The 56,902-nt window shown below is 38.3% G+C and overlaps 2 protein-coding genes across 2 annotated transcripts; both read right to left on the bottom strand.

The window, feature by feature from the left end:
• Positions 1-2,728: 2,728 nt before the first annotated feature.
• Positions 2,729-8,218, bottom strand: wdr55 (WD repeat domain 55). Its single transcript, XM_036588783.1, has 8 exons — positions 8,117-8,218; positions 7,724-7,866; positions 6,628-6,728; positions 5,972-6,059; positions 5,578-5,757; positions 4,903-5,002; positions 3,838-4,007; positions 2,729-3,266 (listed from the first exon to the last, which is right to left on the bottom strand). Exons 1-8 carry the CDS (start codon positions 8,183-8,185, stop codon positions 2,912-2,914), a joined length of 1,206 nt encoding a protein of 401 aa, XP_036444676.1. The 5' UTR covers positions 8,186-8,218; the 3' UTR covers positions 2,729-2,911.
• A 5,591-nt stretch (positions 8,219-13,809) lies between these two features.
• chm (CHM Rab escort protein) lies at positions 13,810-56,445 on the bottom strand. Its single transcript, XM_036587818.1, has 15 exons — positions 56,373-56,445; positions 46,874-46,940; positions 45,786-45,858; positions 45,513-45,643; positions 42,236-42,575; positions 41,464-41,580; positions 39,820-39,940; positions 39,334-39,556; positions 31,862-31,939; positions 27,899-28,003; positions 26,572-26,635; positions 25,138-25,234; positions 19,002-19,112; positions 15,485-15,642; positions 13,810-15,144 (listed from the first exon to the last, which is right to left on the bottom strand). Exons 1-15 carry the CDS (start codon positions 56,422-56,424, stop codon positions 14,878-14,880), a joined length of 2,004 nt encoding a protein of 667 aa, XP_036443711.1. The 5' UTR covers positions 56,425-56,445; the 3' UTR covers positions 13,810-14,877.
• Between the last annotated feature and the right edge of the window lie 457 nt (positions 56,446-56,902).

Below are 56,902 nucleotides of genomic sequence, written 5' to 3'. Positions count from 1 at the left end.
AATGGATCACATCTCATGAGTCACTCTCACATCTCAACTGAATCTGACCCAGTTTCTCTTTTATTGTGAAGTATATAGAATTCCATAGTTTTGCAGAATTTCACTCAAAAGACAATGTTATGCATTCATCCTCATGGGAAGGAAACCTCAAGTCACACTTCCATTTCCAGACATCATATGCAGTATTGCTGTTGAATGCAGATTTGCATCATTCACTCACGGGCAGTAGAGGCACCAGGGCTATTGTTTTGAATGGGCACCCCACGTTCACAGGTGGGGCGAAGCTTGAATTTCATTCTTGCAAACGGAGAGCTACATCAAATGAAGGAGTAATCATAATTACTTAATTAATTACTTACATAATTAAGACCTCAGAACGGAAAACAGTGAAACTGAGATACATAAAACTAAACTTTTGAAATTGCTTAAAAGTCTGGTTTCCGTTCTAGCAATTCTAAAATACACTGAGGAACCACAATGACATTGTGATATTATATTGAATAATATTAGGTCACAGAAAATGAAGAAATGAAGCACAAAAATGTTTGATTTGGTGGTGGTAGTATGAGGCAAGACTGAGGAAGGGGAGAGAACTCAGAACTTAAGAACTCTGAGAACAGTAATGTTTATTTTACTGAAATAATATTTTACTTGAGTATGGTAAGGCTACTTTACCCACTTTTGCTGAAAAGTATTGTTTAGCCAACTTCAATTATATCAAAGGGGCTAGGGTTAGATCTACTTAGAGTTTGGAAGCATTCAGCATTGAGGGAAAAGTAAGCTATGTTCTGGTGCTGGATACAAATACTTCTATCATTTAGAAAGTGTGAATACAGATAGGTCCCAATGCATCACATCATGGTTAAATAAATTAGAATTGCAGAAGACAAAAACAAACAGCACATGTGAAGAACAAAACCCAACACTTTTCTGGGATGACTATGGACGACAAAAAAAAAATAAAAATTCACAATGCTGAAAGCATACTGTGAAACATGGTGTAAGTAGGGCCATCTCTGGTCTGGATAGCTTACTGCAGTCATAGCAATGTCTTTGTCACATCTGTAACATAACATTATAGCACAGTTAACATATACACCTCCATTACTTTTTTCCCTTCAGCTGCAATTTTTTTCCTGAAAACTTCATGCAATAAAAATTATATTTTTGTTGGGGACTACAATACTGTGCAAAAGTCAGAGACAACTCTTGGGCAAGTTATTCATTTTCCAGAAGATATGTCTGAAGAGATTAACCATAAAATAACCCACTTGCATTAAGGAAGGGTAAAGTCAAAGGAAAAAAAACTGGAGCTCAAAGTATTTCTCACAGATATAGAGAAGCGCAAGGTGTGGTAGACTAACAAAACTCTTTGCAGGACAGAAGAAAATCAAGTTCCAATCTTGCTTATGATTTGAAAAAAAAACCACAGGTGCTTCTGTCTATCCTTCCACTGTGAGAAGACAACGCTATGTCTGAAAGAATGTGTAGCTGTCAGTCATCTGTTACTGAGATAAGGAAATAGACACAACCCCCCCCCCAAAAACAGATAAAACAAGTAAGAGTCCAGACATCAAATTCACTGAATGCGTATGATCATCAGAAGCAGAAAATGTAACCAACTATGAACTTTAAAGCTGTGGAAAATTATCCATGCAGATTTCTTTGAAAAGCTGAAAGCTAGGCTAAGGGTGGACACATGAAGTACTAAAATTTGTGAATTTAGGCATAGTTATTGAAACTCGTGTTATTTTCTGTCAAGTCTATGTCTGCTTTTACTGACGCTGAAAACTTACTAAAACTTTCTGTCTGGGAAAAACATGATCTGAGTTTTGCACAGTACTATACATCTATTGCTTCTGGAAAATATTCCATCAGAACTTCTGTGTGTCGTTGTAAAACCCAAGTCAATATCTAGGCACAAACTGATTGTTTATTTTGAGAATCAACTGTTTGTATGGCCTAGTTGACCCACTGGTCAAACAAGCAGTGCAAACAAATTCCACAAAGACTGCACTTCCAGTGGTGTACAGTATATATAGAAAACATATAGATCACTGTGTTGGCACCAATCTTTCTAAGCTCAACTGAGAAGGATTTGAACTGTAAGCCTGAATGATTTATATGCATACGATCCATGGACATCTGGCAAAAACAGAAAAAAACAGGCCACAGCTACAAATACAACATTGCTTGTTGCCTGCCTGAAAACGTTTAAAGGTTCTTTTTTTCATGTCAACTATTTAAAACGGCAAACGTTACATTAATGTTAAATAGTTGATATGGAAAAAAAAACCTTGCAGCATCAAAGCCTACTGAGCATTTTTAATGACCGCCTTGCAGCAGACAATGATTAAAGTGAGTTAACTAAACTTTAGCTTGTAAATAAAAACTAGGAAAAACAATACATAGGTAATGTAATTGATAAAAATAACTGCAGCACATAAAAAGAAGCCCTTCGGTCACTCCCACTGTCATTGCCAGATGCTTGAGCTGTATCTAAAAGTATATGGAAGAAGACTTCATCAATAGTATCCAGATTACATCACTAAAACTCACACAAAAGCATTCAGCTTCAAACGCTGATACATTTCATAGGCTTCTAATAGGAACAAGAATGGCTAATAAAATACATGTGAACAACTACATAATTTTTGTGGAAAACAAAAAAATAAAACCACAAACACACAAAAAAGCCATTCTTTCAGCACACATTTAACAACTAACCTAACGTACAGGTAGATAATGACAATGCGGCTCCTTGGCTGCTCAAGCGTAGACAGAACAAATATCCACATAATCACACAACAAAAGCAAATGCACCAATGGCAGAACTGAGGTCTTTGAAACTATGGTTGTATGACACACCTTAATTATACAGTTCAACTGAAAAACACTGAGCACATAAAAATCAGTCACTCCCACTGTCACTGTCATCCTCTTCATCACTGTCATTCTCTTCATCACTGTCTTCTTCTGTTTTATCAGTTTTCTCATTTGTATCCAGTAGTCCAGAAAAAAAATCCCCTCCTCCACCAAATGCCTTACTACTAAGTGCCTTGAGTCGTCCGTCTTTCTTCTTCCGTCGTCGGTAATCATTAATTGACGTTTTGGGCAGACTGGAAATGTCCCAGAACTTTATGAGCTGGTCGTGAGCACAACTAGCAACAAAGCGCGTGTCCCGTGAGCAAGCAATCTCTTCAATAGGCTCACCGGCATGTTGACCTACGCTGCCAACTACTCGGTTGGGCAAAATGCTGATAGCTCTGGGGAGGTAAGAAAGCGAACACAAAATTGACAGTCTAAAACACATTTAATGACAATCAAAAATCTCACAATACGACCATAATGTTTAATTTTAAGAAAAATACCCCACTGTACAGTAATATATGTAATAATATATATAATAATATATGTAATAATTCCTAATATAACATAGGTATTTAATTCCTTTATACAGCACTTATATACTCTTCATAAAATCGTTTCTTGTTCCCTTTCTTGTGTGCTTGTTGTCACATTAAAAAGTAAAACCAAGGAAATGTAAATCAATTGTTCACTGTGAAAATTTTAAGCATAGTGATATAATTTTTTCCATATTATTGCCCACCCAATAACAAATACAACAGATACAAATGGGAAAAGAAAAATGTTACTGCTTGTACAAAATACAGAAATATATTTTGAAAAACACAGAAATTAAGAATTTTAGTTTTTTAATCTTCATATTACAGAAGCAAATAGGAAAAGAGAAGTGTGCATCAATCTTTTCCTTACAATTAATTCTTTACAAAATAAGCATACATCATTGTTTGTCCCCAGTGCAAGCCCTCTTACCTGATGACTCCATCCATAGAGGCAGCACAAAGTAAACTGTCTGTAATTGGTACAATGGAGTCAATGGACACCGCCTGGACAGCAAATCGGTCACTAGTGGCCCCAAATCCATTCCAGTTGAAAATGTATATTGTCCCTTCACTGGACCCGCACACCACTTTTCGGCCTCTCTGTTAGTTAGGGAAAGGAGGAGTTAAGTTGGCTTTGCCAGGTAGATCTATTAAACATCATCTTATTGTTGTCCTATTAGATGCCACTCCTGTTACAACTTTTGAGCTACAGCCACCATACTTTGTCCTATCTGGGAAAACATGTTTCTTGCACTCTTTTTTTCAGATATCTTTTTCCCTGTCACTTTTATTAATTTCCTCATAAACAACAGTGGGAACACAATATTCTGCTTTTGATAGTTGTAGCTTTAAAATTTAACAAAACTGGACATGTTCCCCCTGGTTTCCAGTGTTCAGTTTTATAAATCTATGTTGATGGTCTCTTGTGGAATGTGTGCTTCCAAAATAAGATGCAAAAAAAAAAAAATTCTGCTTCCATGTCCAGGTTAAAACAAAAAATCCACAAAAATAGAAAACACATTATTATATGAATTACAAACAGGAGTTTTAACATGTTCCCTGATAATTTTATAAAAACATTTTCCCCCATGACCTTAATTGTTAGTATTCTGGCTGTAATAGCTTCATTTAAATCTAATCCTTCTAAAGCAGAGGAGCAAAGAGGAAAATGATAATGTGCAGAAACGCCTAAATACCTATAACAAGTAAACAAGCTGTGCAGTGGTAAAATAGTCTCAGGCGAGTTACAACATTACACATGTTCTGCTCATCAGGTCTTTGCATTAGAAATAATAGCCCTGTGTTGGGACACTGCAGCATTGCGTTCTAAAAGCTACTTTGCTGTCTTGTTCTATGTCCCATGTAAGCTTGTGGAAAGTCATTTTTGAGTTGTCATACTTCAGAAATCCTTTTTTCACAAACAAAAACCTTGGCTTCTTCTAACAGGAGTAAAATTTATTGCAAGGGATTGAAAAATGGACTGAGAATGACTCACTTTCATAATGGAAACAGAAGTAAGATCTCCATTCTGAAACTCAGAAAGCAGTTCAAATCTTCTCCTTTTTATGCTGAACACACCCATCGTTCCGTCACCACTGAAAAAGATCACAATCAGAAAAAGCCCTCAAAATATCACATGTACACCAAACATGAAAACAATTGCCTTCTCTCCTATTTATAGACATGTCTTAGTATTTTGATATTCAAAAGAGTGGCTCAGCACTTTGTATACCTAATTATTTAAATCTTCAAAATACAACTACTAATGTCAAACTGGGTTTCATAAAGGCCACAGCTCTGCAGAGATAAGCATTTTCCCTCTTCTAACACTCTGCATTCATCTCATGAAGGCCTTGTTAATTAGCTGATCAGATGAATAAGGCAGAAGGTTAATGAAACAGAAACTCTGCAGAGCTATGGCCTGCTAAGACTGGAGTATGGCCTGAATATGCCGTCATGTTAAAGGTTAATAACATATGAAAGCAATTACTGGGGACAAGAACTAGTCCCAAATACATTTCTTTCATTTAAGATTCCAGATTCGGCATTTTAAGAAGAGTTCAGAACAACAACTTCACAATGAGCTGCTACATATAACTGCTATATATTTAATATGGCTGAAATCTGAACAGTCTTTCTAGGGTACAAGCTGTGCCTGTCAGCACAGTACCTGGAGGTAAGCAATGTCTTCTTGGCCTGATCGACAGCAATATCACTGATGTAATCCTCGTGGTGTTTCAGAGACATGAATGAAGTGCCTTTTCTCATGTCCCACACTTTCAGTGTGCCTTCATCGTCACCAGTGGCAATCACATTCTCATCAACTAACAGCAAGGCATTGATGGGTGTGCTAAAAAGGAGTACAGAGCAAGTTAAAAAATGGACAATTACAATTAGCTCACAATACACAGAAGGTGAGTAGAGCAATTACTTTATGTTGACCTATAACATGAGTATGTGCACTTTTTTAAGCTTTTCAGTATAAATTAAATTCACTTTATCACACTGCAACAAGTTCTCATAATATGACTGACTTTTCAGGACTCAGTAGACCAAGTTAATACCTGTGAGCTTTAGGAATACGTGTCACAAGCTTTCCAGCTTCCACATCCATTATGTGAACAGCCTTGTCTTTGGACACACTGAATAATTCTGGGAAGGACAGAGGTATTTACAGAATATTTAAATATTACGCAAAATGCAAAGTACAAAGGAGTCACATCCTGAATATCTGAGATCTGTAAGCTGTTTTGCATATCCACAACTAAAATCAGTGCATACAATTACAAAAACTGCTCCCAGGATTTGCTAGAAATCAAGCTGTTAGCAAATGTACTAGATGTAAGTATTTGGAATGGAATCCTTGACAGAATTATCTAATCATAATTTACAATGATGTCAGAACTTAAGTAAACCATATTTTGCAGGTGATTCACAGCTTCAGTTCAGGATTGAATCATACCCTTAGCTTAAAATGAAGATTGTTGTGAACAGAATCAAGTGTGTCAGTGCAGGAAAAATGTGAAACATGACGCTCACATTCATTCTCAGATTTCAGAATGTTTGCATGTATTCCTGTATGGACCATTTCACCAGTTACAAAGCACTTAAAATGACTTAGGACCTATTATAATCCTTTTGCAGTTAGTTTGCAGCTCTTCAAGCTGCTGGTACCACTATAAACAAAATTTTACAAGACAGCGAATGAATCCATACTAACTTTCACCATCACTTGAGAAAGCAACCTTCCTGCATGACTTGAGGTGATGCCCAGATGACCACAGCTCTTTGTTCTCCCCCTCAGTACAAGAGTAGCTGTATCTGTAATACAGAAATACATATTTAGACAACTATGATGGATTTCTCTCATTTTTATCACTTCTCACTAAAATAGGTTCAGGGTGGCAGTTTTAGAATGGCAGTTCTCCACTGTCTTTAATTACCATAGTAATTTAGTGCAATACTAGGTTTTGCCAGGTTATATGGGTGTAATTCAGTTTCAAACAATCAACACTTAGTTAGTTTAAAGGGGAATTACAGAGTTTTCAAACTTTCTGCATCATGAAATTGTTACGGTGTAAAGAATCATTCAGAGAGGTTTAACATAAAATTCTGCAGAAACTTATAATGTCAGAACCGTTTACAGTGGTGGTGACAGGAACCAAATGTCCAAAGTATTCAATGCCTCTAAGCCACCTCACAGAAAGCTTCACTACAAAATGGTTATGAATACATAAACTGATGCCTAAGACATTTTTTACAACTGTTTTGAGCTTAGTTTTTGGCTTGAAATATAATATTTAAAAATTACATCCGTGAAAGTATTACACCTTAAGACTTGGGAGACATGTGTAGGTTCACTGGTCATTTTGGAAAAAATTAAAGTCTAAATTTGCTTTGTAGACATCATAACCCTTGGTTTCTGTCACCACCAGTGTCTATACAATACAATTTCACATCAAACCACTGTGAATTACTTTGTTTACATTTCAACAATCTAATTAAGAAGTAATTTCATTATTTACTAACATCGACTAAATCATTCAAATACAACTAAGTAGACAGCATTCTTCTCTACTTGTGCTGAAATGCATTACTGAAAAGCATCAAGAAGATGCAATAACTATCTTCAAGTGTTTCAGTGAAAGCACAATTTTTCTCTTACTCTCCCAGGCCACTAATGGAATACAAGAAACCTAATCAAACCCAGAAAATCAAACCTAGTTATATGCTAGAGTGTAGGATGTAAAGACAGTATAATGAACGTATCATTATCTCATACATTTCGCCACATGTCTATGACAAAGAAAACATACAAATATATATCTCCATCAATGTCTCCAGCAGCAAGGATGTCTTCGTTAGGATGGAATGCCAGTGTATTAACGATGGCCTCTTGCTTAATGTCTTCTGGAGTCTCTCGGATCTTCGGTGGTGGAGGCTCGTCATCAAGCTCGTCCTGATGATGTAAGGCAGGTGAACATTAAGGGACTGCGAATAACTTTAACAATGTAACACTGTACAAACGAATCATATCAACCCTGAAGGCAGATACTCTATTTTGCTACTCACTTCTCCAGATAACGCTAGCACGCTTAAAGAAAAACAATTTAGCATAAAAGGCAACACGAGCAGCAAGTACTACAAACGTATTACGTCATATACAACAGAAACTAGTGTAATTAGAAATCTACTGATAAAAAACTCACATTATGTTCTAAAACGCTTATTGTTTCTGCTTCGGGAGGAGAATCATGTGCCTCCTCGGGCGTCGCCATCTTGTTTGTAGGCTACTTTACAAGCTCATTTCCAAGTTAAAAGTCTTCTCTTGCTGTTTCATTTGAAGACTTTTATTGATCTAAAACAAAACAAAAATATGATCGTTATCTTTGTTCGTGTTTTTACTTCAAAATTGTTTTGAAGATTTTTACTGTTTTTCTTAACTTTTTGAATGTGTATTACTAAATAGTAATTTTAAAATAATATTTTTGCACAAAAATATGCATAATTTTAGTAGCCTAAAGGTCGCAAATGATAATCTTATAATTAAATTGTGTTGATTCTTGAGAGCACAAAAATTGTTCGTAAAGTTGTGCGTAAATTTTAATGGAACGTTGCCTACTAGGTTTCACAATTGATTGTATACCAGCTCAAAATAAACACTTGAAAAATGAGAAAAGAAAAGAAACACTAAAACGAACATTTAAATGTTGAAAATAAATGCATCTGATAAAAAATATCACTTTGTGGTTATGACTGCGATTAAACAGTTGTGCCACTAGGTGTCAATACATACACACATATAGAACTCAAGCTTCTACAAAAGTATCCTACTAAGGTACTAAGTACTACCAGAACTACACATAGCCTAGGTCTAACATGAAAACCTTTTATAAATATTGAGAAGATTATTTTCTATTTATTGTATGTGGCAGTGTTAATGAATTCTGACAGAAAACGATCAAATAAAAGTGACAGTCAGATTATGTAAAAAATGTAAAGTATCTAATTTTCAGTGGAAAAGCAAAATAAACATGCAAATTTGTAATTGCAATGTGACCATTATATAACTGCTGCATGTCCTTTGGCTACCATTTATAAAAATGCCATTATGGCTTTAGAAAGTGCAACCACAATACATGTCTCATCTTTTAATGTAGAATCATAATTCATTAATCCACATATGCACCTGAGATTACAAACCAGCAGATTACTTGAATAAACTGTATCAACATATATATATATATATATATATATATATATATATATATATATATATATATATATATAAAACATTGATTATATGAAATAACTATACTTTCTAGTAGAACCCAGTTACATGCAATATTGAGATGAATGTAAACCTGTTATTTTACACTTAAGAATAAGTATGGATTCTCTGAAGAACTACTTTAGTTATAAATCACATATTTCATATTGTAAACCTGCTTAAAATCAGTTTGGTTACAGAGTATTTTATGATTAGTTTTACATTCTGCTCAGTACTTAAAAACGCTTAAATATCTAATATATTTGCAATTTAATTTAAATTTGGTTAAAATTTGTTTGTGACTGATGTAACGTGTTATTTGAACATTAAATACTAAGATAACAAAACAACGTCTTACATTGTAATGTAAACTTTACTTACTTCTATGCTAGCACAACAAACTAAATAACTTTTGGGGCCCCAGAGTGGTGTAACTGCATGTTCATCCCCAACATCAGGATGTGAGTTTGAGCCTCAGTGATGCCATATCTGCAACTTAGAGCCCAAGAGGAGGAAACGCCTGGTGGAGTTCTGCGATGGAGTTCCAGCTAATGGAGACATTGAGTAAAAAAATCTATATTGTTACCATTTCTGAGATGAAGTGCTAAATAATGTTACATAACATACCTCATACTCTGTTGTGTAGGGTCAGTAATAATTGTTTTTGGCCAGTATCTACAGCTTGAATAATTTATTACATCTTAATCCTGTTTAACCGTTTTTATCTCTAGCAGGTCAACTAGAGCAGGTCTGCTTACTAATCTCCCCCCAAAAATACCATTAGCTTATTAGAGTTTATTCAAAATGCGTTGCCTTGGTTTGAAGTGTTGCTACCTGTCTGTAAATTACTCTATGGCTGACCAAAATACATCTACTCAAAGAATACAAACCTAAAACTCGGGACCGGTCAGCTAGCAGTACACAGAAAAATCCAGATTAAGGCATTTCTTCTTTCCTGTGCTTTTAGCATTTAAGCACTTTCTGTGTAGATATTCCACTTTTCAAAATTCCATAAATATTATATATAAAATTATATAATTTTAATGTTTTATGCTGTTTTTATTATTTTTTTTTAAATAAAGCACCCTTAAATGCCTTTATGCCTGTGTATGAAATGTGCTATAGAAGTAAATTTTCCCTGCTTTGCCTTAAAAGAGGTCACTCACCAAAAAACAAACAAACAAAAACATCCCTAACCAGCATAAAACCTTAAAGCATATAGTGTTTTCAGTGATGTCCCATAATCTAGTAAAATGTGGTACAGCCAGGAGCATCTCTTAGGTCCACAACAGTTGTGTACCAGAATCCCAAATTCAGCAGGAATCATTTCCCCACACTTTTGAATGGATCCCTGAAGGTTTCTCTTGTTGAATGTCCCCCATAGTGAGTTGAAGTGTGAGCCCCCACTAGGTGTCTTGCCTGTGGCACTTTCTACCCTTTTACGTTTGAATGTCAAGACTCTCCATGCGGAAAATTGATTCCCAATGATACTACTGAGTGCCTGGGTCACTCAAGAGAAGAAATATAATCTCACTCCAAAAGAAAACCTACAAAATGAAACAGAAATGGTGGAAATAAAGGATTTTCATGAAATTATGAAGATAGTACGTAAATTTAAGCATGAAACACCAAACAAAAATGCATGAAAAGTTTAGCTGTAAATAAGCACCAAGACCCTGTTAATGCTTCTGTCCTAAAGAGTTACTTCACAGTGCTGGGTACAACATATTCAGTATAATGGATACTGGAGGCTAAAACATTAGGCCTAGTTTTGTAATGTGCAACACTATGATCCAGCAGTGGGGTCAAAAGCAAGCATTTAGCTACACTCCACTTTTAAATACCAGCATACTCTACATGCAGGATTCAGTGCCACATATACTGCAAAGTGTCAAGGGCATGCTTCATTCCAGCAATCGAACCATCTAGTGCACCTTCTCCAGGCTGGGACTAACCTGGGCCATGTGTTGAGCTGTAATTCATTCCCCCACCGAATGGGTAAATACCCTCGGCAGAGCCCCTATCAAATTCCTGCAAAACAAAGACACAGAGCACTTGCAAGGGACGACTGCACACTCCCAGCCATAATGAGCCATCTGTTCAGCCATGGCAGCACAAACCAAATGTCATCAAACTGTGAACCCCCTCTCTCTCTTTTTCCACCTCACCATCATTGCAGGTAAACAGTTAGGACTGAGAGAGATCCCTGGTAATGTTCAATGTGTAGTAAACAGCTGTAGCAGTACAGTTCGGATTGGAGATTGGCCTGTGGAAATGTGTTTTGATCAAAGCACAGCAGAAAAAGCATGCATTTATAATCTTAGATAAGCTGTGTTTACTGTGATTTATGATTTGATATATGATATATATATGTATATATATATATATACACACCGATCAGACATAACATTATGACCACCTCTATGTTTCTATGCTCATTGTACATTTTATCAGCTCCACTTACTATATAGGTGCACTTTATAGTTCTACAATTACAGACTGTAGTCCATCTGTTTCTCTGCATACTTTGTTAGCCCCCTTTTACCCTGTTCTTCAGTGGTCAGGACCCCCATGGATCCTCACAGAGCAGGTACTACTTGGGTGGTGGATCATTCTCAGCACTACAGTAACACTGATGTGGTGGTGGTGTGTTAGTGTGTGTTGCGCTGGTATGAGTGGATCAGACACGGCAGTGCTGCTGGAGATATGCTGATCTAAAAGGGGGCTAACAAAGTATGCAGAGAAACAGATGGACTACAGTCTGTAATTGTAGAACTACAAAGTGCACCTATATATATATATATATATATATATATATATATATATATATATATATATATATATATACATATATATACACACACACACGTAAGAGCTGTCCCAGTAAATCAATTAAAACGATTGCTTAGCTTAACTAAAATTACAGGCTTCCTAGTAAGGCTGTACAACTAATAATTTTAAATTCAAAACAGTTATTTGAAAGAGCACAATTTGAATTATACATCATTAATATTTTAGGACTGCCTGTATTTGAAGCAGCAACCAAACACCCACATGATGTCTATATAATAACACAGCCAACTACTACTAGAAGTCTGACATAATCAGCTTTTATGGCACAAGTTAGAAAAACTAGATATGCTAGATAAACTACATATGCCGTATGAGCAAGCACTGGCCTTCAGTACTGAGTTCTGTAATACTGTGACCAGCCATACATGCCACCAATGCAAGGACTAACTTAATTTTGATGAGCAGATAGAAATGGATGATGCTAGCATTTGATAACAATGCTGACAATATTCAAGAATTAAAAATGGATTTTTTTTATTTCATGGTTATCTGAGAATATCATGAAATGCCCTTTTGCTACTCTTGGTTCTTGTAACAAGACTACAATAGCTCTTAACACAGTTTGGACAAAGCATTTAAACTTGCTACTAATTGATGAACAGGCGGTTGGAATTTTTCAGAATATTACTAGAATGTCTTGGGATCTGAGATTTAGACTCGTACAGTTCAAAATCCTGCGTTGATTCTACTGGTCACCTTGTAGATTATACAAGCTAGGTCTACAATCACCAGAATATTGGTGGTGGTGGGATGGGAAGGGTAGCTTGGTACATGTCTGCTGGTCCTGTACAAAAGTTCAACAAATCTGGCTTTGTGTTCATGATTATTTATTTAATCAATTCACTTCAATCAAATATTTTGAGATCCTGTGTCCACAGATGAAGGACTAGAGGATCACCAACACAAACTGCAGCAATAGATGAGCTATCGACTCTGATTTTACATCTGTAAGATGGACCAACAAAGTAGGAGTGTCTAATAGAGTGGACAGTGAGTGGACACTGTGTGTGATCCACTTGTACCACCACAACACACACTAACACTACCACCTCATCAGTGTCACTGCAGTGCTGAGAATGATTTGGTCAAACAATGATTTTAAACAGCATCAAAAAAAGCCAGTTTTTACTCTTTAATTTTAGACCTACCCTCCTAATTGTGAAAATAGAACAGCAATCAGATCAAAAAACAAACGTTTAACTGTTTCTATGAGCAGTTCTATATATTGTTCTTGGTTTGCACAGTCATTGAGCTTCCATATCATATCCATATAACCTGATACAAATACAAATCTTTAGAGATCACTTGCCTCTCCCATTACGATTTTTAAAAAAAAATATCCAAGTTAAGAATTTTATTGCTGTCTGATTTTCTATACTGATTTATCATGATGTATGTCAACCAACAATAGAGGCTTAGGGCTTCATCATCACAGCTTAATTTATAAGATAATCACAATTTATACAATTTATATAAAACAGTGTATGCATGGCCTTTCAAAGATTTTAGAATCTCTGGAGAGCTACGAATGATTTGTCATTGTTCAGTTAATTCCATTTTTATTCTATTATTCCATTTTATTCTAAAAAACGCTGACTATTTGAGTAATTGTCAATATCATCAGTCAACTATTTAATTACTGAAATAATCAATAACCAAAATAAGCAAAAACCCTAAATAAGCAACAACCCTAATTTGCACACATTACACACACCTACATTTACCATTTTATAGAAAATATTCAAATGGCACTACATTATGTTAAAAATCACAAACACCTTTCAGTTTAATCATTTAATGCCCATAAACATTTGCAAACAATAACAACGGCAATTCATTCTGAAGCCTACAACACAGAACGACAAAAGAGAACAGTAAATTATGGTACAGAAGCTGAGGACCACCAAATCATTTAAACCAAGTTATAAAACAAAGAGTGTCCTTGGCAATTGAGTCTTCTAAGGCTTAGTGAAACAACCAAATAGAAAGGGCTAAAAGCAAACCCTTGCCATACATTCTTCAAAATACTTAAGCATATGCTAATTTGGCAGAGAGACATGTGAAGTCTGACTGACTAAATCTTCAGTGTGCAGTGTCCACTTCGACAGGCACCTTGGTTGAACCACACAGTAATGTGTATAAATTTACAGACATTTATTTACTAGAACTGTGCAAAAAAGGTAAGTCTTAATATGAACAAAGCTAAAGGGATCAAAAAATTTTAAGTGGGATAAAAAAAAGGCAAAAATAAAACAGAACTAAAAATGTTTACAAACCCCCTGAAATATATTTGAAAATATGCAAGCTTATCTTAACTGAACTAATGTACACAAAAATTCTTTTTTGCCCCCCATTTTTCAATTAAACAAAGCCTTTTTCAAGTTGCAGGCTGCTATTAGATTTGTGTACTAAGACTGTTTTGTTCAGGATAATAAGACCACAGCTCTGGTTACAGGAGCGGACAAAAGGCAGATGAGGACTACATAGCTCTGGCCCATTTAAACAGCACACTCCCTTCTCCCCTACAAGAGATAAGACAATAGTAATTCTGTTGTGCACAGTGTGTAGAGATTATTTTGATTTTCCTTTTTCATTTTTATTATTTTTTTTTTTGCAGACAGTAATGGAAGAGTGTTTGTGAAAATCCATATATCCTCCTCCACAGGCATTCAGAGGACCACAGAATAGACAGAAGGACAGAAGCCAATCACTGGTCACCAACCCTCTTCCTGGCATCTTTTAACTACCTTTAAACTCTACAGAAAGGTAGATCTCCAGGACAAAGGCTGGTGGCGTGTGGTGCTGGGAAGAGTTTTGGTGAATCATTATTAAATGAGGAGGGAGTGTCTATTCCTTGGTGGGAACCTCAAATTCAGAGGTAGTTTTCTGGGCAACACTGTCTGAACTTTCAGCAGGTTCCGTGCCCTCTGCCGGTTGGCCGTTTTGCTGAAGCCCACTCTTTCCTTCAGTTCCAGCCCCCTCTAGATGACTGGTCTCGTCAAAGCCAGGCCCTTCTCCCTGTGCACCATCGCCATCGTATATGATGTCCTCAGGGTTTGGTGCAGGAGGACAGAACTCCTCATCTGGGAGGAGCTGACGAAATACTGATTCAGCCTACACACAAAGATAAGGACAAATTACAGCACAATTAATCTGTCATTGTTTGACAAGAACTGAGTTATGCACTGTATTTTCTCATTAGGTTGAACGGGATTCTTGCCTGTAAAGTTTATCAAATCTCGTCCACAGCTACTATGAAAGAATGCATTTGTGGACTGAACATTGAAAGGTCACTTACATAAGCAACTAATCTTTTTAGCAAGGCAACTTAATTTTACTTTAACACACAAATGCCTTACACATTCTAAAAAATGATGATAATAATAATTCAAAAATAAAATTTCAAGTTTTAGCATCTCCTCCAAGCTATATTATCGCCCTCTGTTGGACATACCAATTTAATGGAGTAGTTGTGGCCAAGGCTGGCATCAGGGCCAGTGCAGACATGGACATTGCTGGGAAGACTGTAGCAGCTGCTGTCCAGGCTGGATGTGTCTCGCATGTTGAAGTACATGACCCACAATGCTGTAGGCTTCTCACTCTCCACAGAACCTGGACACAATATAGAAATTATCGATACTGCACAAACCGAAGGAATTTTAGACCACTAATGTTGTCTTTCTGAACATATCTAATAGATCTAGTACACTCTTAAAAATAAAACAAAAAAAGTGCCACAAAGCATTTTTGGGCGATGCCCTAGAGCCAGGCCTGCCACACAATCCTATCCGGCCCGTAAAAGTTTTTTAATTATCTACTAATGTTAGCCCTTTTCACAATGTGTTGCACTACAGTCCCCAGCATGCACTGCAACGTAATGTTCTCTGACTCTCCTACCCCAACAACAATCTATGGAACAGTGGTTATACCTCAATTCTACACAAGTCATACCAGTCATAACACCAGTCAGATCACCAAAATGCATTTCCGCAGCAGTTCAACCAATATAGACACTTAACATTAGCTCAGCAGCTCGGAAATTGAGCCCAAGTCTTAATGAACTTACAGCAAAGAAAGGATGCTAGGTGTCTAGTTCAAGCAAAAAGGCAGGTTTAAAAGACTGAGCACCTGGGGAGACAAACATAAGAAACCATATAAGAAACCATTATTGCACCGCTAAAACGCTTTGCACCACACAGGCCTGCTCTGGGACGGTTACCAGCTGCTTGACACCTCCTAAGGAAAACTCCACTTGCAGGGGCTGCTCAAACAACGCAGTCAACCGATGGTAGCACCATATGCACTTCCAAAATCATACTTAATTCTTAGAGAAATAGTAGACACATGATTTGAAGTAGTCTTGCCTGTTTCTCTGCATTCTGTTGGCACCACAGACCAGTGTGACTATATGGTCAAACATAAGAAGACTGTGTGTATGTGGGTCTATGTGTCTTGTTGAAAGTGTAAAGCTGTCAGTTGGTATCATTACCCTTTAAGTACATGAGCTCTCCCACTCCCCTCCTCTCCAAAGAAAAAAAATGAAGAGAAAAGAAAGGCTAGAAAAAGTGGGGAGAGAAAAGGTGTCAGTCTGAAATGTCAGCACGGTCATTACCCAAATGTCACACAATTATGACGCGTGTTCCTTTTCCTGCCTGAAGTGGCCCAGTGATTTGCTTAATTTAGGAAAGGCGAGGGGGAGAGAGGTGTGGCGACATCAATGTTTAACGCCACTTCAAAAAGACCACCCATCCCTCAAAAGGAAGAAGTGCAAAACAATAGCATCTAACACAACTTGCATCCTCACGGCACAAAACTTGGCTGCATGACCTCCTCTCCTGTAACCTTTTGCAAAATGTGCCACAACTTCCTCCTACCTCAAGCATATCCGAAACAATCTACTGATTTACAGCTTCAGCATGCGTCAAGTCAAAAACCTACATGAACATTGAACGTGCTACACACACACACACACACACACACACACACACACTCACACACACTCACACACACTCACACACACTCACACACAGATGTGAAAAATGTCAGATTATCATATCATACACCATGATTCCTGGTGGGCTTAACATATGCCTACAGTGCCACACTTGCCAAAATCACAGCCACCTCTAACATACGCTGGCACCCTGCCTGAACAAAAACTTCAGAAACAAAAAGTAAAGCAAAGTTAACATCAAAAACAGTAAGCCAACAGCAGATTGCAAATTCATTTTAGGGTATTTCGAGAATGCCACATGCGCTACAATTAGAAAGTATATTTTGCTAAGGCAGTGAAGATGCCAGAAGCGATTGCATAATGAACACATTCTAAAGCCTTGTGGAGGCACAGTTTAAAGTAGGAGGTCTTTTTAAACTTAATCCTCTGCCATATTAAACAAAGATGTGACACTGTAATGTCCAGTGGCTAAAAGATTTCCCTCGTTTGAATAAACATGGTTTACAAATTACTTTTTCCTCTTTAAATTGGCCTACATTTATATTTGGTTAATTCTAAAACATGTGTCCGAACTCAACATCCAGTAAACCACACACACACACACGCACACACACACACACACACACTGTGAGGATCTACCGCTCAGGTGACTTTGTCTCTTTGACCTGTTCTGGCCCACTGCTCCCCTTATCTAGTGATTCATCCTGAAGACCTCTGCCAGTATTTGTTCTGACATTTTAATTAAAATACTACTAGCTCATTCCTGTGATAAAAAGGCTGTGTGTCAAGCGAAGCTCTGCTACACGCCCTCTGTTACACTGGCCACACACCTGAACACACAAGACACACATGCACACAGACACCAGTTTTCAGTTTTTGGCCCTCGAAAGCAATTAAACGGCAGAAGAAAAACAAAAATTTGCCATAGATTGAGAAATTGAAAATGGCATGATTGTAAGAAAAGGAGGGAATCTGTAAGAAAGAGAGTGGGAGAGAGAGAGAGAAAATGAGTGAGAGAGAGAGCAGGAGCTGGAGTAAGAAAGAAAGCCATAACAGAGAGATGCAAGATCGGACATGATGATCGTAATGATTGAGAGAAAAGGATTGTGTGGTGGAGTGTAAGAAGGGTGTAGAAGCAGGTCTCAATCTGGCTCTCCTCTGATGACCTTGTATCACTGCCAAGGAGAAGAAGCCATAAAACAAAACGATGACAATCATCATCACCCACAACGGAAACAGTCTGTCAGGATGGAGCTGTCATTGCAATGTCGACATTTGTACCTAACTAAGACACCTTTTTACTGGGGGAAAAAAATGTTAAACAGAAAGTAACGGAATGAAACACATCGTAAAATCTGTGTTGTATTCCTTTTAAAAACATTCTGGAAATTTTTCTAAAAATGACAAATTGTTTTAGGTAAAAACAAACCCATACCATAGACCAAGGCAACTTCTACAAGTAGGCTGTATTTCTATTCTTTCAAACCAAATTTAGATCCAAACTAAAAGAGAAACACATGTCCGGGCCGTTAATGTGCAAATAAAATATATTAATAAAAAACATCCCTACAAACTCATTCACTTTCTGTCCCAACCATTCAATTGTAATGTGAGGTCGAATGTGAGGTCGCACTCCAATTTACAGTCAAGGAGCCAGGCAGACCCTGACAGAGCGTAATGGGAATCAATGGGACGAGTGGCTGGCCCTAGCCTGCCACACCACCATCAATATCCATCACCGTTATTGCCAATAATGCCTCAGCGCAAGCCCCTCAGTGAATGTCACGGCAACGTGAGATCTTTCTTCTTTAAAGAGAAGGAATGGATGATCTCTTTCCACTGTGGATAGCAGGCAGGGATAAGGACTGCTGGCAGGATGTATAGCACAGAGGCATTTGTGTCTTAGGTAAGAGGCAACAGTCGGACGTCAATAATGTGGAGATGGATAGAAAAAGTGGGGGTATAGCTTTAGATAGTGAGGGATGAAAATAAGAAGTGATGCAGATGATGGTCTCACCTTGGGCAGGCTCCTCTCCGGGGCAGCTAGGAACAAGGAACAGCCTGGAAATAACTGGTGCCAAGTCTTCACGGGCTGAGCCTGAGGATGAACAGGTGAGGTGCACCAAATCTGTTGAAGGTTGATACAATTAGACTGCTTAGCATGTAAACCGCAACATTTCTTCAAACCACTATCAATGCAGTGGCCAAAATGAACATTTCAGGATGAATCACTTGTCAGTTTACTGGCTTATAAAGAGCTCAAAAAACTGATATCTGTGAACATTCAAAGAACTATCTAAATGCATAAACAGCTCTTGGCATGGATAAATGAGTTTTCTCTATGATGGAAAATGTTCTACAGTTATGTGCAAAAGTCTGAACACCCCTGGTCAAAATGATTGAAAATACTTCAAAATATCCTCTACAGTGCGCAAACCTAAATGACATTTTTTATGCAAATTTATATGCACAATTTCTTTTTATTTGAAAAAAATATACGATGTGCAAAAAACTTTTGCAGAGGCTATATTTTACCGCAATTCAGTTACAAAGATTTAAGTTAGGCCAGTTTCAAGCCTGCAGAACAGGTCTCAATGACTTTAAATGAATCAGTGGTGAAACTACTGAAATATTTCACAATCCCATATGCTCAGACACTAAGGTTGCTTATCATTGCTTTTTCCTTTTTTGTTCTCTTTGCAAATATGGTCAGAATATTATGTGCGAGTGAGTGTTTCGTCGACCAGAGAGGCTTCTGAAACTCAGAGCCAAAATAATGTTCTGTATGAATCTGAGACAGATGAAATCCTGATGCAGTACATTGGGATGCATTTAAAATGTGGACATAAAACACTGTCAATAGGGGACACAATCTCAGCTGGACCAAATCTGTTGAATGAAGATACAATTAGACTGCTTAGCATAAAAACTGGGTCATTTCTAGAGCTGGCCAATCATGTGGCAGCAGTGAAGTGCATAAAATTATGCAAATACGGGCCAGCAGCTTCAGGTAATATTCACCTTCAGGTAATATTCACATCAACCATAATCTCTTAGATTATTAACCGTGATCTCATAGATTTTGACGGTGGCATGACTGTTGGTGCCAGGTGGGCTGACTTGAGTATTTCTTTAATCACGAGCAGCAGAAATGCATTGTTGATGAAAGAGGTCAACAGGGAAAGGCCACACTGGTTTAAGCTGACAGAAAGGCTACAGTAACTCAAATGTAGCCACCCTGTACAAATGTGGTGAGCCAAAAAGCATCACAGAATGCAAACACATCAAACTTTAAGGCAGATGGGCTACAACAGTAGAAGACCATGTCGGGTTCCACTTCTGCCAGCCAAGAACAGAAAGTTGAGGCTGTAGTGGACACAAGTTCAACAAAACTGGGCAGCTGAAGACTAGAAATCCATTTCACAGAATGTCAGAAAAAAAAAAATATTGTGACATATTGTGCATCGTGAAAACTTCTTGAAGTATCAAGATATTACATTTTTGCCATATTGCCAAGCTCTATTAATTTCTTTTATCAATACAGTGGATAAAATTTTTGGTTGCATAATTAAAAAAAGGGTCTTTAATGGATTTTAATGGATTTCTGTGAAGCTGCTTTGTTTTGTCTTTAATGGATTTCTGTGAAGACTTTAACGGATTTCTCTGAAGCTGCTTTGTGACAACATCAGTTGTAAAAAGCCACTATACAAATAAATTTGACTTGACTAGAAAAATAGTCTGGTTTGATGAATCTCAATTTCTGCTGGGGTACACAGAGGGTTGAGTCAGAATGTGGCGCCAACATCATGAATTCATGGATACAACCTGCATTGTGTCAACAGTCCAGGCTAGTGGAGGAACGATATGGGGAATTTTTCCTTGGCACGCTAATTAATACTAGTTAATACTAATCAATCATCCCTTGAATGTCGCAGTTTAATTGAGTATTGTTGGTGAACATGTGCATCCTTTCATGGCCAGAATTCACCCATCTTCTAATGGCTACTTTCAGCGTGATAATGCAACATGTCACAAAGCAAAAGAAATTGGTTTAAAATTGGTTTCAAAAACATGGTGATGACTTCACTGTTCTCCAGTGGCCTTCCCAGTCACCGGATCTGAATTCAACAGAACATCTTTGTGATGTTTTAGAATGGGAGATTCACAGCACTGTAAAATCTGCAGGAACTGCATGATATACAGTAATGTCAGCATGAGCCAGAATCTCAAAGTAATGCTTCAAACATCTTGTGGAATCCATGCCACACAGAACTGAAGCTGTTTTGAGAGCAAAAGGAGGCTCTAGCCAATATTAGTAAACTTTTCCTAATAAAGTGCTCCGTGAGTATGTCAAAGAGAACAAGCATGTCTTAATACAGTTTTCTGAGCATATCATGGATATCGGCAGTACTTAAAACCCTTCCCAACTGCATATTTGATTTCAATGACAGCATAATTAGTCATAATTGATTGGATTTAGTGCAGCACAGTATGTGAAATGTTGAATACAAATCATGTGGCACTACTAAGTTTCAATTTTTCAGATGTCAGAAAAAAAAATATTGTGACATTGTGCATCATGAAAACTTCTTGAAGTATCAAGATATTACATTTTTGCCATATTGCCAGGCTCTATTAATTTCTTTTATCAATACAGTGGATAAAATTTTTGGTTGCTTCTATTCAAAAAAGGGTGCATCGGTAATTTTTTATGGCCGATTCAATCGAGGGCTGAGTGTATCATTACACCCCTATCATTTGCTCTTTACCCAAAGTTTGCTCTTTGCAGGCTAAACAAATCAAAATAAAACACATAGGCTGATGTACAGGCCTAACATATGCAAGGTGTGCATGCAGCATTTACTGCACTATGTACTTGGGTCATATTATTCTTGCGCAGGGTTGAGCAAAACACTTTGAAAAAGTAGTGATGGCTGAATACAGAATACACTGTCCTAAATGTATTCCATTACAATATATAAAAAAGTAACATATTCAGAATACCTTTAGAATACACACTGTACACGGGAAAAGCTCTGCTGTCACACTGTTGCTCGCTGTTACTGGTTGGCAGTGTTGTCCATGTAATTCTCCTGATAATATGTTTCATGAAAACTTCAGTTAATCAAATGAATATAAAAAAAATACAAAACTCTCAATGAAATTTTGGCTCTCATTGCCTGCTTCAGTCTACTGCTGCTCTCATAATCTCAGTGCCCTTTCATGACCTAAGCCAAGAATTTGCCATATTCCAACAACAAAATCTCAAACATTTGACTATAAAGTGATTGTCAGTTAATGATATGTATGTAACTTGCCACAAAATGCACATGTGAGCTGAGTACAACAGATAAATAACTGGCTCATTACAGTGATTTCAGTCTAGTCTGGCTTCAGAGTTTGTAAAGAAGCCATGTCCTGAGTTCTTCTTTAGAGTAAGTGTTTACATTCTGTGTGGTGAATTTTAACTTATTTAATAAACATGCATTCATGGTGTATCTTTTCAAGTCGTATACACACACACACACACACACACACACACATTTTTTAAACTTAGTTGGTAAGTATTCTGAAAGTATTCTCCTAAAAATGTAAAAAGTAAATGTATTCTGAATACTGCCTTTAAAATGTAACTTGGACTGAATACAGATGTATAATTTCTGTATTTTGAACCCTTAAAAGGATAATCTGCATCTTTAGGTAAAAAAAGAATGTAGCCTAAAAATATATTAAAATTTTCAAATCTCATTTTATCCCCAAAAATGTCTAATATTTAAAAAAAAAGATGACTTGGTTGGATTGTGCCCTTGAGACTCTACAAGGACACATCCCCAATAAAGCACGAAAAACAGCCACTGTTGATGATGATACATAATAAATAAATGTCACTATTTTATAAGCGTGTGTGACTGTCACGCTCATCATCATCCCAGTGATTGTGAGTGATGTGCCAATGTAGAAGTGTATTACTTAAAGGATAAGCGACTCCTATCTATCTCCCTCTGGGAAGCTGTGAATTTGGGGGTGGAGGGGATCAGCTTTTAGCTCTGCTTGAAGACTCTGTCACCCCCTCCCATCACCCTCAAGTCAATTCCCAGAAAGGGGAAGTGAAGTTCCGCTGATTAAGCTTCTCATTCCCCCATCAAGACGAAACCAGCTGCTGGGGCCGGTGCCAAGACTGGCGATCCATCTCCACCTGATCCACCTCGCCTTTACTGGCGTGATTGATAGCAAAATAATGTCAGTGTAACAAAAAGAATAACTTCCATATATAACAATAGAGTTAATGACAGAGTCGTCAGTAGGGTGGGCAGGGCAGATGCACAGAACGTCGAGAGCCGTGGCAGGCTTGGTGTTTGCCTGGGGACTGCTGGCTTTTTTATCTTTTTTTATCTGCCACTGTTTGGCAAATAGTTTAATCAGAGAAGTTTCAAGATTTTACTTGATATTGTGGTAAATAAATATTTACTCAATGATACCACTTCCTTACATATAGGTACTGAGGAGTGTTTCTAAAGAAGGTTTGTGAATTTTCTGTACTAAATTATTAGTTTGCTGGAGTAACTACAAATGAACTGAATGAGCACGTAAAACAAGAGTAGTTATTTGCAGCAGTTCTCTGATACAACTATACTATACTGAAAGGTATATCGAATCAAATTCAATTCAATCAAAATGTATTTGTACAGCACTTTTTTTACAAAAGACAGGGTCAGGAACCAGCTTCATAGCAACACAAAACCTAGAGGGGAACCAACCTAGAGAACCAACCCTCAAAAAGGGAAGTCTTCTGAGAGATTCCAACAAAATAATGAAAATTATCAATAAAGAAACAAAGTAAGCCTATGCATTTAACACAAGCACCCAGTCTAACCTATGAAAACCAATTAGAAATGGACAATGATGTCGGAATCATATAAGTATCAATGGATGTTTACATTTTTAAGATTTCAAACAGATCTTTGATGACATACTTATTGTACACTGAAAGAGCAAAATTTTTAGGTGATGCTGGGCTACTATCCTAAAATGTCTGCATTTTATTTATTTTACTGCATCTGTAACCCTACAGAAATAAGTGTTTCATTTTTCTGTAATGCTAATACACAAACAAATTGGATATTGCTTCACAATTCCCATATGATTGCTTCCTTTAAACTAATGACTAATAGAAGTCTATCAAAAAAAAAAATGAAAATTAAATCTGGTGGACTAACAATTGAGGACTGGCTATTAGAACATGTTAACCTGAACACCTTAATTCATCAAAACATCAGCAGCAACACTACTGGAGCTGTGACTGGTCAAGCTGATCACTAGTACACAGTAACATTGTGGCTGGCTGGAAGGCTCATTTGCATATTTTTGTGATAATCAGTACTGCAAAAGCAAATTTTGATATAATGAATGTCAAATCATGTACTGCTAGTGCCCTACTTTCAATGTAAGCATTAAAGGAATGGCTCAGCAAAAAAATCTAATTTACACAATACTCCACTTATCCCAAATGTAGTCAATCAGCCAAGACCTTCTTTATTTTTGCACTGGAGCAAGCAGTCTAATGTTGCAAATAAACTCTAAAAGACACTCAAATCCTTTCTGTAAATAAATCCTCAAAACTTCTCTCAACCCACTCAAACCACATCTAGGTATTCATTAAGGTTGCACAGGCTCGCTGATGTATTTTAGGGTACAGAATGACACTGTACTATAAAATGACACTGAACTATAAAAATGAACAAAACTGCACAGGAAGAGCATAGGACTGATCTAAAATCGCTGCCGCTGAACAGCTACACAATAAACTTTTTTTTTTTTTTTATACATTACGTTTATAGTTGGACAGTAAGTTGTACCCTAAATCCCACTGACAAAGTCTATGTAACACTAAGACCTGAATACGGTTCGAAAGACGTTTTGATGATGTATTTACAGAAAGGATTTGGGTGACTTCTGACTTCCAGTGTTTGTTAGCAATGTTAACCTCATAGCTCCAGCGTTAAACTAAAGAAGCAAAGTTTAGACAGCAAACATGTCTTGGCTGATCGACTACATCTGTCATAAGTGTAAAAGTGTTAATTTGATTCTCCGCCATTATCCTTATCATGACGTTTGTGTTGCGTGAAACTGTGTTGAGAGCAGAGAGGGCTTACAGGTGCCAGGCATGCAGGTCATGGAGGAAGAGCTGAGCTCCACCATCCTTACGGCTGGAGAAGAGGGTTCAAGAGGAGGCACGGTTACCAGTGAGATCTGCGTGGGGAGCAAAGAATATTAAACACACAGTGTGGACAAAATACCCTAAGAGACAGGCATGAATCAGAACCACAAACACATCTACCAGCAACTACATTACATGGCCCAACAGAAGGTAAACATACACAACAAGTGCGCTTCAATAATGAAGTAAGCAAGACAGAGCAAACTCCTATTAACTAAACTCTGTGCAATCCAAATGGGATCCCCATAATTTTGTTACATGTACCCAGAGAGTGTTTTCTTAAATGTTTTTCCGTTTCAAGCTAGACTAAACTCAGTCCTTTTTAAAATCACGCTCTTGTGGAGAAAAAGCAGAGTCCAAAAAGCAACTACTTCTCTCCTTTTGTGAATGTCATTGCGAGGAATGAACAGCTAATTAAAACTAGCCTGAATATTTAATTACGTTTTGTCACACACAGTCATGTAATATTCCATTTCCACACCATGTCAAGACAGATATGAATTTCTGCTGAGTCTAATGAGCAGAAATTACACGATTTTCTTCTCCTATCTTAGTGTGTGCAAGTGTGTGTTGGTGTATGTCTGCGCATTTGTGTGTGAATACAGAAAAGGGAGTGCCTAATGGAGATCAAGTGGGGCCGAGTTGAGAGTCAAGTGAAGGATGTTCGGGCTCTGTTGAAACTCAAATGCAAATTCCATATTGAACTGATCAACCTTGATTCTTGTGTGCTGTTCATCCATAAGGCCTATATGCTCTGCTCATACAGATAGAACTCAAATGAGTCTCAGTGTATACTAGGCATGTCACTTTCTACTCTCCTGGCCCTACAATTAATTCATCAAATTCCAAAGCTGTTACAGTGAGCAGGATTATGCACTTTCACTGAACTGCTTTTCTTTCTCTTCATAATTCATTGGAGACGTAATGCTCGAGAGCGGGACGTCAAAACTACTGCAACGATCCCACAAATCGTCTATGATGTTTTGTTGTTTCTTTGCCTGCTGACTCTTGGACGCAACCCAAGAATCCATACAAATGTGATAGGCAGGATAAAAACGATGTAATGCAAAACAAGTTGCGCAGTGAAAGTGCAAGATTGGCAAGAAATGCAACACACACACACACACACACACACACACACACACACACACACACAGCCATGGTGAGGACGGTTGAATTTAAATGTGCATATTGGCTATGTAAGCAAGACCTTTAGTTCTGATGGTCCTTCTTTTTGTATGTGATTGAAAATGAGGGAGAGCCTGAGGGCATTGCAAGATGGAGAGAGGGAGACAAAGCAAAGAAAAAGAGACAGCTATCTCGATATACACAGAAAGAAAGGCAGGCCGATGCACAGATAAACAAGTACCTGCTGATCAGACTCGGAGGGTAAGACCGATCGATCTGTGATGACAACCGCTCTGGATATATGCCTGTGAGACCACACAGGAAGGCAGGAATTGGTGAAGTGACCATGGGTAGACGAGACAGACACAAAGATTTACATTTAAATATAAAAAGTATTCATTCAAAAATATAAATCTCAAAAGCATACAAATTAACACCTTCAGTACTGTGCAAAAGTCAAACCACCATTATTTTTTTTTATTTCCAGTAAAACAGATATTTCTGAGGAGGTTAGACATGTGATACGTCACATGAGGAAGGAAGAAAAGGATAAGGAAGAAGAAAGTCAAGAGAAAATAAGTTTAAACAAAAAACTGGAGTTATAAAAGGCCATGTAGATCACCAGAAACTGTCACCATCAGATAAACAGCACTTAAAGCTTTCATCTTCTAGAGAAAATCAAGCTCTAATCTCGCTTTACATCTGAAAGAATTCACAGGTGTCTCTGTCCATCTTTTCACCGTGAGAAGACAAATCAATACTATGAATCTGAAAAGACGTGCTGGTAAAAACGGGCTGGTACTCTCAGAACAGTGGACAGGTGACCACAGAGTCCAGATAATTAAATAAATGAATGGTGGACTTTTGAACATAAGTGTATATCTAAATAAAGAACTTTTGTCTCTGTAAGTCAAAGAAAATAAGAATGGATAATGTTTAGTTATGGTGTAGAAAATGTGAATGTAGAGAAACAGTTTAGGGGTAGAGCGCAAACAATGTAAGATGCAGTGCCTCTGTACTGGCACTTTATTTGCTCTGTGTTTAAACATACATAGGAATAAGATACGAAGAAACAAATTTCAACATAGACAGACACACACGTTCAAAGCCAAATTTTACTTAAGTTCTCTAGTGCTTCTAAATGTTGCATTCTCCATTAAGTCTACATAAACTAGGTTTTATTTACAGACATGTAACCTGGCATAAAGCATGAATTAACTAGCAGTGTTTCTTGTATTTAAATAATTTGGTAAAAACTACACATGGAACTGTGAAAACCGTCAAATAATAGAAATAAAAAAGAACAAGATGAATTATGTGATGGTCAAATAGTCTCTTCAGTGTTACTAGGAAGTAAGACTTTATACATGGTACCAAAGTCCCGATGTTGTAATGTTTTTACAAAACAGGTAACACATAATCCAAACAGGTGTCACAATAATTTAGCCCCAATTTCCACTAATTTAGCCTATATAATGGTTTGTAAATTTAACTGGAAAGCAAAGCATAGTGTAGGGAGTTACATGCAAAAAGGGGCTTAGGTCTTTTTCCCCCTACCCACAGTTTACCTGTTAACTGCTCTCGTTCTCTGCTCTTCTCTAATGTAGCCATCTTCCACCACAAAATGGCTGCAGCTGATTCGCTGGCCATGCGTGTCAATCACAGCTTTACACCTATGAAAACAAAGAAGACAAGACAGGAGAGTTACGTTTCTTCCTAGTTTAGATTCCTAAGCCTAAAGTACAACTCGGATGGGATTAGTTTTACAATACTGTTTAGCATTTGTAATGTTTATGTCCAATTCACAAGGGATAAGAAATTTTGGTATAATTTACAGAGATGGGAGTGGCTACTTCATTTATGCAGTGCCGTCAAAAAAATAAATAAAAAAACTTCTATATGCAAAACGTTGGGCTGCTCATAACAGAAAAAATGTCCAAACATTTAAGTTAATAGTAACTCTCTTCACTTTAACCATCTACCTAGTTGTCTTAAGTGAATGTAATGTGTCATTAGCATTGCCAGTGACATGGGAATTTACAGCCCATACCAATGTTGCTGCATAAAATTGATTTATTTTTTTTGGTCATTTTATGCAAAGTCGTACAATACGACTGGATTTTGGCCACATAAAATATAAGTAAATGTCTCCACACTTAAGGAAAAACAGAAAACTTCTTTTTCCACAAGATATGATAGAATATGACACGACAACATGTATGGAATTAATATAAGTTGAGGTTATTTGTATGTTTTATTTACAATCCTTAAAAATTGTCAATCTTTGCTGACTTGTGAGCGTACAGTTAATAAAAACAAATCACATGGTGGATTTGGATGGGACTAAAATAACAGAAAAATAGTGATTACATTATGCCATCATTTTTGTATGGAAAACTAAACCCTCCTGACTGGCATTTAAACCTTGACAATGATTGAATTTCTAAGCATTCTATTTCAAGAGTGAGAGACAGTGATGTGAAAATGAAAATCCATGTTGGTCTAAAGTTTTGCTAAAAAGTGTGTTAACACAGATCAAAGGGCAAGTGTGTGACCTTCCCACTCTTCTGACAGGGAGAGAGAGAGAGAGACGTGAAGAAAAAAGAGAGAGAGAGAGGAAGAAGAAGGGGGAACGAAGGGGAATCTGTCAGCTTGTTATGTCAAGAGTTATAAATGTGCTTTATAGGGCTCATTATCCAAACTAATAGGCTAGGGGTGACATCCTTGAAATGGACTTTCACAACACAATAAAGGGGCAGGCGAGCGACTCGTTCCTCAGACAAAAAGTGCGGCCTTCAGAACAATCCTCCCTCCGCACACAGGATTGACTGCAGGACATATCTGTTTATGTAAATGAAGATTTATTTACGGAGAGGAGCTGGTGAAAGAAGCTGAGGGCTTTCAATCAATTGCCAGCCAGTAGGATGAGAGCAGGTGATACAGGACATACTCCAAAACCCTAACGCACCTGAGGGGGAGTCTCAGCAAGACACACAATACCAGAACACACTCTTACCTTTGGGACTCAATCCTGTATCTATCCCTTCATTCAAAAAAAAAAAAAAAAACAAACTAATAACTACTGTTGTAATTGACTTTCTTTAAAGCCACTTAATGCCTGACCCAGAGGGCTTTTAATCAATGATTAGGTAAGTATAATAGTAGCAGTAAAGACTCTACATTATGTGCCATCACCTAGTTCTTCATTCAGAGACTATGTAAGATCACTTTCAAGCAATCACAGTTCTGCCTCTTTCCCCATTACTGCATGATGTACAAAGACCTCCAACACAGGAGGAACCTTATTTATAAGTGCAGAAGTTTCTTCTGTCAACGTTCATAGTTGATATAGAGCTAACGACTGGGTTTCATGTGGCCCCAAGGCCAGGTCCTGCTTTCTAGATCATCATAACTGTTTATGAATAGCCCTCATAAAGCACTGGTGGCCTCTAAACCAATCAGAACGTTAACCTTGCTCCCAACGACATGCGCTTCCAAACTCATTTGACTTTTATACACTTCCTCATAAATGCAGTTTAGTTTAGGCTAAACAGATGATGGGTAATATGCCAAATGATGTCATGACGGATGGTACAACTTTCACTGTGACTACTGTATATTTACAGTAGTTGAGAAACTGCTGTAAATATAACGTGGTGCTGAGTGAAATGTCAGTGCTGCAAATTATAATGCTTAAAAACCTTTATCTCTAAACAGTGTTTAAGGCACAAATAAGAAACAAAGAACAGGGCAATGGAATTTCTCCAAAAGCCAACTGGACACGAACAGCTGTTTTAATCTGACTGCCATGGTAAGGCAGAGTGACAAGGCCAATTGCTCCAATTGGCCACGCTGACTAGGGAGAGATAAGAACGGAGGGACAAATGGGTTCGGACGCGTGATTGAGGCGACTGTCGTCCACACTAACAAGTTGGGCTGCTGTCGGACCCACCTCCATGCCGAGTGGCAGGTGGGCTCCGAGGCCCCATAATCCTCTGCTGCATTATTAATCTAACTCTACCCTTTTCAGCTTTATGTCTGTAATAAGAGAAGACATAGGGCGGTAATTTATGATGCTGGGGAAATTAAAATCATTGTTCAGGCTGCCAGACACCTTGCCAACTTCTTTTTTTCCCCTTCTACCTCTTCACCTTCATGGAACTTTTTTCTTGTCGATGATGTATGGAGTGAACAGGGTTGAGTCGACACCCGGGCGCCTCTGGCGGAGTGCAGCGATTCTCCATGCTGCGCCCTGCGCAGTAGCTTTGTGGACTGGATTCCAGGTTCTGACTGACACCCCTATTTGGAGCTCGTCCAATACTCGCCCCAGATCCTCACAGCACATATGGACAGCTCCAACCAGCTTGGTCCTCATCTTGAAGTTTGGACTTTGGAGTTCGCCTTGAAAACCCGGGAGGCCCTGAGTTATAGTGTGCATCTTTCTGGTACTGATGGGGAGAGGTGGAGGAGTTGAGGAACTCCATCTATTCATCATGGCCATCTTGCTTGGTTTTTGTACGCTGCGTTAAGTTCAGAAGACCGCTTAACTGCAACACTGCTCAAGTATAACTGGCAGTAGAGGCACAGAGGGCGACTAAACTGCCTTTTCCAGGGTCAGATCATATATATCAAGAAGGATCTGTGTCAAATGAAACTAGGGAAGTGGACAGTCACCTATGAGCTTGAGAGCTCTTTATGCTCTTTATGACAATAATTCAAAGTCAGGTAACACAGAGCACCAGTTCCAGTTGTTCTCATGTTTGAGTTGCTCTTGGACTGAACATCTCAGTCTTAAGGTTTTACCCTAGCTAGGTATAGCTAGTACTTGCACTCATCCCTCTCTGCAATCCACATCCACAGGAATCCAATCCCCCAGGGTCGCCCACCACAAAGATGAAAAAAACTCAATATATCGCCAAAAACATGGCCAGGGAACAAGCGGGAACGAAAGAGAGAGCAAAGGGGGAGAAAAAAAAATCCCGATCTAACCTAGTTTATGACAACAATCCACCTTTGAAACTCATTAAAGGCCTTTCTGGTGAGGCCTGACGCACATTATCAGCACAGATTAATCAAGGGAGACTGGAGATGAACTCTCATTTTTTAAGAAGCAGCAACAGAGGGCTTTTTTGTCTTCAGATGAAAATCAATTAGTGGAGGTAAGGCCACAAGGAAAAAGCGGCATCACTCATCGCCGGCCCAAGTGGCAGGGCCTGTGATTTGTCTTCCGAGCTCGGCTGCTTCAGGGGGACTGCGCGCTGCTGTCTCCCAGAAAATTAATTCCATATCTATAATTCCGACCCCCTCCCCCACCGACTCACACTTTTTCTCTTTGCTTTATTTCTGAGGGATCTGTTTACTAAAGTGCTTTACTCAAAGTCGAACACCAATCTAGACTGGACAAGCCAGGATAAAGCCTGAATCTGCAGTCTCCTCCGTGATCTTTTTGGTGCATGTTTTCTTGTTCTTTTGTTTTAGTATTTGTGTCAGAGCAGTCTGTGTAGGTGGTGGATCGATAGTGAACTACTTACTTTCCCGACTCCTTGTCCACAACTAGGCACTGCACAGAATGTCGCAGGCAATAAATCCCCCCAAAGACAGCACACATTCTGGAAAAGACACACACACAGACACACACACACACACACACACACTTATTTAGATACAGGCACATTACATTCGATGTGAATGGATCCAGCAAACAACCATAATTACAACTGATAGCATGACATTAAAGGCAACAAAGGATCTGATCACACCTTGTCTACACTAGAATACCAAATTTCAACTCGTTTGACAGGGCAAAAATGTCACCAAGAATGCCATGTTATTTCACAAGTAAAACTTTTTATCACAGCCCTCTTATTATCATAGAAAAAGAGCCATTATGTCAGTATAAATTGCAGTCATTCTCATCAAAGTGTAACAGTCTCAGCCCCATCATACCACTGTACCAGGCTCAGTGAGTATGTAAAACTGCACACGTAGCTTGAAACATGGCCCTGGTATAAGAGGACAGTCATGCATGGAAAACAAAGGAACTACAGAGGCTGTGTGTCAGAGCCCCATGAAAACTAGATCTAAAGCGAGAAATGAAGTGATAGGAAAGGTAGATACATTCAGTTCTTTCTCCCATACAGTCTATGCTTTCAGAAGAAAAAGAAAAGTGGGTGAAAAAAACCCTACTAAATGCCCCTGTCCCCACAAATTAATCTAGAGACATGGCATCTTAATAAAGCACAAGACAAGGGGGGAAAAAGAAAACAGTACACCTGCCAGCAATCATCTGGGCCCATCTAATGTCCCACACAGAAGCCCATAGAAGCAGTTGGGGGTGGAGGTGGGGTGGGGGGGTCCTTTGATGTCATTAACCCTAACTGACAGACGTTTAAGCTGATATTACTCTAATTAACTGCCCGCTGTCGACTGTGATGATGCTACTGGAGCAGACCGCATGGGAGCAGCCATCTTCTTCCCTCTCTGTGCCCCGGCACTCGGCCCTGCGACATCACTCGCTGTCGCGGTACTAAATTAACAGTTGTGAAAATCCAGTACCCTCATACAAGCCCCCAGTCTTTATAGCCTCTAAATGGCATTTCAGTTCCTATCAAGGCAGGAATCAGGGAACGTGATTTTTTAATACGCTAGCAAAACAATGGGGGCCATTAATAGCTAGACGCGGTGACAGCGTGCTCGCCGATGATTTATGAGTTTGTGTATAATTTGATTATGCTATTAATTCCACTGATTACAGCTGCAGCGAGTGTGGAGAAGGTCACATCCAAAATAAATCTTTGACAACTCCCCCCTTCTCATCACCTAACCCCCCACCACCCAAACCCCACAAAATAACTGCCTCCAACTAGTTATTTCTGTAATTAAAAGGTAATGTAACAAGAAGCACAAATAAGCTGCAGGCTCCTCCAGCGACATTACACTCAAGCCCAAAATAAATTGAACAGAGACTTATAACGATGGAGGCTGCCTTGTTTTAATCCGTAGAAATATGATGGGAAGGTGATGATAAAATATTTTAAAAAGATAATGACTAGCTATGTCCATAGGCTGTATTTCAGTTAAATATTAGGTCATCAGGGACACTGATCAATGAGAGTAAGGGGATAAACAAGCAAACATGGGCATGAATGTTCAAAAACTAAGATGGTTGACAAACATTTTTGGTTCTAGAACTTAGCTCACAAAACCTGCTACTTGTCGCTGATCTCCAGAGAGGATGTGGTTAGTAAAGACCCTGTCTTGCTTTAAAAAGTCAAAATTAAACTTAATAAAACTAAAAAATATCAAAACTAACAAAAATAAATAAAAGTAAAATTAATAGAGAAAACAAATAAATAGAAGCACAAATAAGAAAGAAATAAAATAGCAATAAAATATGTAATAAAAACAAAAACTAAGTAAGAGACAACTAAAATAATAGACAGTAAAAAAGTAAGATTAAGTAAAAATCTTAACAAATAAAATTGTTCAATAAAACAGTAAAATAAAATAGACATAAAAAAAAATCAAATAAAAACTTGTACATTGAGTCAAAGTCGTTTGAGAGTAAAAGTTTAAAATGGTCGAGTGACACCAGCGAGCAGAACTTTAGAGTTTCCTGAGTGACATATTCCAGTTTGCTGATGCACTGTAACTAAAAGCAGAATTTCAGAATTCCACTTCAGTAAAAATTCTAGGAACCTGACATGTGATCCCATCCCTAAAGAGAGTCTGATGAATACCATTATTTACAGATAGCATAGGTGTGATGTAAGAGTATTAAGTGTTGTAACCCTGCATTCACAGCGGCAGCAGCGCAACGCGACAAAGTGGTCGGAGGTCATTAATTTTCAGTGAGAGCTAGCGATTTCCGGTGTCAGGAGGCAGCACGAACGGTGGCAATGCTAAGTGAGAGGAGTCAGCGACGGGACAAAGTTGAGCAAAATTTAACTTTATGCAAATACGGAGTGAAGCGATTTGGCAACTACCAATAGGAATGGCAATGAGCGATCAGTGGTTTGGGCAACAAGAGGCGAAAAAGCTGCTGCCAGTGCAAATGCAGGGTAAGGGTCTCCAGTTATGAATCTCACAGCAGAGTTATAAATTTAATCTAACGGTTTAATTAACTTAATCTAATCTTCTGGCAGACACATGTCTATAGATCACTGTAGTCTAGAATCAATAATAAGGTTGTCTCCACGTTCCTTTTCCTAGTATGCATTGGGAAACACGTCTTACGTGTTGCAAGTACTGAATGAATGTACTTGGAGTGAATGGAATGTGTTTAGAGGAGAAAATGTGCTTGGAGATGAAATGCAATAGCCAAGTTTTTTTTTAATGCAACCCTCAGATCAGTGTGGTTTAGTTAGTCTAAACAGGAAGAGAAGAACTAAGCCACCCTTTTCTACTCAGTGAGAACATGGCTAATTTTCCACCCATGAAATGAGACGTGGCTTAGGCCTTGAAGCTACACGAGCTTCTTATACGCACTGTATTCTAAAATTAGCTGATCATATGAGCCTACTTACTACTAGACCTCCAAAGGAGAGGGAAGAGTCTTACTTAGTATCATACTGTTGTGGAAACTAGACCAACCTAATGTGCTAGTCATCTAATTCACTTTTCATTACAATGTTTAACAAAAATTACTAGTGACGCCTGATTTCAGTATTGGCAGATAACTGGTGAAAAAAAAAAGATATATATATATATATATATATATATATATATATATATATATATATATATATTATCCACACAAACATGGCAGCATTGGACAGATGTTGATATTGGACCTATATTTCAAACCAAAATGAATTTTCTGCATTTGTATCCCTCTCCAAATAAGCATGTACCAGCATTGGTAGATTTCCCATAAAATAGCACATATAAGTATCAGCCCACAATTCCTATATTGGTGCATAGCTAAACATGATTTTGTTTGATCTTACACTTCCTAACTAGAACACAAACATTTGTTTCAAATTGCTCTAGCAATTCCAAGCTAGTAATATTGAAGATCTTGACTGCAACACCACAGGTATTTAACAAAGGCATGAAAGGCTGCATTATTAAGTCTTCAATATTAAAAGAAAGCAATGACACATTTGGACATATCTGTTCCGCTCAGACAAAAAGCAAAAAGTAAGTAATCATGGAGGGAGACATGGTAAACGACCAAGAGAATTTTTTTTTAACAGGCATTAACAATATGCATTAACAATAAATCCTCTCTCCATCCACTAGATGCTAAACAAACAGAATTAGCACACTAGGCAAAGACCACTCACCTGTCAGGTTCGCCTTTCGTGAAAATGTGCTTGTAATCTGGGGTGCGCCAGAGTGGGGGGCTAATGGCTGGCCAATAATTAAAAGAAAACAAAGCGGCATGCTGCTTGGCAAGCTACTCTCGCTGAAAATTAAATCCCTACTCCGATTGGAATAAATTAGAAGTTGATTGCGCCCTGAGAAGACGAGGTAGAGGGAAAGGGGGGGACTAATGACAGAGCGGAAATATGATCTGTGCGCAAATGTTGGAAAAGACAATTATTGGTTCTAATTAATGCATTTCCCCGTCCTTTCAATCTGTTTCTGCTTGACCGTTGTCTGATTGGACTGTGGTGCTGTAGTGGATGCAAATCAAAAGCTGTCACGGCCAAATGTGTTTACAAGGCTAAATGAATAGTGTTGCCTCAAACTGTCCAGGTCTCACTCAGAATTGCTCAAGAGTCCATGAACATAGCAGCGAAGACGAAAGGTGGCAGTAGGAGCGCCAAAGGTTATTTAGAAATTAAAAAGAGTCTCCGCTGTCAAAACTTGAGGGATAATGCGGGCAAGGACAGCAAAGCATTTCATCACTTTATTAGCGGCGCTGCTCGCTGATCTGTGAATAACCCGAGAGAGTGAGCATTATTGAGTTTGCGCCGCCATCCATCCATCCATCACCTGCAAGCAGGTATCAGCGTGATGGATGACCCCGCCTTCTCGCCACCTCTCATGCCGACTTTTGTCTCTTAATCCCTTGCTCAGGTCCCTGGCTTTCCATTTTCCAGCCCTTCTTCTTCATTTTCATTTTCTCCATCTCCTAACCAATTTTCTTTTGTCTCTCTTTTTGTCTTACAACTTACAACTCCTATTTCTCTATTAGGCTCCTTCGCCTATCCTGTAGCTCATTGACTACAGGTCAGACACAAGCAATGCCAGAGGACTAAGTTATTTTCTTTTCCTGCTCATCTGTTTTTCATATTCTAAATCTGGTGACAATGCAGTAAGCTAACACGTGTGAGTTAAGACCGTCTGACACTAAAATCACACACACCGGCATGAACGAACTGACATTTATGCACACACCGCACAGTATGACTATGTTGGAGTTGGAACACAGCTGCATGCAGCACAGCTGACACGCAGATTGCAGGTGGGATTGCAGCTCAGCACTTATTTGAACGTCAGCAAGCGTGATTAGTGGAAAAGGATGGAAATCAAAAATGCTAATTAACCTGCTGCACAGTGAAGGGGACGCATTAAAATTCAAAATCCCAGAGGGTGGATACATCAGGTCTTTATCCTGCACTAGCAGGGTAAGGTGTGTATACATTGCAGAAACAGATTATCTGAGTGTTACCAGAAATCATGCAACACGTTGTAAGTAGGCCTGTCACAATCATGAAATTTTAGCTGATGATTAACTGCCATATAATCACATCGATTAACAATTGTCTTTTTTGTTCATTGTATGCAACTATTTAAGTACAAGCCAAAGTCGCCAAATTGGCTGATCAGCTATCTTGTTTCTTAGTTGTTGATAGTGTTACACCAACAAGTCAAATGCTAGAACTTCTAAAAGTTAAAATAAATAACAATATTGTCCTCAACTACACCAGTTGGTTAGTCTGCTGTAGATGGATTTATTTGAAAGACAACCTGATGGACTTTTTTTTCTTCTTTTTCCAGTGATTTCAGATGCGTTTCAAACCGATATTTCAAACAACGACAAACACCCACATGAAACAACACAACTTCAGTTAACCTACCCTTTCGTCTCTGCGACTGTCACTAGCACATGGCTTGCAGCTAACGGTAGCTAGTTTGAAATATACTTTTTAACAAAGTGACTCACTCAGTCAGTGAGTGAGCAAAAATACTAGGCTGTCTGGCAATGTATTGTCTTGTTTTGCAGAAAGAGAAACCATTATTTACATTTTTGCCTTGTTTCTGTCATTTGTTGTTCTCTAAAACAACGAAACGTGCTCCATCCTCTCGATACAAAATTTTTTCATTGCATAACAAATGAAGTACCATATGCTTAAAGTTGTCTATATCTACTATAAAACAACCCTGCCTTCCCCAGCTATGTTTCTCATGTGTTGCAATGCAATTCAAGGTCAAGTCAGCATCATGGACTGTAAGCTATACACTGCACAAATCTGTCTGCCTTCAGGAAAATGTTTTCTCTTAGCTGGCCTTAAGCCAGTGTCCTTCTCGTCATCAGGAATGCATCCTCTCTATGGCTGTGTCCCGAAGCCCCCTTGCCTTTAAGCGCCACAGTTTCACAGCACTGCTCCCTGTAGAACGAGTGCTAAAAGCAGCCTCTCACTGTACTGCAAAGGCCTCGCCTCTCTTTTCTCTTTATTGCTCTGTAAAGAGCTGATGCATTTTCTAAAGACAAGACAAATACTTAAGAGCTGAGTATCTCTTAATGTCTGACCTAAGACTGCTTAAAGTGAAATTTTAATAATTCCATTGCAGCCAGCTATAGTACATGCTAAAGGCAGATGATTAAATGAAATGTACAGTACTGTGCAAAAGTCATTGACAATTTATTCATTTTTTGTTTTTTGTTCTTTTTTTTTTTAATATCATTAATTTCCAGTCAGAACGACCACTAAGAAATTGAAATGTTTAACAGACAACTACACAAAAGCCTCCAACACAAAGTATAATATCAAATCTATCAGCATTTAATTCATTCACTCGCTACTTTTGTGCAACTTATTGCCACTTTAAGTCTTTCATCATTCCATTCTTAAATCCACCGATTTACAGCTGTGTCCCTCCAACATAAGCTATTCCAAATGGTGTCACTGACCTTAGCTGCATTGCAGCTTTCTGTCTAATGTGTGTCTAAAATGGCTAAAGGTGATATTTCTGAGAAACAATTTTTCATCTACAGATTTATTACAATGATCTTGTGATCCAAATTTAGCACATGAGACTCAATGGCACTGTTCCTCTGAACAAACTTGTCCTGTTTACTCTATACTGGAGAGTAGATCTCATGTACGGTGTTGGTTCGCTACACTAGAATCTTTTCAAGTGCCATTTAAAGCATGTATGTGTGTAGTTGGTGATGTTCTGTTCTAATTGTCTATAATCAAGTGAAATCATTACTATTGTAGACAATTGTGAACTAATCACAGATCAGAATGACTGTAAAAAGGGAATGGCTAAATAAATATGCAATAATATTTGGCATATGAAAGAGGATGAAAGACTAATTCTAATATGCAAATTATCAAATTATCATGACATTCCATGATTTCAATTAGCAGCCAAAGGCTACTTCTAAACATCTTGTACTATCCTAAGACACTTGTAACTGTAGATCTACCTCCTTACATAGTTTAGTTCTGACCTGAATCCAACACTCATGAAGAAGAATTTCAGGGGCATGTGAGTATCAATGTGTTAAATTAGTATAATAATTAAACTATGTTTTTAATTTATTTAAGCTTAGATTAAATTAACACAATATATACAATTTTGTGAAAAGTTTAACTTTCTCATTTACAGGGCCAGAGCACACCAACCCAACAAACACCTGAACATTAGCAGTAGTTTTAAAAGGTTTAGAAAAAGAAATAATAAAACAAATGAACGAAAGTGATTGGGAGAGAACATTATAGCATCTCCCAACAATTACATACAGGTACAGTACACCAACACCAATGTTTGGGTTATTTTTGTTTGCTGGGTTGGCCTTTGAAAATTCCTGAGGTTTGCTCACCTACAAAAGCACTGTGGAATTTCACCCAGGCCATACAGCGGGAACAGAAAGGGTGTGTTGCCGTAGCGACCCAGGCATCGCAGGAAGTGCTGTGTGGCCTTCAGGCCCTCCTCTGTCAGGGTCTCTTGGTTCACCATGGCAATGGAGTGGAACACAAAATGCTGCAGGTTCTCGGTTAGATTCTTACTCCTCAGGTACTCCCAAAATGGCTTCTCTGAGAAGTCTATACCAGGGTGTGTGGAAATGGATCAGAATCAGTTAGAAGTAGTCCTCTTGACAGCAACTGCCATTTCAGACTTACATGCAAGCATCACTTGGAAACACTGGAACAAAACAGCATCATGGACACTATCTTCACCAATTTGCCAAATGCACTTACTCCATATCTTCATAACTAATTTTGAACACTGAAACCCCATAAGAATGCTATACAGCAGCAGAGGGCAAAGAGATAGAGAAAGAGAGAGACAGAGAGGGAAGTCATACCCTGGAATTCCTCTGGGTGCTGCTCAAAGTCCAGACAGAAAGTGAGGAACTTCATCAGCATGCGTTTCTCCACCATGGTCAGCTGCTTACTGCCAAACACATCGGCCCGAGAACATGGGACCTTTGGAGAAAGAGATAGTGAGGGACACAGAGATAAAGGAATCAGAGAAAGTAATGAACATGAAAGAAGGAGAATGGTAAAAATGAATGTAACACACCAGATGTGATGGAACTGGAAAAAGAAAGAGGGAAAGAAAATAAGAATAGGATAAAAAGAAATGTCCAAAATTGAAAGAGAGTGTGTGTCAGTAGAGAGAGAGAGAGAGAGAGAGAGAGAGAGAGAGAGAGAGAGAGAGAGAGAGAGAGAGAGAGAGAAAGAAAGAGACACAAGCAAAGATGGAGAAACACAGAAAGATACATAAATGCATATACAGATTGTGAGAGGCTCTCACTACACCCCAAGAAACTCCAAAAGAGAAACACTTTCTAGATCGCAAATTTTCTCGGTCACATTTGTAAAGAGAAAAAGTTGAATCAGAATTGAAATCTCTTTATTGTTGCTGAGTGGCTCCAGCAACTGAGAGTCACAGTTCATTACAATTTGCTAAAACTACGAAGGTCAGATACACCAGAAACCCAGTAGCTACTAGTACCAACGCAGGATATAAATTAAAGCTTTTTAAATTAAATAAAGACTTTATTTTACTAGCTAAACTAAAATACATTCATGACCATGTAAGCATGTAATTTACATGTCATGAAATATACTTGAAAGTATATCACCTGTTTGCATCTATACTTCAATCATCAACCATTATATCACTGTCTGTTCCAAATAGTTAACCTTATCCTTTGTCTATATGGAAGAAAGGAATAGAAATAAAACAGCTCATATTTAAAAGTAAAGCCACAATAAACTTCAAATCCAATTACATATATACAACTGTATGCAAATGTTTGGGCACCTTTGGTCAAATTTCATGTTTTGTTGTTTTCCTAGGTGAAAATAAGTTAACACATTCTCTACAGATAATACCAATCTGCAAATGTTAACGCACTGTTTTTTTGCTGATTTTATTGTATTGAGGAAAAAAAGATCAAATGTGGTCTGTGCAAAAGTTATGGAACACTTTACATGTAGTGTTTTAATTTTTTCATATAAAAAAATATTATATCAAATATTATATCATATTAACATATTAGGTTCAGCAAATTAATAGAAATTCTGCACAATTTGCAGGAAAAATGCCATATTTAAGCCTGTTCCCTGTAGAGGATGTAATTAACTTTTTTTTTTTACCTAGAAAATCAACAAAACATCTAATTTGACTGGGAGTATTTAAACTTTTGCTAATAACTATACATGTATATAAACATGCGCTCCATTTCTCACTTTTGTAATGAGTGCTCACACCCCACTCTATTTGCATCATAATTCTGCCTCTAGATCTAGTGGTATTCTTTCTATTAACCTACGTGGTAGCAGTAGACAACAGTACCAGGCCAAGATTTGGCCGAGTTCTCCTTCCTTTTACCTTCATTGTGTATTACAGCTGCATAATAAAAAATAAATAAATAAATAAATAAACATCAGAATATCTGTTTGTGTACAAACAACTAGCTTGCTTTAGCCTGTTAGCATACCTGTTCCACCTTGCTGGTCCGACAAGTGACGATGCGACTAACATTCTTGAACTCGGCATAGCGGCTGACATTGGACTTGATAAGCAGGTCTACCAATAATCCACGAGAATACAGGAGCTGTGTGGTAAGAATAGAGAAGTGCCACTAACTATAAATTTACATATTTACTCATTTGAGTTCAAATCATTTGGAATTCTCTAGTTGGGGAGCTGGATGTCATTCAATCTGAAATGGAAAAGATTGTTGAATATCAAAACTTTATATTAAGGTGAACAATTTCACCCTTTTTTATAGCAGCAGAAGCACAACACAATGTTGTGTGAATATCCAACAAAACAGGCCCCAACAGGAAGACACAACAGCCTTAATAAGCTCATTTACTGATGCAGTTTAGCTAAGACACATAGCAACCAAAGGAAAATATGCATAATATTATATGGGAAATATTAGATGGGAGACAATTCCCTTAACGCTTGACTGATTTTAATTCCCTTCTTTATCATGCAAAAATGTAAAAAGAGGTTACCAATAGTGATAGCAGACACTGAAAGTCAGGCTGTCATAAGCAAGGCACTAGAATGTCAGGGAAATAGGTCTGTGCAAATTTGGTATTACTCTGTAATCACATACAATGAAATGTTACACAGGATGTATTAACAGCTGAAACAAGGTTGCAAATATTTATTTTAGATTTATTTTACATTTTTATTTAAATCAATAATTGAACTGAATTGAAGAAAATGTCCAAATGTTTCATTGTTTGATAACTCACCTTCGACACAAGATCGATGTTAAACCTGCGTCCTTCCTTCACCAGCTTAGCATAGGTTATCTTCCTTTTCATATGTATAGGTGACTCTGCTTGGTTGCTGTTTGGCTCCTGCTCCTTTTCGCATTCCTCTGATTGGCGAGGTTCTTGGGTGTCAGACGTTAGCTTTTTTTCCGACTCTTGATGCTGTGGCTCATCACCACCTGGTGCGCTGTCATCACGACAAACTGTGTCTTGGCCTTCTGTAGCGCTGCCTCTAGTCTCTTTAGCTTGAACATCAGAGTCCTTGGGAAAACTGTTCACCGCAGCAACCTTCACCACCTCTTCTTCCTCAGGCTCCTCACTACGGGGGAGAACAACAGGTGTCTAGGTCACTAGTGATGTCCCAATCTGAGCCAACCCGGGGATATTTTAATGGACTGGTTATCAGCTACACAAAACCTGATCCACCATGCAATCCTTTCTTTCTTCTATTGTGTGCTCTATTTACGCCATTATCACAGCCATAAATATTATCCACAACCTGTGGCAGTAAGGTGCGTTTTTAGAAGAATAAAATGGGCAAAATATCTGCAGTGTGGAACTATTTTAAAGTTGAAATCTGCAATGTATTCTGTGTAAACATGGGCATGTGAAATATGAGCTTCTACACAGTACACCTCATGTCTAGTTTCTGCTGTTTATCCTGAGTGACATCCTAGCATAATCATGCAGAAAACTCACGAGATGTGTTTCTTTCTCATAAGCAGTCAAAAAATACATCAGTTCTGCCTGCATATTTTTATGTACATATCAAAAACTGGCAGCCAGATCTTCAGGAAGTTAAAATAAACTGGACACACACAATGTTAACACTAATAACTGGTCATTAAAAAAATTAGGCCAAAAATTAAACACATCAGAGCAGAATATCACATTACTTACACACTAAAATTGAACTGACTTTGCTGTAGTACTAATTAACAGGCTAGCATATCTAACCTAAATTGTGTAGGTGTATTACCTATGAAAATACAAAGATCGGATCGTTATCAGCTAATACTTGATACTGATGTAACCTGGTCGTTTGTGAGGACCTGCTGGATATAGGCCAGCTTCTTGTGGTTGGTCCAGACCACAAAAGGGTGTTTAACCCCCTCAAGTCAGTGCCTCCACTCCTCTAAAACAAGCTTCATGGCCAGAAGCTTACTGTCCCCGACGTCATAGTTGTGCTTGGCCAAGGTAAGGCAGTGCAAAAAGAAGACACGACAGAGGAGTTTGAGTGTATGAGGTTGTAGGCATTACGCAAATCTAGTTTGGTGAATAGCGTAGCTTGCTGCAGTGCCCCGAATGCTGTGGACATGAGAGACAGGGGGTTGCAGTTTTTGATGGTGATGGCGTTGATACCCTGATAGTCTACACATCTTTTTTCCCCAAGAAAAAAGAAGCCTGCCCCTGCAGAAGAGGAGGATGGGGGAATAAAGCCCAGCTTAAGCGCTTATTGAATGTATTCATCCTTTGTGCCCTGTTTAGGGGTGAGAACAAAAACAACTGTCCAAGAGGGAGCAGGTTGATAGTGCAGTTGTATGCCCTTTGGAATGGCAAGGCCTGGGCCTTTTGCTAAAGACCTCCTGGAGGTCTCAATACTGTTTGGGGACCATCGAGAGGTCCAGCGCATCTGGCTCCTTAGTGGAAAGCACCCTCCATGTGGGCCTAGTCACCTAGGCAACAACCCTTACACTAGACCCCCATGCAAACATCGATCGAGTGGACCAATCTATGCGTGAGATGTGCTGTGCCAATCTAGGGAACCCCAACACCAGCTGTAAGTGGGAGGCTTGGGTAAGGAACAGTGCTTTCACTATGAGAGCCCACCCGCCATCTCCAGTATGGGGCACTCCAAGGGCTCAATGGGCGGGCCCAGACTGAAAGCCAACAAAGCATCAAGGAAAGTACTTGCCAGCCTTGAGTCGATGAAGGCTCACAGGATGGTGTGGTGACAGGCCCCATAAAAGGATGGCTTTCAAATAGAGCCTTGAAGTGAGCTCCTCACTGGTTCCTCTGGCTGGGTGGGGCCCATGCACTTCCCGATGAGCGAGCATTGCTGCCAGGATGCCCCAGTTCAGAAGACTGCGACCTAGCTTACGGCTAGCAAGGGATGCACATATCAAGACGAATGCATACATGATAAAGACCTACCAGAGTGGAGGGCAGCTGCTGAGTTGCTAGTTCATTCTTGAGCTTCTCGTTGAGCCCCTGCTGGAAGATGGCCGCAAGTGCTGTGTCATTCCAGCCACTCTCAGCGGCTAAGGTGCGAAAATTGATGACGTAATCCGACACCGAGCGGGAGTCTTGGGAGAGTGTTGGGGCACAGCTTCTCTACCACTCACGGGGTTATAGGAGGTCTGGCGCATTGCCTTGATAAAAGCCTTACTGGTGGCACATTCAGGGGAGTTTTGTTCCCACAGAGAAGTGGCCCAAGCCAGAGCGAGAGAGGGAGTTTGAGCAGCGATGGCTGGCTAAGCACCCTCAGTCTGGATGGTAAGGGAGTGGACCCAAGTGCAAAGAGGAAAACTTGGGAGTACCAGGTTTTAACTGAATCAAGCAGATGTGCTGAATGATTGGTAAGCTAACTGGAACGTAATGATTAGGACTTCACTCCATGCTAGCACTTGGTGTATCAGCACTCCACCTCAGGCCAGAATTAAACCAGCAATCTACTGCTTGGCAGTCTGAGGCGTTACCACTGCACCACAGGGAACTACAGGTAGAGGATGAAATTAACTTTTGCAGCTCCTGTTCCTTTTTTTTGTTTGTTTTTACAGCTCTTGCTTCTTTCCTCTTCGTTTGAGAGCCATTTGTATTTTCTTTTACAGCTCTCGTTTCTCGCCTGTCTTTGTTTTGAACCTATTTGTCTTTTTTCTTTTCTTTTGCACTCTCACAACCATACTAGTCACCATTCTACAAAGGTGCAATGCTGAACTCACATTTGCCATGGGCTTAAATGTGCCATCATGCAGGAGTGCTGGTTGGCCACCTCTGCTCACCCTTACACCTACACACTACTCACCAATTAAAATGTGGAAAATGTTGAATGCAGATTAATGTAAAATTTAAAACAGAGTTAGAATAACAAATCTGCCCTCATATTTTCAGATTGTAGACACCTGATTAAAACAGCTGCATGAATGTTACAATAAATGCACTGCTGAAATGTAAATAATGTTGGCTCATCCTTGCTTCCTGATCCTGAAGAAAAAAATGATAGCAGGTTACCAAGAAAACAAGTGAAAAACTATACCTGGCATAAGAGAATACTTCCACGTTAGATATGGAGGACTCTACAGAGTTAAGACACAGCACATCCTCTCCTTCCCCGATCTTATCTCGCCATCCCTGCTCCAATTCAGGGTTTAATACCTCCTGCTGAGTCTGGAAATGCACAACCAAAACATCATCAGCAATTTGCTCCAATTTCCACTTGACATAAGATATAATATTATGTAAGCATTATGTGAACTGTGTGAACATTCTGTGAACCATGTGAACAATATATCTGTACAGAAGTAAAAACCTTGTACTCATCGATCCATGACAGCAGGCCATTGAAAGTAAAGCTGGCCCAGTTTCCAGCATAGTAGTTTCTCCTATAACAGAAATAAATGGTCTTCCTCAAATTTACAGGAAAAGTGTGCATTTGTGCACTGAACATCAGCAAAGCTCAATACTGAGTCACTTCACCGGCATTAAACACTGAGAGATGCATAAACCAGGCATCTGCTATTTGAATTTCTGCAATTATCAGAGAAAATGTATATAGTTATGGACAGTTATAAAATAAAACCATAGGAGGTTTAATATTTGTTTCTTACATTGTAGATGTTATCATTTTACTTAACCTGAGATGCAATATCAGCTGCTCATGTCCCAACATTCTTTGTGGTTCTATGTTGCATACTCAAGTGTAATGGTGATATTAAAACAAACAGACAAAGTGCAAATGTAAAATATAGTCGTAAAACTACACAACAGTAAAAAGCAAATTCTCGAGAACAAAACATTTCTCAGACGTGAGACTTTTTTCTTTCGTGTAGAGCTGATGGAAACTAGTTCACATACTTTTTTTGTGACATTTCAGTTATATATTTGAATTAAATTCAACAGCTGGATGAAACCTGGCTACTGAGTGTTGGGAGTGGTGTAACCAAAAGTTTGTTAATCATAAGTGGATGTTTGCCTGAAAAATTCATCCCTGAAAAGAGACATAAGTCCACCTGCTGTGACTTCAGTTCGAGCAAGACTCATATTTTAGCGTAAAACTACATTAATAAAATTTAAAATAAGTAGATTAGAAAGCTACACAACATTTAGTTTATACAACATTATGGGCAAAATACTGTTTACTACATAAATCATAATCTCAAAAATAGAATAAGCAGAATAGAATAAGAATAAGCCCCTTAGGTGCAGGATTAATGAAAGATATAAACAGCCAGCACATTGTTGTATCAATTTTGACACAAAAATATTATAGTAGAACCAGAGTAAATTCTTTTTTGAGACGAGTGAAAAATTTTTATTGATGCTAAACACTTATACGCATAAGGTTGAATTGAACTAAACTGATATTGCCTTTAATTCCTGTGTGAAGTTCTGCCTTACCTGTCCAAATGCAGAACCCTCTGTCCCACTCGTGAACAGGCAGCAGCAATGACAGACTCTGTGAGGCCTGAGAATAAACAGAGACAGCACGCATTGTCACGGACTGCCATTAAATCCTCCAGAGCACTCTCCTCCCTGACCTCTCTCCAAATGAAATGTTTCATTCAATTTCTGAATTGCTTCGTGTTTCAACATCAAGTCACCAGCACGCTATAGCAGGCCAATGCTCTGACAATTACACTTCCACAATCATAAAAAGTATTACTGGCCACTTGAGTTCCATTCAACACAACTGTGGTAAAAATAGCCTGAGGATAACTATAATAAAACATATGGAAACACAAGGTATATAGGTTATAATAAAGTTAGTTACTTAAAGGGGAATGGTCACATACATATAGTCAATATGTAATTGCTATGGATTTGTTAATGTATTAAACTAGTGGTTTCTCTCCCAGCTTTACTAAACCCACAAACTGCATCTAGTACAGGGCTTGACTCATAAAGGAGTTCAATTGGAGCTAAAGGAGCTAAAATGACCTAGAGCAGAAAAAATGCTCAATAAAGTTAAAATGAACCGTAGATTAACAGTTAAAGAATCACTTGAACCATTCAATGTATCTGTTCATGAGTCTACCATACAAATAGGCACAATTCTCCAGAAAAAAAAAAAACAAAAACAAAGAAAACATTGCTGCAGGCCTTGCCAGAGAGCATCCTGATACTTCAGATCGCTAGTGAAATAAAAAATTGTAGACTAGGGTTGAATTGTTTGGAAAAAAACTCACTGGTTGGTAAGTATGTTTTTTCAATTTAACCCCAATTTCATTAACATGTTTGGCGCAAAAAGGGGATTGCATCATCTGAATCACTGCACCAACATGCAAACATCATCCTAACAGTGAATTATGATGGAGGAAGCATTATAATTTACTTTATTGCCTCTGAGTCTGTATCGACTGCCATCATCTAGGGAAAAATTAATTCCCAAGCTTATCAAGTTATCCTACAAAATCATGTCAGAAACGCAAGCTATTTATTTCCTACTTTTTAGGGAACTTGCTTTTTACATTAAAACTAAAATTTGAACTTTTTCATAAGATGTTTTCATTTCAAGCGATGTGAGCTTTCATTTTAATTGTTTGAAATATTTAATAAATAACCATAAATACACTCTTAAAAAAGATGGCGCTTCAGGGATTCTTTAGTAAAGAAATTGGTTCTATATAGAACCTTTTTGCATGATTAAAAAGGTTCTTTGCATCATGAATAGGTTCTTCAGATTGATGGAGAATGTGCTGTAGATGGTTCTATATAGAAGCGCTTTGAAAATTCTTCTATTGTTACGGTGTCAAGCTTGTAACAAGCTGAAGAACCCTTCTGGGTGCTATATAGAACCCTTTTTAAAAATGTTCTATATAGAACCGTCTATAGCACATTCATGCACATTTTCCATCAAGCCGAAGAACCCTTTCATGATGCAAAAAACCCTTTAATCATGCAAAAGGTTTGTTGACCGTTCGTTGTTTTATATAGAACCATTTTCTTTACTTAAACCCTTAAAGCACCATCTTTAAGAGTGTAGTTCATCTGTGCGCATTTCCTTCAATTATTTTAAAATAAAGATTTACACTCTCACTTTCATTAGAAAAAATATCCCAGCTTTAATAATTGAGCACATTTACAGTTTTGACAAACCTTGTCATAGAACTATTATACTAGTATAGAACTGCTATACTACTACAAAAAAAAGTTCAGTAACTGTAATCGAGGTAAAATGTTCAATTAATTGTGATATTGATTTGAGGTCATATCACCCAGCACTATGAGTAAGTATATTTTGCTACTCTAAAACAAAAGTGCCTGAAAATATATTTCTCTGACATGTTTTTGAATAAAATCTTGGCACATCATCCACTTAGGAGAAAATGCCTTGTGTATGAATCCTTATCAGCATACAAGATGACTCTTCTAGTATGTTATGTCATTAGCTTATTTAAAGAGGCAGCTTCCTTTATTCATCCAATACAGAAACTTATCAATGTCCCTTGGCTCTTTTTGAAGAAATGGTCAGGTGTATTCTTCTGCATGCAGCTGCGTTGTTTGTGCAACACTACTGCTGACACCTAAAAAGGTAAGCCTACAGCCCTACGTTATTACCTGCCAAAGTTCATTTTTTTGCTGTTGTTTTTCCTTCCCTATGGTTTACTGGATATCTGTTCTATCGGACTGTGATTACTTTCGATTTTACTTTCGAAATTGATCATTTTTACTGTATTAGTTCATGTCCCTGGTCAAATTAAGCAGGATTCATCACATCATTAGAAAGATAATATTCTTGCTTTTCTGTAATCTTTGATCGAACAGCAGTGATTTTTGTATGCCTTAAAAATGTCTTACAAGTTCTGATTATATCACCATGCACCAGTGGGTGGGGAAAAATAATATTAAAAAATAATATCATTTTCACCATTCCTCGTCCAACGCCCCCACTTATGACTGTGCAAAAGCAATCAGTAAACTCAGAGACATTCCTTATAATGTCACTTGAAAATGTCACAGTACAGAAGATAAATTTCCAATATATATTGACTTTAAACTAATGACAAACTACTTTTAACACTATTTAACAATTAGCAAATGCATTCAGAGTGTTTGGTATATTTACTATTTCACATACTAAGTTAATACTCCAGTTTAGATACTGTAAAAAGTAGTAGTAAAAGGGTATATGGAATGTGTGGGGTCCAAGAGAGCAAGACTGAACAGCACTAGAGTTGAAAACAACTCCATTAAGTCGCTGAAGCGTGCCTGTCCTTCCATCTTTCTTCTTCCTCATCTGGCCTTGCACCGTCCCATCTCGCACACACAATGGAAAAGTGATTTATTCCGAGCAGACCTAGCGGCCCACCGCATCTTCCTCGGCCCTGGCCATTTAACTGATGGAGAATCCTCTCCACCGGCAGGTTATAGCCTGCCAGACAACCACCATTTCGCACAGGGCTGAACAGCTACATCTGGTATGTGAAGAAAAACAGTGATTTTGCTTTGCATTTTGCTTCTGACTACTACTATTAACAGTTGCAAACTGTGGGAAGCAAGGATGAGCTGTGATGTTAAACTATTACATCAGAACTAAACTATTTGAACTTCTTTGAAAAGTTAGGGCTATTAATAAATGTTCAACTGCCATAAGAAAGAGCATAAATGCTGCATGGGATAATTATAAAAACTATATACGGGCATATCTTTAAAAAACTGTCTTGAAGACACCCTTGCCTTTCATTTTGCTTCAGCAAGATCCAAACTTCAAGCATTCTGTAAGACAACCTTCATGTCTATTCATTTGCCCTTTCAAATTGGAAGCACCTGAACGACCTACTTGCTGGAAAAGCAATAGGCTGGGCTGCTTCTGTCTGCCGAGACAATACTAAAGATGTTTTAAAAAGTGTAAATAACCTCTTGCCGCCATCTTTTAATGCCATTTATCCTATCCTGTATCGATTTTTCCACATCATGTTTGCTAAAGACAAACATTACCTGCCATAAAGCACTGGTGCCACATAGACATGCTTGCCGATAAATAATAGATTGGGGCCAGCAGGACTTTGATGACTGAGCAAAGCCCGAAATGCTTTCAGCAGGAATTGTATGAAATCATAAATCACTCCTCATTTCAGAGAACATTCCAAAATGGATTCTATCTCTGCACCTAAAAGTCATTTTGTGTTTTATTTATAGTCAGTGCTGAAAGAGAGAAAGGGAGAAAGAGAGAGAGAGAAGCATGGGAAGCCACTTCCCTCACACTCCTCCTCTTTTTGTCAGCCGTCCCCCTATCCATCTCCCTCTCACACACAGTCAGCAGTCTCTTCAATTCCTTTCCTCAGATTTGTGGGTGGCAGAGGTCAGCTGTAGAAGATCCTCAAATGAAATCACGATCAAGAAGAGCAGAATAGATTCAGCAACATTTCAGAGCTCAATCCAAGTTACACCTGCTTAACAAATTCTAAAAGTTATCTAGACACATACAGGTCAACATCCTGGTTTATCTTGAACAAATGCATGTAAAGCCTTCACTATCTGCACTGTTCAGAGAGTGTGCCGGTTTGCAAGCTATCAAGCAAGCAACGCTCTAAAGCTCCAAGGACTATTAGAAATAAGTCACCTTAAAAAGAGCACGGCAAAGAGCAGCCTATATATGACTATATTCCATAATCATATGATCGCTAATAGAGGCTATTCAAGCCACAGGCGCTAGAGGTCTGTCCAAGATGAATAGTTACATTAACCTGACTGCAGAGCATGGCCTAGTGAAACGGCTGGCTTGTTTTCGCCACTGCAGCTCTATTAGCAGTAAGGGAGAATACAGCTCTCTTCATGAGAAACTCTAATTGTGCGTCCTAGTCACGGCTGTGTCAAGCAAATCAACAGCTGGCCAGTAACAGCTTCCCACTCCAAACAGGTTCTGTTGCATGAAACTTCTATATACTCCATCGCTCCTTCAGACAGTGAATTTACCAGGTTCAGCCACAAAAGGCATGGGGTTATAAACAAGCAATATAACTCAACAACGTTGAGCTATGACCTATATTTGTGTAAAACTGGAGTTGTGTTACGTGAAAGTCACTAATATCCGCATTATCACCAAGAGTGCATCGACGACTCATCCAGTAGGTCCAAAAGAACCCAGATTAACATCTAAAGAACTGCAGGCTTCACTTGCCTCATTTAAGGTAAGCTTCTGTCATTTGTTCTTTAGTGCGGTAGTGTACACTTACGTCACATGGTATCAGCAGGTATTGGATGTTGGCATTGGTGATTTTTATGAGTATGAGTACGAGTAAATGAGCATGGTATCAGTCCAATACCAGCATCGGTATTGATGCATATTTAAACAATCTACATTTTTGCTCAATTTCAACTGTGGACTATTTAGGAGACCCTGAGAACCGGTCTGAGAACCCCTCTCTTCCACATCAGTAGGTCCTTAAAAATACCAAGCTCAATCTAGAAAATCTGATGAAGGTGTTATATAGTTGTATCTGCAGGAAACACCCACAAACAGAGTTAAATACTTCTGTTTTAAACATACATTATTTAAACATAGTGAGTGGCAATAATTCTTTAAAAAAAGAGCACTATCACAAATTGTAGGTAGGGCAACTGATCGAAAGCAGCACATTCAGATGCAGTGCCACCTTGGCCAAAAAGTGACTATTAACTGAAACATTTGGCTTGCGATCTGCCCAAACACAAACTCTTCCACAATTAAACACACAGGCAGTGCTGTGGGGGAGCATTCATCTCAGAAAAACTTGGTTACAGAAACCTTGACTAATTGTTACCTATCCAACATAGTCTCATTCATTTCCAGTCTATTCGATTACATAATGTAGCCTATCAACAACCGACTGGTAGCCCTTAGGCAAATGTACAACATATGTTTAAATGGGTTTGGTTTGCCTCAGGATTTCTGAATGTGGAGACATTAAGCAGGTTTTTAACACTGAGCAGCTGTGTTTTGATGAAAGCCTTTGGTCCAAGAGACCCAAATGGGCTCCAGGTTCCTTCAAGCTACACACAAAATAAATGTCATATACATACAATTCTGAAAAACACTTTTTCTGGCCCTGGTTGTGCTTGGCATTAAAGGGCCTCCTGTCCTGGATGCTGTTCATAAATGCATTTAAAAGACAATTATAACCACGTTTTTAATTGGAATGTGTTAGGACAGTGGTCACCAACCCTCTTCCTGAAGACTTTTCTGCAGTTTAGTTCCAACCTGCAACATGCTCACCTAATACTGATACATCTAATCCAGCCAATCAAGGACTTATTAACTTCTTCATAAGCTTGAGCAGATGTGAAAGATTGTGGTTTCAACTAGACTCAACTCAGGGTTGGTGACCACTATATTCTAAGATCGAGCTGTCCAGAGCTCAAGGTAGTCAAGCATGCACTGTGTTTGGATCTGTGCATAATCTAAACCAGGGATTCTCAAAAATTCATGAGTCACAAGTTTTCAAATAGTAAATCAAGTTAGATTTTCATTAGATCTGAAATACGCAAATTTTCTTCTATCATTATACATTCTTATATTAAAGGACAGGTACAAAGCACAGCTATAGCACATAGGAAGCATTGTAGAAAAACAGCAATAAAAAAGAAGCTCAAGTTCATTTTACATTCCACTCCTAAATGTTCAACTTAAAGTTTTCATGTTTTATATCAGTTAATTAGCTCTTCACAATCTCAATCTAAAAGGCATGAGGTGAAATAAGCTTTGATGTGACTAAGCTAGCAACTCTACTTTAGGTGTAAATAAATGATTAACATTAGTTTATTTAACTTAAAGACTTAGGTTTGACACCTTTCTTGGTACAAATGTCAAACCACATTTACTAATGGGAACGGTGGTCTGGTGGTGATATTCATTATTTTTCATGTACATGCCTGCCGATGCCGATGCTGATAAACAAACATTTATAAAACATAGAAATTAAGACAACATTCACCTTTATTGGCATAATATAACTACAACATTTATTTCTGTACAGTTTCAAATGCAGTAAAATGAACAAAATGCAGACATTTTAGCACAGTAGCCCAGTGTCACCTTAACATTCTGCTCTTCTCGAAAACTGTAAATCTCAAATATCTGTCAATAATCTCCAAATATCTGTTCAAAATATCCATCAAACTTAAACATCTCCTGGACGTCTATATTTTTAAGCAAGTATCTGCTGATACCAATATGGTTCCGATATCATTGTGCATCCCTAAAATGTGAATACGCACAGTCCGGGATCATGGGATTTTCATTCACGACTTTCTATACTGTTCCTGCTTCTCTCATGTAACAAGTTATTTTAGCCTTATGTACTTAAAGCTAGGCTTAAAAATGCAAAAGTGGAATGCTGCTCAGCACCTGTGAAGAACACCATACAAAAATCCCATCACACCTGGCTGCAGTGAGATTTGAAAGGAGACCTGTTCTGTGCTCTGCCTGGATTGGATGAAGATCTGATCATCACGATCAGATCTTAGTGACTGGATGTCAATGCCAAGTGTAAACAGAGACAATCACTCATTAATTATCTCAGTGTCTCACTAAAAATGTTCCAAATCTAAAGATCCAAAATTCAGTATTTAGTGTTATTTCCTCTGTGGGCTTCCTAGAAATCAAGGCATTCACAGAAACAGTCTTAGATCCTTAGTCTGTGCGCATCAACACCCTTGAGATTCTCAGGTCAGATGTGGGCATGTACAGCAACCGACAGGGCGCAACCAACAGGAACACAGCCTTTCATGCCATTAAAGGGTCTACCAGATGTCATCAGTGCAGCACCATATTGATTAACAACTGCTCCCTGTCCATAGTCTCATTTGCACCGGTATGCAGCAGCAAAAAAGAGGCAGGGGCAACTGGGGAACGTGGGACAAACACGCTTGTCTGAGCAACCTTGACACGGAACAGTGTCTGAGCAGAAATAGCCCAGGTTGCACATGTCCCTGTGTCACTAGCAGCCTAGGGACCAGCTGGCTCTGGTGGTTTTGCATGAGAGGAACCAGAAGTGGGCCACAGATATTCAATTGCGCACCATCAATCACAACACGAGGATGTCGCTCTTAGCGATAGCAGTAGGTTTCCTTTTTTCCCCTCTTTTCTCTCCCATCCTCCACACTATAGCAAAAAAACAAGGCATTCAGCACTAAGAAGCAGCTTTATCTCTTTCCGACTCCAGTACTGTCCTCAGGAACTGGCCTGCATATGAGTGTACCCATGTGCCTCGAATCAGGACACTACAAAAAATGAGGACAGCAACATCAGAAGGGCCCCACTACTTTGGTGGACACATCTTATAAAGAGGGAGCATAATAACCTACATTTTAGGCTACATCCAAAACAAAGTGGTGAAACAGGTCATAGAAGCAAAGTCAATGTCACTTGTCTTTTCTTTATGACTATCGTATGTACTTTAATACTATACTACTATGTGATTCAGAGACTGGTTCATGTGGAATATGGCTTTGAAAATACGTACAAAGTAGGCTATGCTCTTAGGCAGTGAAAACTAAATTAAACTGGATCTGGTCAAGATGAGTTAAAGTTGTGAACTAAACCAATGGCTGGACAGCACTGCAACTGAATAATTAACCTAATATTTGGAAGCTACCAAGAGCAAAAACAAATTAATTAATTAAAAAAACAAGCTTAGTTATGACCCAAAGATAGGCAATCTTTACACAGTTGGGCTGGAGCAACAATGTCTAAGTTTGCTAAAAAGGCTGAACTGAACCCAAAACTCATGTAAGTGTGCAGATATAATATCCTCTGCCCTCTTGTTTCATTATTAATAAATTGTACCATAAAAATATACAGGAAAACGACTGCAAAATCCAGAAATACTCAAAGACTGTATGGCTAGTATAGAGAACCAGAATACTAGTAAATTGTACTCATGAGGGTGATTTCTAAAGTAACAAAATCAGTTTTAAAGTAAGCTCAATAAATGGCAATATTTAACCACTGTGAAAACAAAGATACAGGCTATATTTTTTTTTTTTATGATTTATGGAAAAGTCTCATTCTTTGAGGCTTGCCTCTTTAATCATGATACTTATTAAAATGATGACAACAACTGGCTAGCAAGCATCTAAGTCATAAAGTTAAAAATATAGACAAACACATATGGAGGCAGTTGTTGATCATTGGGACCTATGACCATGTAACTGCAAATTCAGGCTACAGACAGAAAAGCACTAGAGACGTTGAGTAGATAGAAACACAAAGATGACAAAGAAGCACAGAACACACCATAAATGTAATTCTGTGACATACAATAAACACTATGAAACATATTCGGCCCAAAATACCTAAGCTTCATAATTCAGGACGTACACTATTATTTCAAGGTTAGGCTATTTATTACATGCCCGAGTGGATCTAATTTATTGGCTGCATTCGTGAAATGGATAGGTAACAAAACGCTGTGGAATCACGCACATTGGGACAAGAATGCCACAGAAACGCTAATAATGGAGACATGCAAGTCTGTCTGTCTGTCTGTCTGTCTATCTATCCACCTGTCCATCTACCTAAGGTGGCTAACCTAGCTAGTTATCTAAAAAGCAAGATGAACACGTACTAGGAGAAACCAGCTAACGTTAGCCAACTTGACATAATGCGTAATTCTTCGATTTGTTTACAAAGTAGACAACGTAACCTTTGTCCGATATCGTTTTAATATTAGCTACAGATGTCAGAGATGCAATAGTTGCATATCTTTTTAAATGACCTAAAGATTAACGTTTGTGATATTCTACAACATCGTTAGTCATTAGCTTGCTGAACAACGCTAGCTTGCAGCAGCTGCTTCTGTCCATGCTCACAGCATACGATTTCTGTTCATGGCTGCCCCTGTATTTCCCTGGACTCATACATATATGTTTATGGACAAACACAACGACCAATATATTCGTGGTAGAATCTTCTTACCTGTACCGAGTATGACAACATCAAATTCGGATGGGAGGTTGTCGGCAGCCATCTTGAATCTACAACCGTCATGTGACATAACATATGGTGACGTGTACACGACGAGGAGGCTTAAAACGACCAAAACGAATTGTGCACGTTTGTATCATGAATATGCTTTTTTTTTTTTAATTATCTGACTGATCCTATGGTTATTTGTCTAGTCACAGAATGCCACTACATTTCTTCTAAACGGTTTATTTGTTCATTTGATGACAGTCTGCTGGAAATATCTCATCGCATGTTACTGCATCACACCCATTCTGAGGTAAATTAAGTTTGCTTTTATTTCGTTTGAAAACGTTATGTTAGAACTTTAATTATGTAAAGTGGTATTATTTTTACTAGTTAATTTTGAACAATAATACAACACCTTTATATGGTGGGAAAAAAAAATCAAAATCAGACACAGAAGTCCTTTTGTAATTATTGCATTTTGTGGGTAAATTTGGGATTCATTGATTTTGATTTATTTAATTTCCAGTGAAAAC

This window comes from Colossoma macropomum, unplaced genomic scaffold (assembly GCF_904425465.1).
Source record: "Colossoma macropomum unplaced genomic scaffold, Colossoma_macropomum, whole genome shotgun sequence".
NCBI classification, from domain to species: Eukaryota; Metazoa; Chordata; class Actinopteri; order Characiformes; family Serrasalmidae; genus Colossoma; species Colossoma macropomum.
The sequence above is the reverse complement of the archived record's forward strand: the minus strand, read 5'-3'. Positions and strand labels throughout refer to the sequence as shown.

Bases quoted from the DNA above. Each gene is read 5' to 3' on its own strand.
- wdr55 (XM_036588783.1), bottom strand. From the start codon at position 8,185: ATGGCGACGCCCGAGGAGGCACATGATTCTCCTCCCGAAGCAGAAACA. The intron at 7,867-8,116 runs GTGAGTTTTTTA...TTACATCATCAG, and splicing joins TAAGCGTTTTAGAACATAAT to GACGAGCTTGATGACGAGCC. The intron at 3,267-3,837 runs GTAAGAGGGCTT...TTACCTCCCCAG, and splicing joins TCTATGGATGGAGTCATCAG to AGCTATCAGCATTTTGCCCA.
- chm (XM_036587818.1), bottom strand. From the start codon at position 56,424: ATGGCTGCCGACAACCTCCCATCCGAATTTGATGTTGTCATACTCGGT. The intron at 45,644-45,785 runs GTTTTTACTTCT...GTGCATTTCCAG, and splicing joins CATGGATCGATGAGTACAAG to ACTCAGCAGGAGGTATTAAA. The intron at 28,004-31,861 runs GTAAGTAGTTCA...TTGTTTTCATAG, and splicing joins GTGGACAAGGAGTCGGGAAA to GTGTAAAGCTGTGATTGACA.